Genomic DNA, 64282 nt, shown 5'->3' with positions numbered 1-64282 from the left:
TTGTCACATATGTAATAACTATTGAGGGAATTTTTAGCATGAACAACATCGTATCGAATACAAATTAATTGTGTTTGTATTTTAATACTCTCTACGTATCTATGCGTAGGGAGCAAAGGCTTGGTACATATGTAGTTGAGTAGATTATATGAATGATTGTAACTAAAATCTTATTGGATTATATGTTGAGTTATAATTAGATGCGGGTGGATGGGGTCAAATACAAAGGCAACATAAGAAACGTTGCTAGGGATCATTTTATGAGTCTATATGAGGAAGAATTTGTTGTTAGACCTCAACTAGATAGTTTGAATTTCAAGAAAATTGGGAGAAGCAACAGAAAAATGTTAGAAGCCAAGTTCTCTGAGGATGAGGTAATCTCTGCCCTAAATTCTTGTGACGGGAATAAGGCCCCAGGCCCGGACAGATTCAATATGAACTTCATTAAAACCTTCTAGTATGTTATTAAAAAGGATGTTATGGATGTCTCTCATGAGTTTCATTCCAGGGGTAAGTTTGTTAGAGTTTTGAATTCTAATTTTTTGGTATTGATTGCGAAGAAGAAAGGTGCAGATAATATTAGAGATTTCAAGCTTATTAGTTTGTGAGCTGCATTTATAAACTCATTGCGAAGGTGCTAGCGAACAAGTTATCCAAAGTGTGGAGATTCTTGAGAGAGGATGGTAGGATGTAGAAGAGGGTGATTTTGGCTAGGTGTCAGACCTAGGCAATTACGAATTTGGGGAGGGTGGATAGAGAAGGGCAGGACTTAAGTATGTGGAGGAAAATCAAGATGGGTTGGTCTGGTTTTGTGGAGAACCTGAATTAGAAAGTGGGTAGAGGTAATGAAACTAGATTTTGACACAATTAGTGGTTGGAGAGGGGGTGTCTTACAGTCCGTTTTCCCATAATCTATACAATTGCAGAATCCAAAAATGTGTTGGTAGAAGAGGCTTATATGAGGGATAATGACAGATGTATCTGTTCTATTAATGTTTGTAGAAATTTGAACAATTGGGAAGTTGAGGAGTATGTAAACCTATTGAAGAACATATTTGATTTTCAAATTTGCAGTGATCTGGATCGGTGCTATGAAAAGGGTGCAAAAATGGTGAGTTTTCGGTGTGCTCTTATTATCACAATTTGATGGGTCATACAAAGTGTAGTTCTTCCAGATTTCCCAGCACCTTAATCTGGAAAAACTGTGCACCCCATAGGATGGCTTTCTTTGCATGGGAGGCCTGTAGGAAAAGCATTTTAACCCTGGACAAATTGAAAGTTAGGAGATGTACTTTAGTGAATGACTGTTTTATGTGCTTGAAAAACGAGGAAGACTGTCGTCACCTTTTGCTTAGGTGCCCTACTGCCTATGAACTATGGACCTTGGTGTATGACTTGGTAGGAATCTGTTGGGTACAGGCTGGCTCGATTGAGGAGGAGATTTGTGCCTGGGGTATGGCAGGGTTGAAAACTGAAATTGCAAGACTCTTGTCTATTTTTTGAGTTATTTGGAAAGAAAGAAATTTAAGAGCTTTTGAGGGGATTGTGAATGATATTAGCAAACTAAGAGAGAGATGGTTTAACTACTTCGATTGTCTTGTGTTGGGGTATGATATCATTCAGGTTGAGGATTTTGGGGATGTCATTAACTCACTAACAAATTTGTAAATCTTTTGTAAAGGGGCAGTACCCCTTCTTTTTTGATACCTTACTAATACAAATATTATACTTTTTCTTTCAAAAAAAATGTTGAGTTATCATCTTTGGCACTGTCTTTGGAAAATAATTGTAAGGTGTGAATCTAACCAATCTAATATGAGAAACGGGTAGAACACTATTGAATTCTTTTGTAATTGATTAAAAAAAAGTCTAAAAGTATCTTAACTAGATGATCAAATTGGATTGGTTAATCTGTAAGAAAATTCCTATTCGTAGGTGTATACATGAGGTGCATGTGACACTATTATTGGTGTATCATCTTAACTAGATGATCAACAATTTACGTTGAGACTGATAATAGCAAGATGTTGGTGTGACACTAGTTTTAGTATTTTTCTCCTGTAAGGAAAGGCTAGAAGGATTAGAATTTTTTTTTCAGATAAAACTTGTGAAATTCAATATGAAAATTAAATTTTTTTTTAAAGATAAGATCATTTTTTATTGAAAAAAAATCAATTTTTCTTTCTATACAGAGTAAAAATGGCGAAAGGTAGGAATAGAAGTTGGACTCTAATAGTAACCCATGCAAGATGAGTAACCGTTAAACTAATTTGTCTTACAAATAGTTTAGAAGTAAAGAAAGAGTGAAAAACAAAGAAATAAAGGTAGATAAAGGAAATTAAATATTAAGGTGAAGAAATATGGTGACAGATAAACTGAATGAGATATATGAAATAAAATAATAATAAAAAGAATGAGCATAGAGAGAGATAACATATAATAAAATCATAATGAAAAAATTCTTAATTCATCATTTTTTTTTTCCTTTATTGATATCTACTAACTTTTTTATCTACACATTATTTATAATTAATAAAAAATTATATAAGAGAAAATATTAGAAATTCTAATTCTCATATTTTGAAATCTACCAAAAAGAAACTAAAATAAACTAATAAATCAACTTAACTATCCTAAATAACTTCAAAACATAATATAATAACAACTGCAATACCTGGGGTCGGAAAATTGGCCCAGGATAAATTTTGTTAACTTAGAGAGATATAAAAAATAAAATAAAATACATTTTATAGATTAATTTAATGAAAATTTTGTTTTATTTGAAAAAAAATAAATTAAGAATGAGATTGAAAATAATTTTGGTAAAAATGGGTGAAAAACTGAGTTCGATGACCTTTTTGAAAGAAAAATTAGAAACTAGGGGGTCAAAACGTAATTTTAAAAAATTTTACCACGTAGGACTGCCCAGTTAGCAGCCTTAACGAACCGAGCGTACCGCGTGGCAAGGCACGCTGATTCGGTGCTACGCTGGTGATCTGCATGTTCCCTCCTCAGGCGCGAACAGACGGTTGCGATCAAACACGATGAACGGTTCAGATTCGTTTTCTTTTTAGGCACGATCGGACAGTTGAGATCAAATGCGATGGACAGTCCAGATTCGTTTTCTCTTTAGGCGCGATCAAACGATCGAGATTAAATGCGATGAATAGTCCAGATTAACGCGAGATATGTATAAATATTTTGCATCACACAGAACTCGAACCCTATCCGTCAGTCCCTTGCCAGAGAAGAAGAACCAGTCGTCGGAGAAGGGAGCCGACAGCTGCCTGATGCAGCACCGGAGCCACCTCTGGCTGCCAAAAAAGGTAAAAATTCTCCCACCCACTTAAAATTCGATTCCAAGCACCCTTGTGGCCATATCAGAGCAAAACAAACGATGAGTGAGCTGGAAACCGCGAGTAAAGCCCGGCGGCGCCGCTGTGGGCACAACCCAGAACCGCTTCCGACGAACCCCGCTTCCCGTTTCGTGCGACTTTTCCACCTTTGTGTTCACTGTTCTGTTTTCTACAGGTTGATCGAAGAAAAACATCCAACTGTGAAGGTGAGCTAGTGGAGCCGCCCCACCGAAAAATTCCACCACCAGTAGGTTTATGTTTTTGATTTTTTTTCTACTAACCGATGCCCCTTAACGTCTTTTCTAGCAATGATGAGTATAAAACTGGCCGAAATTGACCAAAATCGACCGAAAACGGCCAGACTGAGGTAAACTGTTGCTGCGAACGGCGGTGCTGTCGCCGGAGCACGACGGTACCGCTGTGCTAGAATTCTGAAATTGGTCGAAAAAGGATTTTTAACACCAATTTTGTGTTTTATGGTATTTTAAGGTACGTAAAGTGTGTTTTAATATCTGCAGAAAAATTCAAAAAATCTGGGGACTGATAGTAGACGCAGTAGAAAGTTCGGTGTTTCGGACATCGATTCGGGTAAGAATCTTTCACCTTACTCTCCGTTATGGAATTGACGTTTAATGATTGATAATATAGTATTTTGTATAATTTAAAAAACTTCAAGAATAATTAAAGGTAACTAATGGAGCCGAAACTGGTAGTTATTTATTGTTTGTCCCATTTAACTGATTATTTGTTGTTACAGCTTTAAATGCAAGATAATATACTGGAATTGTTAAATGATTCAGTTATATTTCCTTGATGCATATATTATTTGTCTTGAGTGATTTACGGTTAATTTTTGAAATTAAAAATTAAAATATAAATGGAAAATTGCTTTGTTAAATGAATTAATGAATGATTGTCTGACTAGATATCCTGAGAGATGGTGGACAGACCGGGTACATAGGGAATTCTACCTTGAACATTACCTCATATCAGACGGGGTATCGATAGATGATATTTTTGGTGCTCATATCGGATGGTGAGTAATGTGATATTCTTACTAAGCTAGTGTAGCTCACCATTTCATTAACTATTTCAGATTAAGAGGACCAAAATCTAAATCTCGATCAATAAAGGGGTTGTGAATAGTTCACCATCCGGACTTCTTTCAAAGGCTAGTGAAGGTCGTCCTAGGATACCAAGTTGTTTACTTTCATTTATTTCTTTGATTTTTCGCGTATTCTTTTAGAATGGACATTTTCGTAGCTCTATTGAGTATTCTAAATTATTGTGAAAAGAATGTAAACCCTAACTCTATTATTTCGCTTTCGCATTCAATTTATGATTTTATTTTTTTTTAAGTTTTGAGTCTTTACAGATGGTATCAGAGTCACGTTCTTCGGAACCATTTCTTACACAAAAACTTAAGGAAATACCAAAAAATGAATTATCTGTCAACCATTCCTTGTGAAATACAGGTACATATAGATGAGGAGAGGAATACCCCCACTAAACCGAGCAGCCCGGGAGAGTTCGTTTCAAGAGGATGTTGATCGACTCTTTAAAATGCTGAAGAGACTCATTGTTGCCCAGCAGGCCTGGGAAGAAAGGAGGGAGCTACCTGACCCTCCCCCGCTGCCACAGTTTGAGCCACCCCGGTACAACTCTGCTCCTCCACAGTACCATCCAACACCACCACAATATGGTCCGATGCCCACACCACATCACTACAGTACAAGCTAGTGCCTCTACCATATCATCTAGCACCACCATAATATAATCTGACGCCCCACATACAACTAAGTGCCACCACAGGGTCACTCGATCGTTCTCCAGTAACATCCGATCCCTTTTCTATGGGACTCGGTTCTACCCATGATTGACTTGATAGAGGTTGACATATGGGACTTTGATGTAACCCTATGAATGAACTGGTTAGCAGTGTATCACGTCACCGTGGATTATTCCCACAAGAAACTTGTATTTAAGCATCCTAACGATGAGTCATTTACAAGCAAGTATTATTCTCTCATAGCAATTTCTTATTACATAGCGCTTTAACTCGATTGTTTTCTCTACACTATACAAACTTAAGAAAAAAATTTGTATTCAAAAGACTCCCCGGATGTGCTTCCTAATAAACTTCCCAGACCACCAGTAGATAGGAAAGTTGAGTTCACCATAGATCTTCAGCTTGGCACGCAACCTATCTCAGTTTTTTCCTTACCGCATGAGCCATGTTGAGACAGAAGACCTGAGGAAACATATCGATGAATTACAGGATAGTGGATTCATCCGACACAGTGTGTCCTCTTGGGGTGCTGGAGTCATATTTGCAAAGAAGGGAGATGGGACGTTAAGGTTATGTATTGACTATAGGGGACTGAATAGGGTCATAATCAAGAACAAATACTCCCTCCCCAGTATCGATGACCTTTTTGATTAGTTGCAGGGTGTCCAGATCTTCTTTAAAATAGACCTGCGTTCAGGTTACCATCAGGTAAAAATCAAGGCAAATGACATTCCCAAAATAGCTTTCTGAACTAGGTACGGATATTATGAGTTCCTAGTCATGCCATTTGGACTAACCAACGTATCAGCCATCTTTATTGATTTGATGAACAAGGTTTTCAGACAATTTTTGGATTAATTTGTCATTGTATTTATCGATGATGTCCTATTCTATTCAAAAAGCAGAGAGGAACACGCTAACCATCTGACTTAGGTTTTGCAGGTTCTTAGAGAAAAGAAGTTGTATGTAAAGTTGAGTAAGTATGGGTTCTGCCTCGAGTAGACTACCTTTTTAGGGCACATCATATCAAGGGATGGAGTGTCAGTGAACCTCAAAAAAGTTGAAGCAGTGCTTGGTTGGGAGAAATTGACATCGATCAAGGAGATTCGTAGCTTTCTATGAATGGCAGGTTATTACTGCAGGTTTGAGAAGGCTTTTCTAGCCTAGCTGTTCCTTTGACCCGACTCACAAAGAATAACGTCAAGTTTAAGTGGAACAAAGACTGTGAAATGAGCTTTTTAGAACTGAAGAAGTGGTTGACTACTGTACCTGTGTTGGTCTTGCCAAATGGGACAGGTGGATACACAGTTAATAGTGATGCCTCCTACCTGGGGTTGGGTTGTATTCTGATGCAGCATGAGAAAGTCATAACCTATGGGTCTAGACAGTTGAAGAGTCATGAGAAAAACTACCCCACTCACGACTTAGAACTTGCTGCGATTATGCATGCCTTAAAGACTTGGCGCCATTACTTATATGGGGAGACTTTTCAGATCTATACCAACCATAAGATCTAGAAACATATATTCACTCAAAAGAATCTCAACATGTATCAGAGACGATGGATAGAACTCCTCAAGGACTATAATTGTAACATTTTATATCACCTGGGCAAGAGTAATGTGGTAGGTGATGCACTCAGCAGAAAAAGTGCAGGTATGTTAGCTCACCTAATAGTTTCTGAGTGTAATGCAATAGGGACCGCACAACAGATACAACTTCAAGACCTGAAGAGAGTTACATATTTGGCCCACCTGACTGTTCAACTTGAGTTGATCTAGAGAATAAAATAAACTCAATTTGCCGATTTTCACCCTAGTAGCTCTCAGGAAAGATGCAGAATAGGGAGTAAATTCAAAATTATGAGTATTTGCCGATGGGTTGCTCATATCTCAGGACAAGGTGTGTGTTCTATGTGACAGTAAGCTGAAAAAGGACATCATGACAGAGGTTTATAGTTCGAAGTTTATCATGCATCTTAGAAGTACTAAAATGTATCAAAGTATGCGACATTGATTTTGGTAGAACGAGATGAAAGAGAGGTAACCAACTTTATTTCCAAGTGTCTAGTGTGTCAACAGGTTAATGTAGAACATCAGCGTCCAGGCGGCCTACTTCAGCCATTACCGATTCCGAAGTGCAAGTGAGAACACATCACAATGAATTTCGTAACAAGATTGCCTATGGCACGCTCGGGACATGATGTCATTTGGGTAATTATTGACCAGCTCACCAAGTCTTCTCACTTCTTGCCCATCAAGATGATCGACCCATTGGACAAGTTAACAAAAATGTATATTCGGGAGATAGTTAGGTTATATGGAGTGCCAGTGGTAGTAGTATCCGACAGGGAACCCAGATTCACTTCTCGGTTCTGGTCTAGTTTTCAGCAAGCTATGGGAACAAAAATATCTCTTAGTACCGCATTCCACTCTAAGACCGATGGACAGTCAGAAAGGACGATCCGCACACTAGAGGATATGCTTCGTGCTTGTTTTTTTGATTTCGGGGGCCATTAAGATGATCATTTACCCTTAATAGTGTTCGCTTATAATAACAACTACCAAGTAAGTATCAGCATGGCTCCGTACAAGGCGTTATATGACTGCCCATTCAGATCACCAACCTGTTGAAAAGAGGTGGGTGATAGAGAATTGTTCGGTCTAGATCTTATGGAGGAGACTATATCCAAAATAGTTAAGATCAGAAAGAATATCCAGACGGCTCAGAACAGACAGAAGAGTTATTCGGACACTCGAAGAAGGGATTTGGAATTTGAAAGAGGTGATCGAGTGTTCCTCAATGTCACCCCTTTCAAGGGAATCAGTAGGTTTGGCAAGAGAAAAAAAAACTAAATCCCCGATTTATTGGGTCATTTGAGATCTTGCACAGAATTGGTACCACCGCCTACAGACTAGAACTACTTCTAGAACTATCTAGAGTCCATAATGTATTCCATGTCTCCATGCTACGCAAGAACAACTCGGACCCCTCTCACATCTTGGCCCACGAGACCCTTTCACTCTAGGGGGATCTGTCCTATGAGGAGGTACCAATGGGTATTGTAGACCGAAAGAGTAGAGTATTTTGCAATTAGAAAATTCCCTTCCTCAAAGTCTTATGGCAGAATCACACACAGAGTGAGACCACATGGGACCTGGAATCATACTTCAGAACCCAGTATCTCTAACTATTTGATTAAGTAAAATTGATAAATTTGAGGGACTAAATTTCTTTTAAGAGAGGGAGAGTTGTAATACCCGGAGTCAAAAAATTGGCCCGGAATAAATTTTATTAACTTAGAGAGGTATAAAAGATAAAATAAAATACATTTTATAAATTAATTTAATAAAAATTTTATTTTATTTGGAAAAAAAATTAGGGATGAGATTGAAAATAATTTTGGTAAAAATGGATAAAAAATTTGATTCGGGAACTTTTTGAAAGAAAAATCAGAAACTAAGAGTTAGAACACAATTTTAGAAAATTTTACCACGTAGGACCACTCAGTCAGCAATCTAGATGAACTAGAGCACGCTGCGTGGCAAGGCACGCTAACTCAGTGCCACGAGGGATGTCACGCTGGCGATCTGCGTGTCCCGCGATCGGACGGCCCAGAAGCCTTCCCATATGCGTGGACGGTTCGGATTCGTTCTCTCCTCAGGCATGATCGGACAGTCACGATCAAATGTGATGAACGGTTTAGATTCGTTTTCTCATTAGATGCGATCGGACAGTCGAGATCAAACATGATGAATGGTCCAGATTCGTTTCCTCCTTAGACGCGATCGAACGACCGAGATAGAATGCAATGAACAGTCCAGATTAACATAAGATGGGCATAAATATCTCGCATCACACAGAATCTGAACGCTAGCCGCTAGTCCCTCCCAGAGAAGAAGAACCAGTCACCGGAGAAGGGAGCCGACCGCCACCCACCACCCGCTGCCACATCGGAGCCACCTCTGACCGCCAGAAAAGGTAAAATTCTCTAACTCATTCAGAATTTGATTTTGAGTACTCCTATGTCTATATCGGAGCAAAACAAATGGTGAGTGAGCTGGAAACTGCGGGCAAAGATCGGCGGCGGTACCGTAGGCAAAACCCGCAATCGCCTCCGATGAGCCCCTTTTCGTTTCTCATTTCGTGCAATTTTTGACCATTGTGTTTACTGTTTTATTTTCTACAAGTTCATTAAAGAAAAATACCCAACCGCGAAGGTGAGTCGGCGGAGCTGCCGCACAAAAAAATTCCACCACCGATAGGTTTCTATTTTTTGATTTTTTTCAGTCAACCGAGCCTCCCTAACATGTTTTCTCGCATGGATGAGTATAAAACCGATCAAAACTGGCCAAAACTGGTCAAAAAAATGGCCAAAACGAGGCAAACCGCCACTGCAGACAGTGGTGTCGCAGTGCCGGAACCCTAAAATTTGCCAAAAAAAGGTTTTTAACACCGATTTTTAGTTTTGAGGTATTTTTAGATACATAAAGTGTGTTTTAATCTCTGTAGGAAAATTTAGAAAATCTGGGGACCACCAGTAGGCACTGTAGAAAGTTTAGTGTTTCGGACACCGATTCGGCTAAGAATCTCTCACTTTACTCTCTGTTGTAGAATTGAAGTTTAATGATCGATAATATGATATTTGATGTAATTTAAAAAACTTCGAGAATAATTACAGGTAATTAATAGAGCTAGAACCGGTTAGTTATTTATTGTTTATCCTGTTTAACTGATTGTTTGATTTTACAGCTTTAAATGCATGATAATATACTAAAATTGTTAAATGATTCAGTTATGCTTCCTTGATGTATGTATTGTTTGTCTTGTGTGATTTATAGTTAATTTGTAAAACTAAAAATTAAAATGTAAACAAATAATTACTTGGTTAAGTGAATTAATGAATAGTTATTTTACTGAATATCTTGGGAGATGGTGGACGGACCGTACATAGAAAACCGAGATATCGAGAAATGATATTTTTGGCGCTCATACCGACGGGGTATGGAGACGACCCGATTCACTCTCATACTGAACGGGGTATCGATAGATGATATTTTTAGTGTTCATACCGAATGGGGTATGAGAACAGCTGGTTAGTTAACAAAGTTTAGATATTGGTTCATGCGTAGTGGGACATCCTATGGACCCTCAAGGATACCAGTAAGCAAATAAAAAAGGGAAAGTAGTTGTTCTTTCTTACTTGAATATGAGATCATGATGTTATTTGAGTTATTGTTTCTATAGGTCGGTTTTGAAAATCTCGCAACGGTAAGTATGCAATAAATTATTTTATTTGTGATAAATGTATTTACATAAATTAAGAGCTTCATTTATTATTTTTATGATTTTTACCAACCTTAAGTTTCTGTATCGGTGAGTAGTGTGATATTCTTACTGGGCTAGTGTATCTTACCATTTCATTAACTATTTCAAATCAAGAGGACCAAGATCCAGATCTCGATCAACAAGAGGGTTGTGAATAATTCACAACTCGGACTTCCTTCAAAGGCTAGTGAAGGTCATCCTAGCCCAGTTGTTTACTTTTTGTTTATTTCTTTGATTTTTTATTTGTTCTTTTAGAAGAAACATTCTCGTAACCCTATTAGGTATTCTAAATTATTGTGTAAGGAATGTAAACCCTAACTCTATTATTTCGCTTCCGCATTTAATTTATAATTTTTTTCCCTTTTAAGTTCCGGGTCTTTACAACAACAAGTACATAAAAATTTCTTTATTGAAAAGCTTAATCCAAATTAATATATTCTTATTTTCTACTAGATTGTCTCAAAGAAATGCCTAAGATACATCATTAGGAATATATGCAACCCCAAATTAAAGAGGTAGATTAATAGATTTGAAGACGAACAAAATTGTGCCCGAAGCAAGAAATCCACGCTTTAGTGCAGTGCCATATTCACATAGTCCATATTTATATTTCATCTTGGTTTTTTTTCTATTTCTCTCTTTAAAAAAAAATTATTTTAAGGGGGTCATGAAAATTGGAGAGTGAATAATCTTAAGTTGATTGTATTATGTTTAGTATTGTCTTTTGAACCAGTCATGCATAAAGTTTTAATTATATAACGATAGATCGTGAAAAATATTCTTCTCATCGTCATTTACTTTAATGTTTAATCCATGGTATCAAGATGTTTGATTTTAATATTTTGTACACGACGAATGATTTTATTAATCAAATTAGTTAAATCCTTTTTTTTTTTATGTAATTAATTCTTCTATCTATGCCAAAATATAGTTTTGAAAAGTCAAAATCAAGATTTCTCTTGTTAGCCTTAGATAATGCTCTACATGTGTTGCTTTGATTCTATTATTTGTCATCATAAATTAGTGATGCAATGAAATCATCTAACTAGTTGAAACTATAAAAAGTCAGCTCGTTGATGTTATTTTAATGGGAATGTGAAATTATTTCATAATTTATTTTTTATTGTGAAAGTACCCATCCAATGAATTCAAGAGATTGATTGAAAATATAGGAAGTCAACTAATGGTTGTTATTTGAAGGGTAGGTAAAATTAATAAAAAAGTGTCCTTCTTTCTTCATTATTGATTAAGTTGTTATTAAATGAATCTAAATAAAATGATTATCATAATTGTCATCATTCATTTAATTAAACTTTAAAAGGAGGAGCAAGACCATTTTTTAAGCCCCTTGGTTGACTTCATCGGAAGACATATCTATCTTCTTAATTTTCATTCATTTCTCATCTCCTAAGAATGACTGATGTAATTGTATCTGCAGTCATACAGTCGTTGGTTTTCATTGCTTACAAAGACAAAGCAAGAGGTGTGACTGGTTGCGGGTGTCGAAGAGGAAGTCCAAAAGTTTACCTGCAATTTCAAGGCCATTCTAGATGTGCTTGAAGATGCAGAGAAACGAGGGGTAAAGGAGGCCAATGTAAGGTTATGGTTAGAGAAATTAAAAGATGCTTCATATGATATAAAGGACGTGTTGGATGAGTGGAATACTGCTCTACTTCAATTAAAAGTTGAAGCTGAAGAGAAGAAGGTTGAGAGTGGCTCCATACTCAAGGTATGTTCCTTATTTCCATACTCTTGCTTTTGCATCAACCAAGTCATTTTGTGCCATGACATTGCCCGTAAAATTAAAAAGCTGAATGAGAGATTAGATGTTATTGCCAATTAAGAATCAAGTATAAGTTTCAGTTTGGTGGAAGAGAAATAATATATCTTGAGTGACAAATGACTAGCTCTTTTATTAATGAAATTCAGGTGCGCAGTAGAGAAAAAACCAAAAATAAAGTGGTAAGGATGCTGTTAGAAGAAAGTAGTCAAGAATCGCTCTTCCAAACGATCTCTATTATTGGGATAGGAGGATTAGGAAAGACAACTCTGGCTCAATTAGCCTTTAATGATAAAGATGTAGTGGACCATTTTGAAAACAATATATGGGTGTGTCTCTCAAATCCTTTTGATAAGATTAGGATCGCTAAGGCAATCCTTGAATCCATTATTGGTAGCACTCCAAATCTAGTTGAATTAGAAAATCTACTGCAAGTAATAAAATGATCTACTAAAAATAAGAAGTTTCTTCTCGTCATGGATGATGTGTGGAATGAAGATTCCTCAAAATCGACATGCTTGGAACATTCTTTCAAGTTTGGTTTTCCAGGAAGTAAGATTTTGGTGACCACAAGGAAGGAGACTGTTGTAAATATCATGGGAAGCAGAAACACCCACATGTATTTCTTAGAGAACTTGTCGGAGGAAGAATGTTGGTATTTGTTTAGCAGTATAGCTTTTTTCAATAGAATAGATGAAGAATGCAAGCATTTAAGGACATTGGTAGGCAAATTGCACACAAGTGTAATGCGTTGCCTCTTGCTTCAAATTCATTGGAGGTTTTTTAGGATTTAGGAAAACTAGAGAACAATGGAAGTGTGTGTTAGATAGCTAAATATGGGAGCTAAAAGAAGCTGAACAATAGCTTTTTCCTCATTTGCTGCTGAGTTATTTTTATTTGCCTTATGAAATAAGGTAGTGTTTCTTATATTGTGCTATCTTTCCAAAAGATTACAAGATAAGGAGAGAGAATTTGATTAGATTATGGATGGCGCAAGGCTATCTTAAAGATGATATAAAAACTGTTGGTTAGGTGTACTTTGATAATTTGGCAATGCACTCCTTTTTCCAAGACTTTGAATATGATTGTGTTGATAAATCAAATTAATATGCAAGATGTATGACATAATGCATGATTTTACTCAATTTTTGACGAAAAATGAATGTTTTTTTTATAGAAACTAGTGAGTGATATTCAAGCGCTTATTTTGGTTAGTAATTTATTTAGATCGTACAGAATTAATTGTTCATAATAAAAGATTTCAGTTTATTTTAAACAAAATTTGTGCAAGCATTTGAAAAATATTAAATAAAAATTCTAGACTAAATATTCTACTGGGATTAGTATGAAAACTTAGGTATAGTGTAAAGATTATATAATATTTATATCATAATATAAATATTAATTCATGTTGACAGTGACAATGTAACGAACTTGAAAATCCAAAAGGAAATATATAATAATTTAAGTGCAGAAGTGAAATAAAAGGTTAAGGTTTACATTCCAGGCAGACTACTTCAGCCATTACCGATCCCATAATAGAAGTGGGAACATATCACCATGGACTTCGTGACAGGATTAGCTAAGGCACGCTCAGGACATGATGTCATCTGGGTAATTATTAACCGGCTTACCAAGTCTTCCCACTTCTTGGCCATCAGGATGATCGATCCCTTGAACAAGTTAGCAATAATGTATATCTAAAAAATAGTTAGATTGCATGGAGTGCCAGTGACAGTAGTGTCCGACAGGGATCCCAGATTCATTTCTCGATTTTGGAATAGCTTTCAGCAAGCCATGGGAACGAACCTATCCCTTAGTACTGCATTCTACCCTCAAACCGATGAACAGTCAGAAAGGACAATTCGTATACTTGAGGATATGCTCCGATCTTGTGTCCTTGACTCCGAAGGCCATTGGGATGACCATCTACCCCTGATAGAGTTTGCTTACAACAACAGCTAGCAAGCGAGTATTAACATGACTCTATATGAGGCGTTATATGGGTGTCCATGCAGATCGTCGATTTGTTGGGAAGAAGTGGGGGATAGAAAACTGTTTGGCCTAGATCTGGTATAGGAGACTACATCCAAAATAGTTAAAATCAGGAAGAACATTAAGACGGCTCAGAGCAGACAGAAGAGTTATGCGGACACCCTAAGGAGAGATTTAGAATTTGAGAAAGGCGATCGGGTGTTCCTTAAAGTCACTCATTTTAAGGGAATCAGTAGGTTCGGTAGGAGGGAGAAACTGAACTCCTGATTTATTGGACCATTTGAAGTCTTAGACAGAATTGGTACCGCCGCCTACAGACTAACACTGCCTTCAGAATTTTACAAAGTCCACAATGTGTTTCATGTGTTTATGCTACGCAAGTACAACCCGGACCCCTCTCATGTCTTGACCCACGAGCCTTTTCCACTTCAGGAGGATCTATCATATGAGGAAGTATCGGTCGGCATTGTAGATCGAAAGAGCAGATTACTCTGTAATCGAAAAATTTCCTTTGTAAAGGTCATATGGCAGAACCACACACCGAGGGAAGCTACATAGGAGCTAGAATTAGACTTTAGAGTCCAGTATTCCCAACTGTTCGATTGAAAGTAAGAGACAAATTTGAGGGAATAAATTTCTTTTAAGGGGGGGGAGAGTTGTAACACCCACCAAAATCTTTTTTTTTTATTAATAAATATAATTTTTTTATTTTTATTATTTAATTTAATTTATTTTATTTTATTTTAATTTTATGAAAAAAATTGAGTAAAATTGATGGAAGATTAAATTGAAAATAATTTTGAAAAAAAAGGATGAAAAATTGGGTTTTGGGGGTATTTTTGAAAGAAAAATATAAAATCGGAGGTTAAAACGTAATTTTAAAAAAATTTACCACGTCAGACGTCCGGTCAGCAGCCCCGACCAACCAGGATGCGCCAAGTGGCAGAGGCGCTGACGTGGGAGGCCACATAGGGGGGGCACGTGGGCGATCTACGTGTGCGTGATCGAACAGCTGAGGTCCGTTCTCGCGTGCATGGACGGCCTGGATGCGCTCCCTTCCAAACATAATCGAACGGCCAGATTAAAAGCGATCGGACGGCCTAAAGTGAATGGCGATGGACGTCCCAGATCAAAAGTGGATGGGTATAAATAACCCCCATCCACACCAAACCCTAACCCAAGCCGACATAACCCTTCATCGGAGAAGACGACTTAGCCGCTGGGGAGCCGACCGCCTCCACCCACTGCCGCACCGGAACCCTTTCTGACCGCCAAAAAAGGTAAAAACTTTTTTTTTGTATGAAATTTAATTTTAAGCTCACCTATGGCCAAATCGGAGTGAAAGGACCAGCCAATTGGCCGAAAAACACCGACGAAGCCCAGCGGCACCGCCACGGAGAATTTCACAATCCGCCTCCAATGAGCCCCTTCCGGATTCTCATTTCGCATAATTTTTCCACCGTTGTGATCACTGTTTTCTTCTCTACAGGTTGACCGAAGTGAAACACCCAACCGCAACGTGAGCCGGAGGAGCCACCGCACCGGAGAGCCCCACCGCCAGTGAGTTTCGGTTTTTCGTATTTTTTCGGCCCATCGAGGCCCTTTAGCGTGTGTGCTTACAGGAATTGATGTAAAATCGGTTGAATTCAGTCAAAAACGACCGACTCGAGGTGGACTGCCCCCGCGGGCGACGGCGTCGTCGCCGCAGCACGATGGAGTCGCCATGCTAGATTTTTAAAATTGGCCGAGTGAGCTATGAGACTGATTTTGAGTTTATTTAGAACATTTGTAGGTACTATAAGCGCATTTCAGTTTCTGGAGAAAAATTCAGGGAACCCAAGGACCGCCTGTATACGCAGTAAACCGTTTATCTTTTTGACGTCAGATCGAGTAAGGATCTCTCACTCTATTCCCTATCATAGAATTAAGTTTAAATAAATAATAATTCGGTATTGTGTACAAATTAAATAGATGTGCATAACTAATTACGGATTACTAATGGAGCCCGAATCAGATATTGTTCTCTGTTGATTTATTTTACAATCTAAAAGCATGATAGTATCTGATTTATCTATTTTCTAGTTTAAATGTATGTATTGCTGCCTTACTTGACTTTTGTTTGATTTGAAATTTGAGACATGATTGCATTACCGGGTGCATGTTTATTTGTTTATGTGATTATATTTGATTTGGTAATGGAGACTAAAGGAAAACAAGAAAGAGGTGTGATCAAATAAACATATGGAATGACAGCCTTACTAGATATCCTAGGAGATGGTGGATGGACCGGGTACATAGAGAACCCCACCGTGAACCTTGTCTCATACTGGACGGGATATGGAGACTTGGTAATTTGGTACTCATACCGGACAGGGTATGCGGAATGCCCGCTTCACCCTCATACTAGACGGAGTATTGAGATTTAATGTCTTTGCCCTCATACCGGACGGGGTATGGAGACGGTCCTGTAATTGAGATTGTTAAGAAAAATGATTCACATGTAGCAGGGACACCCCTACGAACCCCCATGAATATTAGGAGGCTGGTGAAATGAGAAACGGTTATGATTTGGTTTATTATTAATGGATATGAATTTATAATATGTTTTATGTTGCTTATTGTTCATGAAGTTATGATATGTATGGTATTATTGTCTCTATAGGTTGTTTTCATAAATTCCACTACGGTAAGTGAACGATAAATAGTTTTATGATTGATAAACGAATTTGCTAAATTTAATGCTCAATTAATTATGATTTTATACCAACATTTGCTTATGTGTCGGTGATACAGTGTGATATTCTTACTGGGTTAGTGTAACTTATCTTTTATTTAACCAGTTCAAATTAAGAGGAGTTGGTTTCAGAGCCCGATCTACAAGAAAATTGCGAATAGATGCTAGATACCTTCTATTTTCCATTATTTTTCTTATTTCTCGTGTTTTTTTAAGAGAATTTATTCTGTAATATTGTTTAGTACTTTTAAGTTATTGTGTAAGAAATGTAAAGTTTAACATTTTATTTCGCTTCTGCACTTAAATTATTATATATTTCCTTTTGGATTTCCAAGGCCATTACAGATAATAGCAGAATTTTAGTATTTTTTTTCCTATAAGGAAAGATAGAAAGGAAAATTATAATTTTTTTTTGAGGTGAAACTTGCATAATTTGATATAAAAGTTAATATTTCTTTTAGGTTAAAAACATTTTTTTGGGTTGAAAAAATTTGTATTTTTTTATTTATACCGTGTAAAAATAGCAGAAGATATAGATGGAAGTTGGGCTCTAATAATAACCGATGTAAGATGAATAACTGTTAAACTAATTTGTCTGATTGATAGTTTAAAAATAAAAGTGAAAAACAGAGAAATAAAGATAGAGGAAAGGAAATTAAATCTTAAGGCGAAAAAATATTATAAGAAATAAATTAAATGAGATGAATTAAATAGAATAGTAATAAAAAAATAAAGATAAAGAGAGATAACAGAGAATAAAATAATAATAAAGAGATTTTTAATTCATTATTGTATAATTTTTTTGTCTCCTTAGAAGTGTAGATATTATTTATAATTAACAACAAAAATTATAAAAGAGAAAAAAATATAAAAGATTCTAATTCATATAATATTTAAATCTACCTAAAAGAAACTAGAATAAATTAAACTATTATAATGGCTAAATAAAGTTATTTATTCTAAATAATTTAAAAAATTATACAAAGAGAAATATATTCTTTTATATCAAATGATAAATAATTTTATCAATCAAATTAGTTGAACCCATTCTTTTATGCAATTGATTCTTCTGTGTATGCCAAATTAGGGATAACTTGATTATCCTATTTTGAATATCAAAACTGATTTTACTGATCAAATGATCTAACCCATTTGTTCTTGTAATGAATTCTTTAGTCTGTGTCAAATAAATTGCTTTTTGAAAAGTCTAAAGTTAAACCTTTCTCTTAGCCCTAGATAATTGTCTGTATACTACCATTTCAATTGTATATTTGTCATCCCCAATTAGTGCATGTTTAGTTGTATTCAACTTTTGGGTTTTGTAATAATAATTTATTTTATTGATAGTTTAAAAATATATAAATTTTTTTTGAAAACTAGAGAAATAAAGATAGAGAAAAGAAAATTAGATGTTAAGGTGAAGAGGGGGGAAGCCATCTTTGAAGACCCTTCTTCATTTTGATTCCTTTTTCATCTCCTAGGAATGGCTGATGCAATTGTATCTGCAGTTCTACAGCAGTTGGTTTCCATTGCTTACACAGAGGCGGAACAAGAGGTGCGACTGGTTGTGGGTGTTGAAGAGGAAGTCCAAAAGCTTACCCGCAATTTCAAGGCCATTCGAGATGTGCTTGAAGATGCAGAGAAACGAGGGTTGAAGGAGGCCAACGTGAAGAACTGGTTAGAGGAACTAAAAGATGCTGCCTATGATGTGGAGGACGTGTTGGATGAGTGGAATACTACTCTACTTAAATTAAAACTTGAAGGTAAAGACAAGAAGGTTGGGAATAGCTCTGTACTCAAGGTATGCTCCTTCTTGCCCTCCTCTTGCTTTTGCATCAACCAAGCCATTTTGCGCCATGACATTGCTCACAAAATAAAAAAACTGAATGAGAGATTAGATGCCATCGCCACTGAGAGAATCAGGTATTGGTTTCAGTCTGGTGGAAGGGAAACAGCAGATCTTGAGCGACAAATGACTAGTTCTGTCATCGATGAATTTCAGGTGCACGGTAGAGAAAAAACTAAAAATAGAGTGATAAGGATGCTGTTCGAAGAAAGTAGTCAAGAATCGCCCTTCCAAACGATTTCCATTATCGGGATGGGAGGATTAGGAAAGACAACTCTGGCTCAATTAGCCTTTAATGATAAGGATGTAAAGAAACATTTTGAAAAGAGGATATGGGTGTGTGTCTCCGATCATTTCGATGAGATTAGGATTGCGAAGGCAATCCTTGAATCCATTATTGGAAGCACCCCAAATCTAGTTGAATTAGAAAATCTACTGCAAGAAATACAAAAATCTATTAAAGACAACAAGTTTCTTCTTGTTATGGATGATGTGTGGAATGAAGATTCCTCAAAATGGGCATGCTTGGAACATTCTCTCAAGTGTGGTCTTCCAGGAAGTAAGATTTTGGTGACCACAAGGAAGGAGAGTGTTGCAAATATCATGGGAAGCAGAAGCACCCACATGATTTTCTTGGAGAAATTGTCAGAGGAAGAATGTTGGTCTGTGTTCAGCAACATAGCTTTCTTCGGTAGAACAGATGAAGAATGCAAGCATTTAGAAAAGATTGCTAGAAAAATTGCACGCAAGTCCAATGGCTTGCCTCTTGCTGCAAAGTTCCTTGGAGGTCTTTTGCGATTTAGGAAAACTAGAGAACAGTGGGAGAGTGTCTTAGATAACCAAATATGGGATCTAAAAGAGGCTGAACAAGAGCTTTTTCCTCATATGCTGTTGAGTTATTATGATTTGCCTTCTGAAGTGAGGCAGTGTTTCTTATATTGTGCCATCTTTCCAAAAGATTACCACATAGAGAATGAGAAGTTGATTAGATTGTGGATGGCGCAAGGCTACCTTAAAGATGATATGGAAATTGTTGGTCAGGTGTACTTTGATAATTTGGCCATGCGCTCCTTTTTCCAGCACCTAAAAAATGATTGTTTTGATGAAACCAGATTAATATGCAAGATGCATGACATAGTGCAAGATTTTGCTCAATTTTTGACGAAAAATGAATGTCTTATAATAGAAACTAATGATATTGAAGTGCCTAAAATAAAGTCTGTTCATGAAAGAACACGTCATTTAATGATCTTTGGTGAGAAAAATTCACCGTTTCCTGTCTCTGTTTACAAGTTAAAGAAGTTACGGAGCCTCTTGCTTCGGTTTCCTTCCCATGAGTTTGAGAGTGGTGAACTTCTACTTGATTTATTTGGTCAATTGACATGTCTTAGGTCATTGGATTTGAGCAGACCTATTTTTGGTGTTAGTTCAATCCATAGACTCCCGAATGAGGTAGGACAATTGATACATTTGAGACTTCTTGATTTATCTTGGAATACAGAACTGACAAAATTACCTGAATCTTTATGTCATTTATACAATCTTCAAACTCTGAATATTCGCTGGTGTCTGGATCTAAAAGAACTTCCTCATGGGATGGGAAAACTAATCAATTTGAGACATTTTGATAACTTGGGAACTGCGAGTCTAACATTTATGCCCAAATGTTTGGGAAGATTAACTTCTCTTCGTACATTTGAACGCTTGGTGGTGGGAGGCATTAGTAATGATGGTGAAGCTATGACTCTTGGAGATCTACGGCAACTAAACAATCTTCGGGGCACTCTCTACATAAGAGGATTAGGAAGCGTGAAAGATGTCCAGGAGGCTACAAATGCTCAACTTCTAAATAAGAAACATCTTTTGAAGTTGATGCTTCGATTTGATGGACAGATAACAGACACAGATAGAATTGATGATCTTCTTCTTGAAGCCTTGCAACCACCTTTGGACTTGGAAATATTATATATTGATGAATATATGGTGCTTGCTATTTGGCCAAGTTGGTTAATTCAACTGACAAGGCTAAGGGAGCTCAGACTTGAGTCCTTTAAAAATATTGAAGAGTTGCCTCCACTTGGGATCTTGCCTGCTCTTCAAGTGCTCTATATTAAAAACATGCCTAAAGTGAATAAAGTGGGCCTTGAGTTTTTAGGAATAGGCACTCAATTTTCTTCTTCTTCTCCTGCCTTCCCTCAACTACAAGTGCTTAGATTTGATGACATGGCAAACTGGGAAGAATGGGATTATGAAATCACAACAGGAACTGTTCATCATAGGACTATTAATACCAATACCAGCACATTTATGGTAATGCCACTCCTCAAATCCTTGCGCTTTTTTGCCTGTCACAAGTTGAAGGACCAAGAGAAGATTCGGCAGGATTTAGTAAAAGCCTCTACTACATCACTCTTGATGGATCTACTTTCTGCAACTGTAACAACTATTGATTCAGAGGTCAGTTCTCTAACCACAATTTTTTTATATTAGCATTTATTTTTTAGTCAGTAAGATCAGTTAGCAAAAATTTTAAAAGTTTGCAGTCACAATTTTGTTGGCGTTCCATGTAAGATGCTACTGTTCATCTCAAATTTCACATAAATGCTTCATCCATATTTTTTTTTCTTGAGTTCAGTTTCATGTGTTTCTGTTCTCTCTTTTCATGGTCTTTTCTTCTATGATTAGTGGGAAGAGGAGCAAGATTTCAACGATATGAATCAAAGGATTTTGAAGTTAACAAAAACCAGAAGACATCTAAAATCAGTCAAAAGGTATTTAGTCATTGAAATTTTACTGTCTTGTTCTAGGAAAACATAATCGTTTCGATTTTTGTCCTTCCGTATCCATAACTATAAGGTGGAGCTTAGTTTATATAGAAGATCTCAGTTCCAAATGAAAATTTTGCTTAAGTTTGTCTCATTGATAAATACGTAATTGAACATCAAATGTGTTTGCCATTTTTTTTTGCAGAGCATATGATGAAAGAATTCAATCTGAAAAAGAAAGATGGATTACTCAGAACTGAGAATAGGGATATATGTGTACATATATAGCCCTATGGCTGGCTTTTGTAACCCTTATTTGCTGCTTGTGTGGAGTGAATTCAGCATATTGCAAAGTGGAAAAGAAATCATATTTGTCAAATGATGCTAATTTTATTTAGCCAGCTAGGCCCATAATAGATGTAATTGCTTTATTTGCAACTATTTGAAGTTTTATTGTGATGATTAGAGACCCTAATCCTGATATTAATATGATTTACTTGTGTTCTTATTTTTTGGGTAGTAGTTTATTTAGATCCTACATAATTAATATTTATATCATGATATAAATATTAATTTTAGGATAATACGGGTAAAATGTTGGTATAACTCTTTTGACTTCTAAGTTTTAGTATTTTTTTTTCAAAAGAAAAGACTCAAGGAAAATTTGTTTTTTAAATATGAAACTTGCAAGATTCAATATGAAAGTTAGATTTGTATTTTAAGATGAGGACTTCTTTTTTCTTTTGCTGAAAAAATCTGTATTTTTTTTGATACTATGTAAAAGAGCAGAAGACATGGATGAAAATTGGATTTTGAAAGTAACCAATGTAAGATGAGTAATCGTTAAATTAGTTATTTTTATCAAACATCTACAACTTCTATCTGAAAATACTTTTAATCAATAATTATTTTAACAATAATTTTAAACTTATTTTAGAAGATATAACCATTAGAAAAAGCACCTTCAATAATGCAATGAATCCAAGTAATTGGTTGAAACTATAGGAAATAACGTTGTGGTTGTTGAAAGTTAGGTGAAATGAATCAAAAACTGTCATTCTTTCTCCATTATTGATCAAATTGTTACCAAACAAATCAAAATAAAAGGATGATCAGAATTGTTATCATTCATTTAATTAAACTTTATAAGGAGGAGGGAAACATTCTTTTAAGCCCCTTGGTTGACTTCATCTACCTTCTTAATTTTGATTTTGTTTCTGATCTCCTTAGAATGGCTGATGCAATTGTATCTGAAGTTCTACAGCAGTTGATTCCCATTGCTTACAAAGAGGTGGAACATGAGGTATGACTGGTTGTGGGTTTTGAAGAGGAAGTCCAAAAGCTTACCTGCAGTTTCAAGGCCATTCAAGATGTACTTCAAGATGCAGAGAAATGATGGGAAGGAGGCCAATGTGAGCAACTAGTTAGAGGAACTGAAAGATGCTTCTTATGATATCGAGGACGTGTTGGATGAAGGGAATACTGCTCTACTTCAATTAAAAATTGAATCTGAAGAGAAGAAGGTTGAGAATGGCTCCATACTCAAGGCATGTTCCTTCTTTCCCTTCTCTTGCTTTCGCATCAACCAAGCCATTTTGCGCCATGACATTGCCCACAAAATTAAAAAGCTGAATGAGAGACTAGATGCTATTGCCAATGAGAGAATCAAGTATGAGTTTCAGTTTGGTGGAAGGGAAATAGCAGATCTTTAGTGACAAATGACTACCTCTTTCATCGATGAATTTGAGGTGCACGGTAGAGAAGAAACTAAAAATAGAGTGATAAGGATGCTGTTGGAAGAAAGTAGTCAAGAATCGCCCTTCCAAACAATCTCCATTATTGGCATGGGAGGATTAGGAAAGACAACTCTGGCTCAACTAGCCTTAATGATAAGGATGTAGTGGAGCGTTTTGAAAAGAGGATATGGGTGTGTGTCTCAGACCTTTTGATGAGATTAGATTGCTAAGGCAATCCAGGAATCAATTATTGGTAGCACCCCAAATCTAGTTGAATTAGAAAATCCACTGCAAGCAATAAAACAATATATTGAAAACAAGAAGTTTCTTCTTGTCATGGATGATGTGTGGAATGAAGATTCCTCAAAATGGGCATGCTTGGAACATTCTCTCAAGTGTGGTCTTCCACGAAGTAAGATTTTGGTGACCACAAGGAAGGAGAGTGTTGCAAATATCATGGGAAGTAGAAGCACCCACATGATTTTCTTGGAGAAATTGTCAGAGGAAGAATGTTGGTCTGTGTTTAGCAACATAGCTTTCTTTGGTAGAACAGATGAAGAATGCAAGCATTTAGAAAAGATTGGTGGGAAAATTGCACGTAAGTGTAATGTCTTGCCCCTTGCTGCAAAGTAACTTGGAGGTCTTTGTGATTTAGGAAAGCTAGAGAACAATGGGAGACTTAGATAACCAAACATGGGAGCTAAAAGAGGCTGAACAAGAGCTTTTTCCTTATGTGCTGTTGAGCTATTATGATTTTCCTTCTGAAGTAAGGCAGTGTTTCTTATATTGTGCCATCTTTCCAAAAGATTACGAGATAGGGAGAGAGAAATTGATTAGATTATAGATGGCGTAAGGCTATCTTAAAGATGATATGGAAATTCTTGGTCATGTGTACTTTGATAATTTGGTTATGTGCTCTTTTTCCAAGACTTCGGAAATGATCATTTTGATAAAGCCAAATTATTATGTAAGATGCATGACATAGTGCATGATTTTGCTTAATTTTTAGCCAAAAATGAATATTTTTCAATAGAACATAGGGATATTGAAGTGCGTAAAATAAAGTCTTTATGTGAAAAAATGTGTCCTTTAATGATGTTTGCTGGGCAAAATTCACCATTTTCTGTCTCTATTTACAAGTTAAAGAAGTTACGAAGCCTTTTGGTGGAGTTTACTCACCATGACTCCAAGAGTGATGGACCTTTATTTGATTTATTTGGTAAATTGACATGTTATAGGTCATTGGATTTGAGCATCCTTATTAGAAGTCGTAATTCAATTAATAAACTCCCGAAAGAAGTAGAACAACTAATACATTTGAGACTTATTGACTTGTTTTATAGTTTAACTTTAATAGAGTTACTTGAATCTTTGTGTCATTTTTACAACCTTCAAATCCTGAATATTTGCTGACATTATTATCTTAAAGAACTTTTTCATGGGATGGGAACACTAATCAAACTGAGGCATTTAGATAACCTGGGAACTTATAATCTCACATTTATTCCCATACAGTTGGGAAGATTAACTTCTCTTTGCACATTTGAACACTTGATGGTGGGAAGCAATAATAATGATAGTGAAACTATGACTTTAGGGGATTTGCAACAGCTAAACAACCTTCGGGGCTCTCTCCAAATAAGAGGATTAGAAAACGTGTAAGACGTCCAGGAGGCTACAAATGCTTAGCTTCTAAATAAGAAATATCTTCATGACTCGGTGCTTGGATTTGATGAACAGATAAAAGATACAGAGAATTGATCATCTTCTTCTTCTTGAAGCCCTGCAACCATCTTTGAACTTGGAAATTTTGAAAAATATTGGATATAAAGGGCTTGCCATGTATCCAAGTTGGTTAATGCAACTAGCAAGATTAAGGGAGCTTAAACTTTGCTCCTTCATAAATATTGAGCAGTTGCCTCCACTTGGGATCCTGCCAGCTCTCCAACTGCTCTTAATTAGAGACATGCATAAAGTGAAAAAAGTGGGGCTTGTGTTATTAGGAATAGGCACTCTTCCATTTTCTTCTTCTGCTGCTGCCTTCCCTCAACTCCAAAACCTAGAGTTTGGTAACATGAAAAACTGGGAAGAGTGGGATTATGAAATGACAACAGAAACTGTTCTTCACAGTACTAATAGAACCAGTACCTGCACATTTATGATAATGTCATGCCTCAGTTCCTTGAGCTTTTGGGGATGTGACAAATTGACGCACCATAACAAGATTTGCTGGGATTTAATAAAAGTCCATACATAGCTCTTGATGGATTTATTTTCTTCAACTGTACAGGCTATTGATTCAGAGGTTGGTTCTTTAACTATATATTTATATATATATATATATATATATATATTATACTGGCATTCATTTTTTAGTTAGTAAGATCAAATTTTGAAGAAAAGATTGCAGTCACAATTTTGTTGGGGTTTCAGGTAAGATGCTATTTTTCACCTCAGATTTCACATAAATGCTTCGTCTATCTTTTTTTTTTCCGGAGTTCATTTTTATATGGTTCTATCTCTCTCTTTTCATGTTCTTTTCTTCTTTTGATTTGTGGGAACAGAAGCAAGATTTTACCAATATGAATCAAAGGACTTTAAAGACAAAAACTAGACAACAACTTGAAATCATTGAAAAGGTATTTTAGTCACCAAAATTATAATGTCCTGTCTTTAGAAAGCATAATCGTTGTAGTTTTGTCCTTTCATAACCATAACAATGAGGTGGGGTTTAGTTTTATATAGAAGATCCCAGTCTCAGATGTGCTTGCCATTTTTTTTTTTTGCTGCGAAAGCATTTATTCTGGAAAAGGATGGATTACTCCGAACTGAGAACACGGATATAATGTATATGTATGCACACACATTATATATATAGCCCTATGGCTATCTTTTGTAACCCTTATTTGCTGCTTGTTTGGAGTGAATTGATCAAGCATGGCCACATGCAGTGCCCATCATATCTATTTGGTATAGCTTATAAGGCCATTTTAATGATATCCTATAAACTGAAGTTGGAGATTGTTCTAAAATTCTGCATCATAATTTCAGCCTCATAAAAACAAACCTATTGGCTATAAATAATCGAAAGAAAATGTCCCATTTATTGTCTGTTCACCGTCGAACCGAGTTAAGAACTTCACTTCATGGAAATTGGAAACTAGGAAACTTACCTGAGGAACAAGTTACAATACAATATTTGCACGTCATGAACCAATGATTGTTCCTTTCACATTAGTGAGGCTGTTTCTGCATTTCTCCTTTTGGTCACACCAACTTGGATGGGATTGCTGCCTTCAAGTCAATATATAAAGCAATGTCTGTGTACCATGTATCTACATATTTTACTTCTCGTCACATTGGCTTATCTGCTTTTTGTCTGTTGCCTTTACACTAAACAGCTGTACGTATAATAAACGTACTGCCAGCAGAACTTTATAAACATGCTTGGGTAAAGACAACAGTAGATAGGAGAAGAGTACATAATCCTTTTGGAAGGAGTGTTGAAGCTATGTCACGAACATGTTATATACATATGTGGTGAATTATTTTTCTTCTCTGAGTATTTTGGTTAGAGTAGTTTTCCACAAGATATTAAATCCTTTGTTCTTGCTAGATAAGAGAAGAACACAGAATTTCATGCATAAAATTGCTTCGAGAACTACAATTCATGTCTTGGATGCATTGTGAGTCTGCTCAATTGGCCGTCAAAAACAGCTTATCTAGTGTATGATAATGTCCAGATCATTCTAGGAATTGATGCTTTCATGCATTCTCATATTCACTGCGAATGTTTGAGAAGAATAGCTAAGCCTCTTTGACAAGATGCTCTGTTTGCAGGTTTGTGGACCTTATGGCTAGAAAGGAATTACAGGGTTTTCGAAGATCAATCACTCCAAATCCAGTTTCTGTGAGAGAAAATGGACCTTTCTGGCCACATTATGGACAAATGCCAATGAGAAATTTCTGAACAGTCCCTGAAATTGGAAGGTGATAAGAGTTTGACCTTTAGGGCCTTGTTGCCACTCAATTCAATAATTTATTTTTGTTTCGGAGTTTTTTTTATGTGAAGTTAGAAGAATATTTTATTCTTCGTTATTGTAAATTATTTCTTTCTTGTTCTTAATAATTTTTTTCTCTAAAAAAAATTATCATATCATTATGTTGATATCGCAAAAATTCAATGAAAAATTCTGAAATTAATTGCTAAAGATGAGTTGTAATTTTTTTATGATAAATGATTCGAATATTTTTTTAGTTTAATAAATATTTCATGTCTTGTGTCATAAATAAAATAAAAGTATTGGAGTAGTTGAAGATGCTTCAGAGTTATTATTTTTCATAATCAACAAACAAATTAATCCTTGCGTATCAATTCATTTACAGTTGTTTTACATTTCTCTTTGAAACAATGTAAACAGTGTTGGTTTTATGTCCAGCTCACAAGGGCAAATTAGACAATTAAAAAAAAAAATTAGGGCTGCATAATATCTCTAATTATCTTAGTATGATCGTTTAAGAAAATTAAGTTTTGTTACGGAAGAATCTGTGTATTTTTTCATAATATTATATATTTGATTTATGTGATGGTGGATTTAATTCAAAATTTATTCCGTGATTTTTTCTTTTATACAAGAAGATTTTCCATATAATTTTTTATTCTTTTATTTTTGTAATTATTTATTTATTTATATTGGAATTAATTTATTGATTGATTGGTTTGAATGTATTAAATTGAGATTATCTTAATTAATTTTGAGATTATCTTAATTTTCATAAAGTAAATTTAAATATTTATTAGACTCAACAAATAAAAAGTAGTAGTTGTACGAGTACTGAGCTTAAATTTAGTATGAACATATCATTAACACTCGAAATTATAATTTTCTTTTCATTTTGACGTAAACAGCTCGCTCCCATAACTATTGTTAGCTCCATCTCCTTCTTAGGAATCCACTTTCGAGCTCAGCGAGTACCATTTTAATTTTTGGTCTACTTCTTCTTTAAAGCTCATGCATTGGAGCATTTGTCTGACCAAATCCCTCATTCTCTCTGTTGTGAAGCTTCCAAGTAGGCGATGATCCGAAGCGTTTGATTTAAGGTCGTGTGAATGACATAAACCTGTAATTTTTTTTTTTTGTCAAATTGAATTTCAATGGAGTCTTTCTCAACTCTTGACTTCAAAATTTCTCATAAAATTTGTTTGAGTTTACTTCTAGCTGCTGCAAGAGTTATTGATAGCCTCTGTTCAAACTCTATTATGGTAGATGACTCTATTTCTGCATCTGCAAAATTGAATATTATTGCTAGAAACAATAGTATTTACATCATACACAAACTACTATAAATTGCTAAAACATTCATACCATACAGGTGATTGCACATACTGTCATTTTTTAAATACTCATATATTAGCATTTGGTATTTTATATAGAAGATCTCAAATTCCAAATGAAAATTCTGCTTAAATTTGTTTTATTGATAAATGCATAGTTGAACATCAAATGTTTTTGCCATTCTCTTTTGCAGAGCATATATGGTGAAACATTCATTTTGAAAAAAAAAAAAAACTAAAAACAGGGATATAATATGTATATATATTTATATGTATATAGCCCTGCTGGCTATCTTCTGTTTAACTGTTATTTGCTCTGCTTGTTTGGAGTGAATTGAGCACATTTTAAAGTGGAGGAAAATCATGTGTCAAATGATGCAAATTTTATTCAGTCAGTCAGGCCCGTAATTACTTTATTTATAACTCTTTGAAATTATATTAGAAAGCTTATTCTAAATTAAAATCTTTTCTTGGGCAAAATTCACCATTTCCTGTCTCTGTGTTCAAGTTAAGGAAGTTAAGGAGCCTCTTGGTTAATTTTCCTCGCCATGGATGTAAGAGTGATGAACCTCTACTTGATTTATTTAGTCAATTGATATGTCTTAGATCATTGAATTTGAGCATGCCTATTCACTGTGGTAATTCAATCAGTAAACTTCTGCAAGAGGTAGGACAACTGATACATTTGAGACTTCTTTACTTGTCTTGGAATTTAAAATTAACAGAATTACTTGAATCTTTATGTTATTTATACAATCTTCAAATCCTCAATATTCGCTGGTCTTGTTATCTTAAAGAACTTCCTCATGAGATAAGAAAACTAGTTAACTTGAGGCATTTTGATAACTTGGGAACTTATAGTCTAACATTTATTCGCAAAAGGTTGGGAAGATTAACTTCTCTTCGTACATTAGAAAACCTGGTGGTGGGAGGCAATAGTAATGATGTTACAGCTATGACTCTAAGGGATCTGCAACAACTAAACAACCTTCGTGGTAGTCTCTACATTAGAGGATTAGGAAATGTGAAACATGTGCAGGAGGCTACAAATGCTCAGCTTCTTAATAAGAAACATCTTCATGAGTTGGTGCTTAGATTTGATGGACAGATAACAGACACAGAGAGAATTGATCATCTTCTTCTTGAAGCCCTGCAACCAACTTTGGACTTGGAATTTTTAGAAGTTAATGAATATAAAGGGCCTACTATGTGTCCAAGTTGGTTAATGCAACTGCCAAGGCTAAGGGAGCTTAGACTTGAGTCTTTTATAAATATTGAGCAGTTGCCTCCAGTTGGGATCTTGTTGTCTCTCCAGGTGCTCCAGATTAGAAAAATGCCTAAAGTGAGAAAAGTGGGTCTTGAGTTTTTAGAAATAGGCACTTTTCAATGTTCTTCTTCTGCTGCCTTCCCTCAACTCCAAGGCCTTACGTTTGAGAACATGAAAAACTGGGAAGAGTGGGATTGTGAAATCACAACAGGAACTATTCATCATAGTAATAGTTGTACCAGTACCTGCTCAGTTATGGTAATGCCACGTCTCCGTTCGTTGCTCATTCTACGTTGTTATAAGTTGAAAGAACTAAAAAAGACTTACGAGGATTTAAGAAAAGTCACGCTTGAATGATCAATTTTCTGCAAGTGTAGCGGCTATTGATTCAGGGGTTCGTTCTCCAACTACAATTTTTTTTAATACTGGCATTCGTTCTTTAGTTAGTAAGATCACTTCGCAAATTTTTTAAAAGGCTGCAGTCACAACTTTGTTGGGGTTCCATGTAGAATGCTCTTTTTCATCTCAGATTTCTCATACATGCTTCGTCCATCTTTTTCTTTTTTTTTTTTTTTTATTGAGTTGATTTTTATATGTTTCTCTCTCTTCTCATGCTTTTTTCTTCTATGATTAGGCGCAACGTCAAAGATGGATGTTCGAGTAGAAACTTCCCGAGGCGTGTTTCTCCTTCCCTCTACTGGCGTGATCAAGTGACCCATCTGCTGCTGACAAGTGGCAGGCATGTCCCTCCTCCCCTTTACAGGCGTGCTCTTAGAAACGTAGCGTGTCCCTTCTTCCCCTTTACAGGCAGGCTTGAGGAACGTTCCTGCAGCTTCAGGAATTAAATTTACTGTCTTGTTCTTAGAAAGCATAATCCTTGCGATTTTGTCATTCTGTAAGCATTATTTGCTTAAGTTTTATATAGAAGATCTGAGTCGCAAATGAAAACTTTGCTCAAGTTTGTTTCATTGATAAATGGATAGTTGAACATCAAATGTGTTTGCTATTTTCTTTTGTAGCCCTTATAACCAATGAACTTCCATAAATTTTTAGTAATGATTTACAAAATTTAAATCAACATTATAATCCATACATTTGTAATTTATAATTTTCAAGTTTCAAGTCGCCAAATGCTGGTTTAATTCTTCATTTCCTTCTGGAAATGTTAGTAGCCTATGTAAATTAGGCTAAAAGCAGAGCTGCTGATGGAGAGATGGCAAAAACCAAAATCATAACTAAAAATGGAGTCTTTCGTTTAACCCTCGGCTCTTCATAGGTCTTTGTCTGTCCTTCAACCTCCAGGGTTGTTCCTACTGATTCTGCAATCCAATCTTCTCTCACTGTTGTTCCTCCTCAGGTTTCACCTACTCTGTTCATATCTTCCTTAATGTTTTTTTGTTTAGCAGATTTATATAAACTCACAGTCATTACAGCCGTATGTTGGTCATCAATCTTTCGACTATCTCCTTATATAAATAATTTTAAATGTGGGTATTGTTTATGGCATTTGGGTTTTTCATTATATGGTAGAATGGTTGTGTTTATATATATATATATCTGTGCGCCATATGTTGCTGCCAATCAATTTATTGTCCGTGAATGTGTGTATGACATGAAGGATTTGATGGGTATCATGAAATCCATGTATGTTAGGTTGGAGTGATGTGTAAGGAAAATATTTTAGTAGGGCAACCTAAGATCTTTATGGACCCTGCTTCTTCATCCATCATGGATCTTAGTTTGACAAAGAGAAGACAGGGAGTCTTGTGTGGTAATTTCAAAGCAGTGAGGAAGAAAGGAATTATTTTTGACACACTTGCTTCCAATTGATCTCCTGTTATAACAGTTATACTATTAGGCTACAGTTATTACCTACAAAATAACTGACTGAAATTAAGAGGATGTTTGACTCAGCTTATGATTTGGTTAGCAAGAAGCTTTATAAGCTCTGTAAAAATGCTTTTAACTTGCTGATGTATTTAGTAGCTACGAAATAATTATGATTAGATAACTAGATAAGCTAAAAGCTTTTACAGTTGATTGTCTTCTTCAATTTAAGAATTGCTTTAACTATTTTCATGTCTTTTCGTGTTCACATAAAATTTTAACTGATCTAAATTGAACCTTACAAGAATTTTTTTCTATTGTTGATGTGTTTGTGATATTAATTCAACATTTGCTATCATGTGATGTGGATTTGGAGGACTGATGCATCCAGTCCACCAAATCGAGGCAAGTTGTTTGTGAAAATCATTGTTCTTACTTTTTTTTTTTTTCACTTAGATGGTTTAGTCGACATGAATCAGGAGCAGTATCCGAAAATCCAATTTATGCGGGAGAAAAATGACCTCTTTGGCCACATTATGGACAAAGGCCAATGAGAGATTTTTGAATATCAATCGGGATTGGGAGGCAATAATAGTTTGATCTTTAAAGCCTGATTGCCACATTCAGTAATTTGTTTTTGGTTTAGAGCTTTCCTAAGTGAAATCTTTAGGAAAATATTTATTACTCATCTCTGTAAACTATCTCTTCTTATTTTTAATTTTTTTTTTGAAAAAGAAATTATTATGTCATTAGATTGAAAAACTAATGAAAAATTATAAGATTAATTGTTGAAAATGAGTTAAAATTTTTTATAATAAATTTTTGAATACTTTTTTTTTAAGTAGATAAATATTTCATATACGAGTTCATAAATAAAATGGAAGTATTGAAATAGTGGATGATATTTTTGATAACGAACAGCTATTATTTTTCGTAATAAACAAACAAATTGTTACTTGCATATCAATTCCTTTACAGCTGTTTTACATTTCTCTTCTGGTTTGCGTGTGTGTGCATGCGCGCGCGTGTAGGACAACAAACAAAAAAAACTTTTTACTGACTAAAATAGCAATTAATAACCAATGAATCGAGCTTTCATTATATCCCAGTGAATCAACATACAGAGCCTCCTGACTTGTTAAAAGCTCCAAGAGAAATACTCCAAAGCTGTCAATGTCACTTGCATCAGTGAAGGTCCCTGATACTCCTACCCTAAACATCATACAAGACATGAAAATGAGTACAGGTGAAAGCTAATCAATCCTTCCATGAACAAGAAAAATGCAACAAGATTGAATTTGATTACTCTGGGTCCAGGAAAACACTGACTCTAGATGTGTGCGATGGACCAGCTTCATCTACAAGTAGGTTTGAGATTTCAGCATCTGCAACGTTAGCATTAAAGTTCTCATCAACCAAGACATTAGTGGTCGTGAAATTATTGTGAACAAAGGGGAGGTTTAAGGCCGTGCAAATGATATAAACCTGCAATTTTTTCTTCTGCAAATTGAAATTTAATGGAGTCTTTCTCAACTCTTGACTTCAAAATTTCTCATCAGATTTGTTTGAGTTTACCTTTAGCTGCTCCAAGAGCTTTAATAGCCTCTGTTTGAGCTCTAATTAGGTTGATGACTTTACTACGGTATCTGCAAAATTGTGTATTATTACTGGAAACAGTAGTATTTACATCATGCACAAACTAGTATAAACTGCTAAAAGGATTCATACCATACAGGTAATTGCACATGCTGTCATTTGATAAATATTCATATATTAGCATTTGATATCCAGTTTCTTGGCAATACCCTAGAAGACTAACTACATGGCGATGCCTAATCTCTGACAGAAGTTACCTGCATGAAACATATTTAGAGATCTACAATATGATCATTTCTAAGTCAAACAAATATATACACAGCAATGGATTTAGTTCTTTTATCGTGTCTGCAACATTTTGCGGTATTGTTTTAACTCTACAAGATGACCCTGATCTATATCATGGATATCGCTAATATCATATCTTGTTCTTTTCTTCTTACATTGTCTATTTTCTTTGACTATTAATACTTAAAAAATACTTGTCTTAATATATTAAATCCTGAATATATTGGAAGTCCTCTTTTTTTTTTTTTTTTTTTTTTTTTTTTTTTTTTATGGTAAAATCTTAGTTGTTAAATATTTATGGTTAGTTGATTACTTCAAAAGTTGAATTAATCAAATACTGAAAAGGATGATAATAATAGTAAATAATAACCTAGTATGACATAGTTTAAAAATAAAGAAATTTTAGCCCATTAATATAAGAATACAGATAAATAAAATGAAATTAGAGATTAAAGTTAAGAAATACAATAAGAAATCGAATTAACAAGATAGGTTAGATGAGCAAAAATTGAATAGTGAAAGAGAATATACGAAATATAACTATGACAAACACATTCTTAACTCATTATGGTTTATTCTCGTTGTTGTAACTGATAGCCTTCATAATAAGAATTAATTATAATTAATAAAAAAAATTATAAAAAAAAACTAAAACACTATAATGGTTACATAAATCTGAATTATTTAAATAACTTCAAAATATAAAACAATAGTAATAATCTAAAAAAAATTTTGTTCTTAAAAAAAAAAAAATCAAATTAAAATCTTCTTGACATATACCATTCTATTTTGCTCGGTGAAAATTTAATCGCGAACTTTTAAGCAGTGAAGTTCAAAATAGGGTAAAAATTTGAATATGCTCTTCATAATCTTTTAAAAATGAGATTTTTGATAATTTAATATAAAATTAAAAGCTAATTAAAATTATAAATTTCTTAGGGCTATAATACCAACAAGGCAAAGCAAAATTACCTGAAGAAATTGTTGATGCATCATGCAGTTATCAGGAACGAGAACTACTTCATTAGTAGTATAAAGTGCAACAAGATTATTTAAAGAAATGATCAAACTAGATTGGTTAATATGTGCAAATAGATCAACAAGAAAATTCCTACTCACATGTGTATACGTGAGGTATATGTGCTAGTCTTCATTCACTAGCGATTGTTGGTATTCCAATTACAAGTTTGTCTTATTATTGTAGTTTTATCACATGGTTGGTGTCACCGGTAATAGATAAGGAGATAGGGATCTAGGAAGTAAAAATTAGTTTTTTCTCCTATTAGTAATAAATGACTTGTCGTTTTCTAACACAATCAACAGCTGATATTTAGTATAAAACGTTTAGGAGCTATTGAATCGTGATTACAGTGATTATTTCATCCATCCTTCAACAGTTACCAACAATTTATGTAGAGGTTGATAATGGCAAGATGTTGATGTAATTCTTTTAACTTATGAATGTTAGTGTTTTTTTTCTATTAGAAAAAATTAGAAGAAAAATTTAAATTTTTTAAGGCAAAACTCGTAGACTCCAATATGAAACTTAATTTTTTTTTTTTTTTTTGGGATGAGAACCTATTCTTTTGCTGGAAAAATCTGTATTTTTTTTTATACAATGTATTACTATTATTTTATAAATAATTATTAAATTAAATTTGTTTTTCAATATATTTTATATTATTTTATTATCTAATGCTATTATATACTAAATACATAACTTTTATTTTCACTTGCTACTATATATATATATTTATAAATTTCAATATCAATAGTTATTTTAATTAAATATTCAATTTATGTATTTTAAGATAATAGTAGTTTCTATAGTTATTTTCAGTAAATTTTTAACAATTTCTTATTAAAATCACTTTTATTTGAGAGTAATTTACAAAATTATTGCACAAATTACAGCCCTTATAGAACTCACCCTTGCTAATGCAATGAATTCAAGAGATTGATTGAAACTATTAGGAGTCAACTCATGTTTGTTATTTGAAGGGTGGGTGAAATTAATTAAAAAGTGTTCTTCTTTCTCCATTATTGATCAAGTTTTTACTAAATAAATCTAAGTATTTGTCTTTCAATCTTTTTTTCTTCCTCTTTTTTCCCTTTTTTTTTTTTTTGAAAAAATGAATTATTCTAAGGGGTGATAAAGATTGGAGAGTTAGTGATGTATAATTTAATTGAATTATGTTCAAGTGTTGACCTTTGAACCAATCATGCAGAGAGCTTGAATTATATAAGGAGAGATAAGAAATATATTCTATTATACTGTCTATCACACCTCCTTAATTGATTAATCCATAGTATCAAAAGATTTGATTTTAATATTTTGTACATTTGTATATATATAAATAAAGGGTCTATGTCAAAATATGATTTTAAAAAGTTAAAAAGGTTTATCTTGTTAGCCCTAGATAATGCTCAGCATGTTGCAGCTTTGATTATCTTATTTGACATCATAAATTAATGATGCAATGAGATCATCTGACTGATTGAAAACTATAGAAAGCCAGTTCATCAATGTTATTTTAATGGGTAGGTGAAATTATTTAGGAGCTTCCTTTATTTTTCTGCTAATTGTGATCAAGTTATTACTAAATACAATCTAAAATTGTATATAGCCAAATTTTTATACTTGATAGTTTTTTTTTTTTTTTTTTGTTATGGAAGTACTCATCCCAATGGAGAAAGAAAGAAGATATAATTTTTTATGTGGTTCAGCAATATATCGAGCTCCTTCCACCCCTCATTGGCTATCCTCTGCAGCTCCCTAATCACCCTTCCCTATCCACCAGTCACCTCCGTCTGCCACTGGTATTCACCACCTACGTCTCTTCCCCATCCACTGGTCACGCCTGTAGCTTACTATTGCTAAAAAATCATGCAATATTTATCGTCCGCTACCTATCATTGCATCATGTGAGTAGTTGTCATTATCATTAAAAATTTAAATATTAAAACGCAGCCTTACTAATGCAATACATGCAAGAGATTGGTTGAAGTAAACTCATGGGTATTATTGGAAGGATACGTGAAATTAATTGAAAAAAGTCTTTCTTTCTCCATTATGCATCACGTAGTTACTAAATAAATATAAATATAAACAAAATGATGATCGCATGATTCATTTAAATTTTTTCTAGGAAGCAAGTCATCATTCATCTAATAGAACTTTAGGAGGAGAGAAACCATCGTCTAAGCCCCTTGGTTGACTTCATCTACCTTCTTAATTTTGATTCCTTTCTCATATCCTAAGAATGGCTGATGCAATTGTATCTGCAGTCCTGCAACAGTTGGTTTCCATTGCTTACAAAGAGGTGGAGCGAGAGGTGCGACTGGTTGTGGGTGTTGAAGAGGAAATCCAAAAGCTTACACATAATTTCAAAGCCATTCAAGATGTGCTTGAAGATGCAGAGAAACGTGGGGTGAAGGAGGCCAACGTCAGGAACTGGTTAGAGGAACTAAAAGATGCTTCATATGATATGGAGGATGTGTTGGATGAGTGGAATACTGCTCTACTTAAACTACAAGTTGAAGCTGAAGAGAAGAAGGTTGAGAATGGCTCCATACTCAAGGTATGCTCCTTCCTGCCCTCCTCTTGCCTTTGCATCAACCAAGTTATTTTGCGCCATGACATTGCCCACAAAATCAAAAAGCTGAATGAAAGATTAGATGCTATCGCCAATGAGAGACTCAGGTATGGGTTTCAGTCTGGAAGGGAAACAAGAGATGTTGAACGACAAATCACTAGCTCTGTCATCGATGAATATCAGGTGCACGGTAGAGAAGAAAGTAAAAATAGAGTGATAAGGATGCTGTTGGAACAAAGTAGTCAAGAGTCGTCCTTCCAAACGATCTCCATAATTGGGATGGGAGGATTAGGAAAGACAACTCTGGCTCAATTGGCCTTTAATGATAAGGATGTAGTGGAATGCTTTGAAAAGAGGATCTGGGTGTGTGTCTCAGATCCTTTTGATGAGATTAGGATTGCTAAGGCAATCCTTGAATCCATTACTGGCAGCACCCCAAATCTAGTTGAATTAGAAAATGTACTGCAAGAAATACAAAAGTCTATTAAAAACAAGAAGTTTCTTCTTGTCATGGATGATGTGTGGAATGAAGATTGCTTAAAATGGGCATGTTTGGAATATTCTCTCAAGTGTGGTCTTCCAGGAAGTAAGATTTTGGTGACCACAAGGAAGGAAAGTGTTGCAAGTATCATGGGAAGCAGAAGCACCCACATGCATTTCTTGGAGAAATTGCCAGACGAAGAGTGTTGGTCTGTGTTTAGCAACATAGCTTTCTTCGGTAGAACAGATGAAGAATGCAAGCATTTAGAAGAGGTCGGTAGGAAAATTGCACGCAAGTCTAATGGCTTGCCTCTCGCTGCAAAGTTCCTTGGAGGTCTTTTGCGATTAAGGAAAACTAGAGAACAATGGGAGAGTGTGTTAGATAACCAAATATGGGAGCTAAAAGAGGCTGAACAAGAGCTTTTTCCTCATTTGCTGTTGAGTTATTATGATTTGCCTTCTGAAGTAAGACAGTGTTTTTCATATTGTGCCATGTTTCCAAAAGATTACAAGATAGAGAGAGAGAAATTGATTAGATTATGGATGGCGCAAGGCTATCTTAAAGAAGATATGGAAATTGTTGGCCGGGTATACTTTGATAATTTGGCTATGCGCTCCTTTTTCCAGGACTTCATAGAATCTTATTCTGATAAAACCAATTTAAGATGCAAGATGCATGACATAGTGCATGATTTTGCTCAATTTTTAGCAAAAAATGAATGTTTTTCGATAGAAGCTAGCGATATTGAAATGCGTAAAATAGAGTCTTTACATGAAAGAACACGTCATCTAACGATGTTTATTGGAAAAAATTCACCATTTCCTGCCTCTGTTTACAAATTAAAGAAGTTACGAAGTCTCTTGGTTCGGTTTCCTCCCCATAACTCTGAAATTCTACTTGATTTATTTAGTCAATTGTCATGTCTTAGATCATTAGCTTTTACCATGCCTTTTTACTCTAAACTTCCGAAAGAGATAGGACAACTGATACATTTGAGATTTCTTGACTTGTCTAGTAATTTCGAGTTGGCAGAATTACCTGAATCTTTATGTTATTTATACAATCTTCAAATCCTAAATATTCAATGGTGTTGGTTTCTTAAAGAACTTCCTCGTGGGATGGGAAAACTAATCAATTTGAGGCATTTAGATAACCATGGAACTAATAGTCTAAAATTTATTCCCAAAGGGTTGGTACGATTAACTTCTCTTCGTACATTAGAGAACTTGGTGGTGGGAGACAATAGTAATGATTGTGAATCTATGACTCTAAGCGATCTGCAACAACTAAACAACCTTCGGGGCACACTCCGCATAAGAGGATTAGGAAACGTGAAAGATGTCCAGGAGGCTACAAATGCGCAGCTTCTAAATAAGAAACACCTTCATTACTTGGTGCTTAGATTTAATGGCCAGATAACAGACACAGAGAGAATTGATCATCTTCTTCTTGAAGCCATGCAACCACCTTTGGACTTGGAATTTTTAGAAATTAATGAATATAAAGGGCCTACCATGTGTCCAAGTTGGTTAATGCAACTGGAAAGGCTAAGGGAGCTTAAACTTCGGTCGTTCATAAATATTGAGCAGTTGCCTCCCCTTGGGATCCTGCCGGCTCTCCAAGAGCTCCACATTGCAAAAATGCCTAAAGTGAAAAAAGTGGGGCTTGAGTTTTTAGGAATAGGCACTCTTCCATTTTCTTCTGTTGCTGCTGCCTTCCCTCAACTCCAATACCTTAAGTTTGATGACATGGAAAATTGGGAAGAGTGGGATTATGAAATCACAACAGGAACTATTCATCATAGTAACAGTACATTTATGGTAATGCCATGCCTCAGTTCCTTAATAATTTGGGGTTGTCACAAGTTGAAGGACAAAGAGAAGATTTGCCATGATTTGAAAAAAGTCAGTACTAGATGACTCTTGATGGATCTATTTTCTGCAACTGTAGCGGCTATTGATTCAGAGGTTGGTTCTCTATCCATATACTTTTTTTAATACTGGCATTCATTTTTTAATTAGTGCAATCACTTAGCGAAAATTTTGAAAAAAGGTTGCAGTCACAACTTTGTTGGGGTTCCATCTTTTTTTTTTCCTTTCATTTTTGTGTTTTTATCTCTCTTTTCATGCTCTTTCCGTCTATGATTAGTGACAACTTTAAAGATGGATGCTGAGGTAGAAACTTCCCGAGGCGTGTTTCTCCTTTCCTCAACTCCAAGATCTTATGTTTGATTTCATGGAAAACTGGGAAGAGTGGGATTGTGAAATCCCACCAGGATCTGTTCATCATAGTAATAGTAGTACCAGTACCTGCACATTTATAGTAATGCCACGCCTCAGTTCTTTGCTCGTTCGGAACTGTTTCAAGCTGAAGGAACTAAAACAGCCGTACGAGGATTTAAGAAAAGTCAGTCTTGAACACTTGAAGCATGACTTTGATCCAAGTGCAGCGGCTCTTAAATCAGAGGTTAGTTCTCTAACTATATTTTCTTTTTTAGTTAGTACGACGCACTTAGCAAAAACTTTAAAAGGCTGCAGTCACAACTTTGTTGGGGTTCCATGTAAAATGCTATTTTTAATCTTGGATTTCACGTAAATTTTTTTGTTCTTGAGTTCGTTTTTATGTGTTTCTATCTCTCTCTTTTTTCATGCTCTTTTCTTCTATATGAATAGTGGCGACGTCGACGAAGGATGTTCAAGTAGCAACTTCCCGAGGCGAGTTTCTCCTTCCCTCCACAGGCGCTATCAAGTGACGTGCCTGCTGCTGATACGGGACAGGCGTGTCTCTCCTTCCCTGTACAGGCGTTTCTCTTCTTCCCTCTACAGGCAGGCTCGAAGAACGTTCCTGCAGATTCAGGAATTAAATTTTACTGTCTTCTTCTCAGAAAGCATAATCCATGCTATAAGGCGGAGTTTAGTTTTATATAGAAGATCTCAGTCCCAAATGAAAACTTCAATTAACTTTGTTCCATTGATAACTACATAGTTGAACATCAAATGTGTTTGCCACCTTCTTTTCTAACCCTTCTCTGCTGCTTGTGTGGAGTGAATTGAACATTCATATTTGTCAAATGATGCAAGTCAGCTAGGCCCGTAAAAGTTATAATTTTATTGTGATTTTATTTTTTTGGTTAGTAGTTTATTTACACCCTCCACAATTATTTGCTCATAATAAAAGACTTCAGTTTATTTTTAAATAAAATTTATGCAAGCACTTCAAAAAAAATATTAAACAAAAATGGCAGAGACCAAATGTTCTACAGGAGTTTAATATAAAAACTTCATGTATGGTGTAAAGACAATATAATATTATATGGAATTGGTATAAAGACTAAATGATCCATAAGGATTTAGTGTAAAAAACCATGGCTGAATTTCTAACAAATATATCTGGTTAAGTCATTATTTCATATTCATTAAATAGTCTAAGTACTCATATATTCTTCACTAACATAATATTTGAAATAAATTTAAAATTTATGTATAATTTATTTGACAATTTATTTTTTAATTAAAATTTAATAAAATTTTAAAATGTATTCCTTTAATTGTCCAATGAATTTTGTAACTGAAACAATTTTCTCCAAATTTTCAAATAAAGTTTTATATATCTGTTAATTAAAATAAATAGAAAATTTTATATTTTTAAGAGAAAGGTTGCAACAAAATTCTGAATTAGATCAAAACCTAGCTTAATTCATTCCTTTAGACTAATTTTCTTTCTTTAACCTATTAAAATTTCTAATTTAATTAGTTCTTGCAGGATTATATAACACTAAAAATGGAGTCTTTCGTTTAACCATCATCTATTTACAGGTCTTTCTCTGTCCTTCAACCTGCAGGATGGTCTCGTTTTCACTCCTAATTTTGCAATCCAATCCTCTGTCACTGTAATTCCTCCTCTGGTTTCACCTACTCTGTTGAGTTTTCTTCCTCAGTTTTTTTTTTTTGTTTAGCAGATTTATATAAACTTACAGTCATTAATGCTGTATGTTGTTCATCAATCTTCAACTATCTTCTTATATATATAATTTCATATGTGGGTATTGTTTATAGAATTTGAATTTTTCATTATATGGTAGATTTGTTGTGTATATAATATTTGAAAACCATATGTTTGTGCCCCTCAATATTTTGTCTGTGATGTGTGTATGACATGAAGGAGTTAATGGGTATCATGAAATCTATATAAGAAGATGTGACAATGCCTTTCTCTTTATAAGAACAGTCCGATCCGAGGTATGAAGTGGGAGAGAAGGGATTTCATAATTGGGGTTTTGAATAAGATAATCTTTTCATTTTTTTTCTTTTTCTTTTCATATTGGAAAATTAATAAGAATGAGAGGTTTTAAACTCTTTATCATCCTGGTGTCGAACTATTTTTTCGTAAGACCTCCCCTACAGTATCGTCATGGCATAGAGTTTAACCATCAAGTTCGGGATAAATTGATGTTGTTCCTCTATGCTTAAAATACCAAAATATCGAATCATGAACGAAGAAAAGCATGTGAGAAAAACATATTGGCTAGTGATTGTGCGGCTCCAATTCTTGATTGGAGGGGATGCCAAAGGCCTCCGTCCTTCCATCTCTTGAATAGATAGAGAGGAAGGCAGAACTTTTGGTTTTTTTATGTTGTCAAAGAGTTGAACAATGATTTTTTTTGTGTTGTCAAAGAGTTATTCATGTTAGCTTGGAGTGATGTGGAATGAATATATTTTAGTAGGGTACCTAAAAGCTTTATAGACCTTGCTTCTTCATCCATCATGGATCTTGTGAGATAATTTCAAAGCAGCGAGGAGGAAAGGATCACTTGTGGCATGCATGCTTTTATTTGATAACTTGTGGAGCTTACTATTTAGTTAGCAAGAAACTTTATAATCTCTCTAAAAAAGCTTTTAACTTGTTGATATAAGAATCTTTTATGTTGAACTCGTATTTTTTTATTGAATTTAATATATTTTAATAAAAAACATAACAGAATATTAGAGCTACATGCATTTCTGAGATGATGCAGCCATAATGTAATTGAGAGACTCATTGAAAAAAATTTTAATTCTCTAACTCACTTTTTTTCTCTATCTAATTATTATACACAAAATTTTATAACTTTAACTGATGAAAACACATTTAAAAGAGAATTTGTGCTCTTTTTATAAATAAGATAATAAATCAAAATACATTAAAAGTAATTAAATGTGTTGATAACAATTTCTATTATTATAGATTAATGCCCATAAAATATAATAATTTTATAATTTATTTTAAAGTTACTAACTCTGTCAAAGTATTTTTTTTTATAATGGTTATCTATTATTTTTGGTGTTTTTTTAAATTGACTTCAATTATTATAAGTGGATACGAAAAAATAAAATATTATATTAATAGATTATGTATTTAATTACTAAAATTAACAACCGATGTATTTGATAAATATGAAAGAATTATGACGAGATATTTAAGTTTTATATTTTGTACATTTAACTAATAGAATTGCTTGAAACATTTCTTTACGTAATTAATTCTTCAGCAGATATAGTTTTAAATAGTAAAAGTCAAGTTCTCTGTACATGTTTCAGCTTTGCTTGTCATCATAAATTAGTGATGTAATGAAACCATATGACTGGTTGAAAGCTCATTTGTGTTATTTTAATGGGTATGTGAAATTATTTCATAATTTTTTTTTTTTTTTGTTTTGTAAAAGTATCCATTCAATAAATACGGCAATCAAAGTAAAACCAATAGAAAATAAAAATAACACATAAATCTTTAATATGGTTCAACAATATACTTATTTTACGGATTTATTTAAATAATCTTATAAATAACCTTATAATCCTTATTTTTTTTTTAAGCAATCCAGACATTAGGCTTATTTATATAATATATACTATATGTGATATTGATATACAATGTGGATTTGGAGTTTTCAAATGATCAAGCCAAATCTATCCCGCCATGCAGTTACTTTTATGCTAATTCCATATTTGCACAGTCCCGAATTTATTTATTTTTTGTTTAGAAAATTGCATCGCATTGGATTTTGATAGGTTGGACAATGCAGTTTTAAGTAGGTATTATCGTTCCCACACGTATCTTCGCATATGTCCAATGTTAATACTCTAAATTCAGCTTTGCATATGCACAATATAAAAGAACTAGTTAGACGAACTAAAAAATGCTTTGGTCACCCTTTGACTCCCACCAAGTGCCCTCCACCCCTCGTCGGCTATCCTCAGCCCCTCTCGATTACCATTCGCTGTCCACCAATCACCTCCTGTCTACTGCTGGTGTCCACCGGCAGCCATCCTCCGATTACTATCACCAAAAAAATCAAATATGCATGCATGTATATTGTTATAAATATATTTGATATATACATAACCATTATATATAATTTATGTATATATATTACATATAATATTTAATAATTGCATATATAATTATATTAATGATAAATTAATCCAAGTGATTGGTTGAAATTATAAGAAATCTCATCATGGTTGATGAAGGGTAATGTGAAATTAATAAAAAAAAAAAAAAGTGTTCTGCTTTCTCCATTGTCGATCAAATTATTATTAAATAAATCAAAATAAAATGATGGACATCATCGGAAGGCACATCTACTTTATTAATGTTGGTGCCAAAATATGATTTTAAAAAGTCAAAGTCAAGCTTTCTCTTGTTAGCCTCAGATATGCTTTGCATGTTGAAGTGCTGATTGTCTTATTTGTCATCATAAATTATTGATGCAATGAAATCATCTAACTGTTGAAATTACAGAGAGCTAGCTCATTGTTGTTATTTTAATAGGTATGTGACATTATTTCATATATATATATATATATATATGTATGTATTGTTGTAGAAGTATCCATTGGATATCAAAGTAAAAATAATAGAGAAAGAAAGAACACATAATTTTAGAATAATAGTAGTTTCTATATTTGTTTTTAGCAAACACCTAATAAATTGTAATTAAAAATACTTTTACTTGGTAGCTTTATTAACAATGACTTTAAACTTATTGCACAAAATTGTAGCCACTACAAAACGTACCCTTGCTAATGCAATGAATCTAAAAGATTGGTAGTTATTTGGAAGGTAGATGAAATCAATTAAAACGTCTCATTCTTTCTCCATTATTGTTTACTAAATAAATCTAAATAAAAGGATTATTAGAATTTTATTGAACTTCACAAGGAGAGAAACCATCTCTTAAGCCCCTTTGTTGACTTCATCAGAAAGCACATATACCTTCTTAATTTTGATTCCTTTCTCTTCTCCAAAGAATAGCTTATGCAATTATATCTGCAGTCCTACAGCAGTTGGTTTCCATTGTTTACAAAGAGGTGGAGCAAGAGGTACGACTAGTTGTGGGTGTTCAATCTATTTAATGATAAGGATATAAAGAAACATTTTGAAAAGAGGATATGTGTAATAAATGGATTATAAAGAAATATATATATATATATATATATAAAAAAAGAGGGGAGAGTGAGAAGGGACAGTTCAGATAAAGGGATGGGAATGGACCGTTGGGATGATTTAGCAGGTTGGGTATAAATAGGATGAAGATAAAAAAAAAAAAAGAAAAAGAAAAGAAAAATAAGGGGAGAAGATAGGAGAGAAGGAGGAAACGATTAAGGTGATTGAGTGAGTTGTGGCTGTGTTGAGGACGATAGAGGCAGGAGGTATTGTAAATTTGAATTTCAAACACTGAAATGGCAATTTGTAGTTAAATTCTTACTTTGAAATAAATACTCATGTACTGAACCCTAGACGAGAGAGAGTAGATCAATAAAGAGGATAGGGAGCCGTAGAAGGAGGAATGGCTTGTCTAGGAGAGTTGGTCGGGAAGTGAATAGAGAGGGGAAGTCTAGTAGGCGAAAGCGTGAGGAAATTGTACGGGAGGGATGAACGGGAATACGAAGGAAAAAACTATATAAATCTATATTGGTATATATATATATATATATTAGAATGTCACCAGAGAGAGAGGAAATTCGAATAATGTAGGAATGGGGCAAGGAAATGTAAAAACATATAGGTGAATACAGGACAATCACCAAAGAGAGGAAATTTAGAGGTATCTGAAGTTAGGCTGGGAGTAGATTAGTGAAAGTGATTGTGACTGTGGGAGTGGTCTGAGAGAGTGAGAGGTAGTAGTCTGAGAGGGACAATTGGGTGAGATGAGAGAGATATATATATATGAGAAAAAGATGAAAACAGTGAGTGAGGGCGTGGTGAAAATATATATTAATAGTGTATGTGCGTACGTTATAGGATAAGAGTAATGAGTACGTGTATGAACTAGTTGATTGCACATGTGTGAGGAGAGTAAAATGAGCTAGTTTATGTGCTTATTGTATATGTATGCCTGTATGAACTATTCCTTGTGTCTGTTGAATATACATGTATATATGATGATTGACTATACTTGTGAAAATTGTATAACTCTACTTGTGGTAGTTTCTTGGTTGGATATGCCAATATTGGCTATTGATGGTTGTTGGTACTGGAGATAAGTAGGGTCACCGATGTTGGTAATGGTTAAGGGGTTGCTGGAAGGGTAACGATGTAAGTGTGTGGCTAGTTTATGGTAAAAAATTAATGGAATTGGGGATGAGTTGGGTCGCTGATATTTGTCATGGAATGAATGGGTAACAGTGTGAATGGGCGGCCAGTTGGGGGTCGAGTAGTGACAGAAAGGGGTCGCTGATATTGGTAATGGCTGGGGGGTTTTATCTGGAGAGTAATAGTGTGGGTGTGTGGTCGGTTTAGGGTCGAGTGGACAGTTACGTTGGGTAATGTTGGTGTGGTCTATTACGGTGACTTCACGTGGTAAGAAGTGGTAAGAGTTGACGATTTTCTTCGAGGGGAGTTGTAATTATAGTAGGGGTAGGTGAGTAAGAGGAGAAAAGTGCAAGTAGAATGGCGTGACTAATGGAAGTGGGGACCTAGGAAAGTAGGTATTTAACTGGATTTCCATGCTATATTTATGATTTGAATTTATTTTACTGAGATTGTGCATGCTCATTACCCATCATTTACAGATGATGTAGCACTGAAAGCTGGATAAGAGCTGCACTCTTCCGAGCTTAGCGTGTAGAAGAGACAAATAGGGAGTATAGATAGTGAAACATGATACTTAAATAGTTAGTAGAAAGTAGATCATTTTGAAATGAGAAATTGTGAAATTGTAATATACGGTATTGATGAATATACAATGGAGTAACCTGAGTAATTTGAATGATTTGATTTGAACATTTTCTATGTGTTATGGCCGAAATTAGTTATGAGATGATACATGTTATATCACGTATGCTAACAGGGTCGTCGTAACGCTGCTGAAGCTAAAATCGGAGTGTTACAATATGGGTGTGTGTCTTCAATCATTTTGATGAGATTAGGATTGCTAAGGCAATCCTTGAATCCATTATCGGTAGGACCCCTGAACTAGTGGAATTAAAAAATCTACTGCAAGCAATACAACAATCTGTTGAAAACAAGAAGTTTCTTCTTATCATGGATGATGTGTGGAAGGAAGATTCCTCAAAATGGGCATGCTTGGAACATTCTCTCACGTGTGGTCTTCCAGGAAGTAAGATTTTGGTGACCACAAGGAAGGAGAATGTTGCAAATATCATGGGAAGCAGAAACACCCACATTTATTTCTTAGAGAAATTATCAGAAGAGGAATGTTGGTCTGTGTTTAGCAACATAACTTTCTTTGGTAGAGCAAATGAAGAATGCAAGCATTTAGAAGAGATTAGTAGGAAACTTGCACGCAAGTCTAATGGTCTGCCTCTTGCTGCAAAGTTCCTTGGAGGTCTTTTGCGATTTAGGAAAACTAGAGAACAATGGGAAAACGTGTTAGATAACCAAATATGAGAGCTAAAAGAGGCTATAGAAGACCTTTTTCCTCATTTACTGTTGAGTTATTATGATTTGCCTTCTGAAGTAAGGTAGTGTTTCTTACATTGTGCCATCTTCCCAAAAGATTATAGGAAATATAAAGAGAAGTTGATTAAATTATGGATGGCACAAAGATATCTTAAAGAGGATATGGAAACTGTTGGTCAGGTGTACTTTGATAATTTGGCTATGAGCTCCTTTTTTCAAGACTTTGAAAATGGTTGTTTTGGATTCACATGCAAGATGCATGGCATAGTGCATGATTTTGCTCAGTTTTTAACAAAAAATGAATATTTTTTTATAGAGGCTAATGATATTCAAGTGTCGAAAATAAAGTCTTTATATGAAAAAAATGCTCAATGATGTTTATCGGATAAAATTCACCATTTTCTGTCTCTGTTTACAAGTTAAAGAAGTTACGAAGCCTCTTAGTTAAGTTTCCTCGCCATGAGTTTAGGAGTGATAGACCTCTACTTAATTTATTTGGTCAATTGACATATCTTAGGTCATTAGATTTGAGCATGCCTAGTGACAAGGGTAATTCAATCAGTAAACTTCCGAAAAAGTTAGGACAACTGATACATTTGAGACTTCTTTACTTGTCATGGAATTTAAAATTAATAGAATTATCTGAATCGTTGTGTTTTTTATACAACCTTTAAATCCTGAATATTCATTAGTGCAGTAATCTTAAAGAACTTCCTCATGGGATGGGAACACTAATCAATTTAAGACATTTAGATAATATGATAACTGAAAGGTTAATAGTTTTTCCCAAAGGGTTAGGAAGATTAACTTCTCTTCGTACTTTAGAAGAGTTGGTGATGGGAGGCAGTAGTAATGATCATAAAGCTATGACTCTTGGAGATCTGCAGCAACCAAACAACCTTCGGGGCACTCTCCACATAAGAGGATTAACAAACGTGAAAGATGTCCAAAAGGCTACAAATGCTCAGCTTCTAAATAAGCAACATCTTCGTCATTTGGTGCTTATGTTTGATGGACTGATAACAAATATAGAGAGAATTGATCTTTTTCTTCTTGAACCCCTGCAACCACCTTTGGACTTAGAATTTTTAGAAATTTATGAATATAAAGGGCCTACTATGTATCTAAATTGGTTAATGCAAATGGCAAGGCTAAGGAAGCTTATACTTGACTCGTTCATAAATATTGAGCAATTGCCTCCACTTGGAATCCTACCGACTCTCCAAGAGCTCATAATTAGACACATGCCTAAAGTGAAAAAAGTTGGCCATGAGTTTCTCCAATACATGGAAAACTAAGAAGAGTGGGATTATAAAATCACAAGAGGAACTGTTTATGATAGTAGTAGTAGTAGTATAAGTATCTGCACGTTTATGGTAATGTCACGCCTCAATTAAAACGACCCAGAACTGGAAGAGAAATAAATTTATAAATTTAATGCGGAAGTGTATGATAACGTTAGGGTTTACATTCCTTATACATAAATTTGAATGTCCAATAGGGTTACATAAATATTCTTTTCATAGTGGTGCATAAAAAACGAAATAAACATATAAAAATAGTAAATAAATATTGTAGGGAGATTAACCTCCACTAGTTCTTGATGGGGTCTGGGGGACAACTACTCACAACCCTCTTGCTGATTAGGATCTGGGTCTTAATCTTCTTGATCTAAAATGGTTAATATGGGTGAGCTACACTACTCCAATAAAAAATATAACATTACTCACCTATACGAAAACTGAAGATTAGTAAAAAAAACATAAAAACATAAAACAACTAATGGACCTCTTAATTTAAGTAAATTAATTTATCACAAGGAAAATCATTTATTGCATACTTACCGCTAAGAGATTTTCAAAATCAAACTATAAAGATAATAACTCAAACGATATTATGATCTCTTATATAAGTGAGCAAGAACAATAACTTTCTCTTTTTTATCTGCTTATTAGTACCTCTGGGGGTCCATAGGGATATCTCCCTATGCGTGAACCTAATATCTAAACTTGTTGATTATCCACCGTCCCCATACCCCGTTCGGTATGAGCGCCAAAATTTTATCCCTTGATACCCCGTTCGGTATGAGGATGAACCGGACTGTCCCCATACCCTGTCTAGTATGAAAGCCAAAAATACTATCTCTCGATACCCCGTCCGATATGAGGTGACGTTCACAATAGAGTTCCCTATGTACTCGGTCCGTCCACCATCTCCCAAGATATCCAGTAAGACAACCATTTATTAATTCACATCATCAAGCAATTTTTCATCTGTGTATTAATTTTACGTTTCACAATCAACCGTAAATCACGCAAAACAAGCAATATATGTATCAAGAAAATACAACTGAATCATTTAACTATTTCAATATATTATCATGTATTAAAAGCTATATGAGCAAGTAATCACTTAAATAAGACAAATAAACAACTAACTGATTACGGTTCCACTAGTGACCAGTAATTAGTTTCAAAGTTTTCTAAATTCCACAGAATACCATATTATTGATTTTTAAGCTTCAATTCCATAATAGAGAATAAGGTGAGTGATTCTTACCCAAATCGGTGTTCGAAACACCGTACTTTCTATCGCGCCTCCTAGCGGTCCCTAGATTTGTTAAATTTTTTTACGGATATTAAACATGCTCTATGTACCTAAAAAATACCCCAAAAATTTAAAATCGGTGTTAAAAATTCCTTTCGGTCAATTTCAAAATTCCAGCACGGTGACACTGCCGTGCTCCGACGACAGCACCATTGTCTGTGGCGGCACTGCCGCCTGCAGTGATTTGTCTCGACCTGACCATTTTTGGCCGGTTTAGGTCGATTTCGGCCGACTTTACACGTATTCCTACGAAAAAATACGATAGGGAGCCTCAGTTGGTAACAAAAAAAATCAAAAAACTGAAACCTACCAGTGGTGGGGTTTCCAAGTGCAACGGCTCCACCGGCTCTCCTTCGCGGCTAGGATTTCTCCTTCAATCAACTTACAGAAAAAAGAACGGTGAACACAATGGTGAAAAAATCACACGAAACAGGAACTGGGAAGGGGCTCATCAGAAGAGATTGTGGGTCTTGGGCTGCAGCGGCTCCCCCGGGCTTTGCTTGTGATTTTTAGCTCACCTACTGTTTGTTTTGCTCTGATATGGCCACAAGGGTGCTTGGAATCGAATTTTGAGCGGATATGAGTATTTTTACCTTTTTTGGCGGTTAGAGGTGGCTCTGTTGCGGCGGCGGTCGGCTTCCTTCTCCAGCGTTTGGTTTTTCTTCTCCAGTGGGGGGGTTGGCGATTAGGGTTCTAGTTCTGTATGATGCAAAATATTTATACCTATTTTGCGTTAATATGGACTGCCCATTGCAATCGATCTCGTCCGTCTGATTGCAGATAAGGAGGAAATGAATATGGACTGTTAATCGCGTTTGATCTTGACCGTTTTATCGCGCCTAAGAGAGAAACAAATTTGGGCCGTTCATCACCTTTGATCTCGACTTAATCACACCTAAGGGGGAAGCGGATTCGGACCGTCCACGCATGCGGGATCAATCCTGGGCCATCCAATCTCAGGGCACGTGGATCGCCAGCGTGGCCTCCCGGGTGGTGCTAATGTCAACGCGCCTGGCAACACGACACGCTCTGGTTCATTAATGCTGCTAACTTGAAGGTCCTACGTAGCTGAACTTTCTCTAATTGCACTTTGACCTCGTGTTTTAAATTTTTCTTTCAAAAATACCCCCCGAACTCAAATTTTCACTCATTTTTCCCAAAATTATTTTTAATTTTGTCCTTAATTCGTTTTTTTTCTCAAAAATTCAATCAAATTAAAATAAAATAATTTTTTTTAATAATTATGTATATATTCATAATCTGTAAACATCATCCTGGGCAAATTTTCGTGCCCCGGTGTTACGACTCTCCCCCCTTAAAAAAAATTTGGTTCCTCAAATTTGTTGCATTTTTGCTAGTCAAACAGCTGGGATATTGGGCCTTGAAGCTTGATTCCAGTTCCCAAATGGCCTCTTCCTGCGTATAGTTCTGCCATAGGACCTTGATGAATGAAATTTCTCGATTGTGGAGTACTATATTATTTCGGTCTACAATGCCTATCGGTACCTCCTCATAAGATAAATTCTCATGGAGTGAAAGGGGCTCGTGGGACAGGATATGTGAGGTCTGGGTTATATGTGCGTAGCATAGATACGTGGTACACATTATGAACTTTGAATTGCTTTGGAGGTAGTGTCAGTGTGTATGCAATCGTACCGATTCGGTTTAAGATCTCAAATAGTCCAATGAACTGGAGATTTAATTTTTCCCTCTTACCAAACCTATTGATCCCTTTGAAGGTAGTAACCTTAAGAAACACTCGGTCACCTTTCCCAAATTCCAAATCCCTCCTCCGAGAGTCTGCATAACTTTTTTGCCTACTCTGAACTGTCTGAATGTTCTTCTTGATTTTAACTATCTTGACTGTAGTCTCCTCTACAAAATCTGGACCAAATAATTTTATATCACCCACCTCTTCCCAACAGATCGGTGATCTGTAAGGTCAATCATACAATGCTTAATACAGAACCATGCCGATGCTTGCCTGATAGCTGTTATTGTAGGCGAACTCTATCAGAGGTAGGTGATCATCCTAATGGTCCCTGAAATCTAAAACACAAGCTCAAATCATATCCTCTAGTGTGCAAATCATTCTCTTTAATTGCCCATCAGTTTGAGGGTGGAATGCAGTATTAAGGAACAGTTTCGTTCCCATGGCTTGCTAAAAACTAGATTAAAATCGATAAGTGAACCTGGGGTTTCTGTTGGATACCACTGACATTGGAACTCCATGTAATCTGACTATTTCTTAGATATACAATTTTGTTAACTTGTCCAAAGAATCGGTCATCTTGAAAGCCAAGAAGTGAGAAGACATAGTGAACCGGTCAACAATTACCCAAATGGCATCATGTCCTAGGCGTGCTTTAGGCAACCCTGTTACGAAATCCATTGTGATGTGTTCTCACTTCTACTCCGAGATCGGTAATGAGTGAAGTAGCCCAGCTGAGCGTTGATGTTTTGCCTTAACTTGTTGGCATACTAGATACTTGGTAACAAAGTCAACTACCTCTTTTTTCATCTCGTTCTACCAAAATCGATGTTGCATACTTTGATACATTTTAGTACTTCCAAGATGCATGGTGAACTTAGAGCTTTGAGCCTCTGTCATGATGTCTCTTTTTAATTTACTATCATTTGGAACACACACTCTATCCTAAAACCTGAGCAATCCATCGGTAGATACTCAAAATTTTGGATGTATTCCCTCTTCTACATCCTTCTTGAGGACAACTATGGTGGAATCGATTAATTGTACTTTTCTTATTCTCTAGATCAATTCGGGTTGGATAATCAGGTGGGCTAAGCATGCAACTCTCTTTAAGTCCTGAAGTCGTATCTATTGTGCGGCCCTTATTATCCTGTATTCAGAAACCATTAGTTGGGCTAACATACCTGTACCTTTTCTGCTTAGTGCGTCAGCTACTACGTTGCCCTTACCCAGGCGATATAAGATATTAGAATCATAATCTTTGAGGAGCTCTATCTAACACCTCTATCACATGTTCAGATCCTTCTGAGTGAATATGTGGTTTAAGCTCTTATGGTTAGTAAAAATATCAAAAGTCTCCCTAACAAGTAGTAGCGTTAGGTTTTCAAGGCGTGGATAATGGCAGCAAGTTCCAGGTCATAGGTTATGACCTTACCATACTGCATTAGAACACAATCCGGTCCCAAGTAGGAGGCATCACTGTACATTGTATAACCCCCTGTCCCACTCGGTAAGGCCAACATAAGTGCAGTAGTCAATCGCTTCTTGAGTTCTGTAAAGCTTCTTTCGCAGTCTACGTTCCATTCAAACTTAATGTTTTTCTTTGTGAGCAGGGTCAATGGAGTGGTTAGATTGAAAAATCCTTCTATAAACTCGCGGCAATAGCTTGTCATTCCCAAAAAGTTATGAATCTCCTTAACTGAGATCAATTTCTCCCATCCAAGCATTGCCTCAACTTTTTTGGGGTTCATTGATACTCCATCCCTTGATCCGATGTGCCCTAAAAAGGCAGTTTAATCAAGTCAGAAACTACACTTGCTCAATTTAACATATAATTTTTTATCCCTAAGAACCTGTAAAACCTGAGTCAATTGGCGAGTATGTTCCTTTTTACTTTTTGAATAGACCAAGATATCATTGATAAATATAATGACGAACTGATCCAGGAATTGTCTGAAAATCTTGTTCATCAAGTCCATAAAAATGGCTGGTGCGTTGGTTAGTCCAAATGGTTTGACTAGGAACTCATAATATCCGTACCTGATTCTAAAAGCTGTCTTAATAATGTCATATGCCCTGATCTTTTCTTAGTGGTAACTTGAACGTAAATCTATTTTAGAGAAAACCTAGGCACCTTACAACTGGTCAAAGAGATAATCAATTCTGGGGAGGGGGTACTTGTTATTGATCCTGACCATGTTTAATCCCCTTTAGTCAATACACAATTGTAACGTCCCGTACCCTTTCCTTGCAAATGTGACTCCGGCACCCCAATGAGATACATTGTGCCGGATAAACCCACTGTCCTATAATTCATTTATATTTTTTCTCAGTTCTTCTATCTTGATATGGCTTATGCGGTAAGGGGCCACTAAGATAGGCTGGGTGCCAGGATAGAGATCTATGGTGAACTCAACTTTTCTATCCATCGGCAATCTGGCTAGTTCATCAGGGAACACATCAAAGAAGTCTCGGACTACTGAAATCTTTTGAATGTAGACTTTTTTCTTAGGTTTGCCTAATGTAGAGAAAACTACAGAGTTAAACACTATGAAATGAGGAAATTACATTTAAAATTTTTATTAACTTGTAAACGGCTATGCCTTGATTTTACTTGGTGGTAACCTGAACGCAAATCTATTTTGGAGAAGATCTAGGCACCTTGCAACTGGTCAAAGAGATCATCAATTCTAGGGAGGGTGTACTTGTTTTTTCTCGTGACCATGTTTAATTCCCTGTAGTCAATACACAATCGTAACGTCTCGTCTCATTTCCTTTTAAATGTGACTCTGGTACCCAAAGGATATACACTGTGCTGGATAAATCCACTGTCCTGCAATTCATTGATCTATTTTCTCAATTCTTCCATCTCGATATGGCTTATGCGATAAGGGACCACCGAGATAGGCTAAGTATCAGGCTTGAGATCTATGGTGAACACAACTTTCCTGTCCATCGACAGTTCGGGTAGGTTGTTAAGGAACACATCAAAGAAGTCTTCGACTACCGGAATATCTTGAATGAAGACTTTTTTCTTAAGTTTGCCTAATGTAGAGAAAACCACAGAGTTAAACACTATGAAATAAGGAAATTACATTTAAAATTTTTATGAACTTGTAAACAGCTTTTCGTTAAGAGGGTTGAATATAAGTTTCTTATGGAAGCAATCTACGGTAGTGTGGTACGTCGATAACCAGTTCATCTCCAAGATTACATCAAAGTTTCTCGTACCAATCTCTATCAGATATACACTTAATTTTCTATCTGCTATGTTTATGATACAAGCTTTATATATATACTCTCCTAGTAGTGTCCTTCTTCCAAGAGTGGACACAAACAATACAGAAACAAGTCTTTCCGGTGATACATTTAAATTTTGTGCAAAAGTGTGTGAGATAAATAAATGTGAAGCACCAGTATCAATCAAAACATGTGCAAGGTGATTACAGATAGTGTACGTACTCTGTATCAAGTTCGGGTTGGCTTCAGCATCCTGTTGAGTGAGGTTGTAAGTTTTGCCCTAAATAGGAGGTCTGGACTGATTTTGATTTCACATGTACTCTCTCACGTAGTGTTGTCTACTCATACATATGCGACAGGTATTATTGAGACGATAGCAGGATCGATCCCCATGATTCTTACCGCAGTGCTAGCAAGTCCTACTGAGTCCTACTATTGGAGTATGAGGAGTAGCCTAAGTCACTGGGCTAAGCCTCTTGTTCTGCTGAGTTGGTGCAGTGGGTGCTGATATACAGTATAGAACCGGGGGTTTGGGATTCTCCATTGCTAGAGGAAATATGAGAAGGTTCTTCTCCTCTACCTGTGCCTTGGCCAGAACGGTTGAGTAAGTACTAAGCTTGAATAGTACAACTACTTTCTGATCTCAGGGTGGAGGCCCCACTCGGACTTTCTTGCCTTCCTACCTTCGTTTATCATACTTTCAAGGGAATACCAGCCCAACTCTAGGAACCTTTGAGTATACTCCGACATAGTCATCTCACCCTAGACAAGGTGTGCAAACTCAATCTCTTTCAAATATCGGAGGTGCTTTAGAAGGTACTCTGCATTGAAGGCTATCAGGAATTGTTCCCAAGTGATTGGAACGGGCAGGGTGGTCGGCTTGAGCTGCCACCAGCGACCTTCCTCTCCCACAAACATGTAGGTGGCAAGTATAACCTTCTGTTCGGGAACCACTCCAAGAGTCGCAAATGCCTTTTCTGTCTTAACTAACCAAAACTCAACCTTTTTAAAAGAGGATGCCCATGCAAAGGTAGATGAGTTTAGCCTCTTGTACCTCTCAATATAGTTTAGGTCCATCATGATTAAAATTTAATCTCGTAGAAGATGAACTAAATTGTGTTGGGGAGGGACTGGGTGGCCCTGTGGCGATACTGAATGATATGGTGGGGGCACCGGGTTATACTGTGGCGGTATTAGATGATGCGGTGGAGGCACCGAATTGGGTTATGGTGGTGCGGGATAGTACGGTAGAGGAACAGGGTCACACCGGGGTGGCTCCGAATCTTTCTGCTGTAAGAGTAGGTAAAATTGTGGCAGAGGGGAAGGGTCAGGCAGTTCCCTCCTTTCCTCCTAGGCCTACTGGGCAGAGATGAGTCTTTCCAGCACTCAAAGAGTCGATCGACATCCTCTCGAAGTGAGCCATCCCAGGCTGCTCGGTTTAATGGGGGTCATCATCTCCTTATTTCTTGTACCTATATTTCACAACAAAAGGTTGAGTGATAATATTGTATTTGGTATTATTAAGTTTTTATGTAATGAATGGTTTCGAGGAACGTGACTCTGATACCAATTGAAATGACCAAGAAATAGAAGGAAAATAAATTCATAAATTTAATGTAGAAGTGTATGATAACGTTAGGATTTTCATTCCTTATACATAAATTTGAATGCTCACTAGGGGTAGGAAATGTCCCTTTCATAGCGGTACATAAAAAAAATAAAATAAACAAATTAAAATAGTAAATAAATATTGTAGGGAGGTTAACCTCCACTAGCTCTTGATGGAGTCCGGGGGACACCTACTCACAGTCCTTCTGCTGATCAGGACCTAGGTTTGGATCTTCTTGATATGAAATGGTTAATATAGGTGAGCTACACTACCCCAATAAGAATATCACACTACTCACCGATACGAAAACTGAAAGTTGGTAAAAAAAAAAACATAAAATAACTAATAGAGCTCTTAATTTAAGTAAGTTCATTTTTCACAAGGAAAACTATTTATTGCATACTTACCGTTATGAGATTTCTAAAATCAAACTATAAAGACAATAACTCAAATGACATTATGATCTCTCATACAAGTGAGCAAGAAAAACAATTTTTTTTCTTTTTTATATACTTACTGATACCTCTTGGGGTTCATAAGGATGTCCTCCTATGTATAAACTCAAGATCTAAACTTGTCGATTATCCGGTTGTCCTCATACCCCGTCCGATATGAACATCAAAATGCCATCCTTCGATACCTCATCTGATATATTGGTGAACGGGCTGTCCTCATATCTTATCCGGTATGAGTGCCAAAAATATCATCCCTCAATACCCCATCCGGTATGAGGTAACGTTTACAGTAGGAATCCCTATGTACCCAGTCCGTCCACCATCTCTCAGGATATCCAGTAAGATAATCATTTATTAATTCACATCATCAAGTAATTTTATATCTGTATATTAATTTTACGTTTCACAATCAACCGTAAATCACGTAGAACAAGTGATATGTCTATCAAGGAAATACAACTGAATCATTTAATTATTTCAATATATTATCATGTATTAAAATTTGTATGAGTAACTAATTAGTTAAACATGACAAATAAACAACTAACCAATTCTGCCTCTATTAATGACCTGTATTTATTCCTGAAGGTTTCTAAATTTCACATAATACCATATTATTAATTTTTAAGTTTCAATTCCATAACAGAGAATAGGGTGAGAGACTTTTACCCGAATCGATGTTCGAAACACTGTACTTTCTAGCACACCTCCTTGCAGTCCCAGTAGTTTTTGAATTTTTCTGCGAAGATTAAATACGCTCCATGTACCTAAAAAATACCCCCAAAATTCAAAATTGGTAGTAAAAATCCCTAACGGTCAATTTTAAAATTTTGGCACGGCAGTGCTACCGTGCTCCGGCGACGGCACCACTGCCCACAGCAGCAGTTTTCCTTGACCTCACTATTTTCGACCGACTTTACACATATCCCTATAAAAAAATACATTAAGGAGCCTCGGTTGACAAAAAAAAATTAGAAAACTGAAACCTACTAGTGGTGGGGTTTTCGGGTGCAGCAGCTCCGCTAGCTCTCCTTCTTGGCTGGGATTCCTCCTTCATAAAATAAAACGGTGAACACAATGGTGAGAAAATCACACGAAACGGGAACCGGAAAGGGGCTCATCGGAAGAGGTTGCAAGTTTTGGACCGCCGCGGCTCCACCGAATTTTGACTGCGATTTTCAGCTCACTTACCATTTGTTTTGCTTCGATATGGCCACAGGGGTGCTCGAAATCGAATTCTAGAGTGGGTAAGAGAATTTTTACTTTTTTTGACAATCGAATGTGGCTCCGGTGCGGAGGCGGTCGGCGCTCGGCGGTCGGCTTCCTTCTCCAACATCTAGTTCTTCTTCTCTAGGGGGGTAGGGGGCTGGCAACTAGGGTTCGGGTTCTGTGTGATGCGAAATATTTATACCCATCTCGCGTTAATTTGGATCGTCCATCATGATCGATCTTGTCCGTTCGATCTCGCTTAATGAGGAAACGAATATGGACCGTTCATCGCGTTTGATCTTGACCGTTCGATCACACCTAAGGAGAAAATGAATCTGGACCATTCATCGCGTTTGATCTTGATTGCTCGATCGCACCTAAGGGGGAAGCGGATCCGGATCGTCCACGTTCGCAGGATCGATCCTGGGCCATTTGATCGCGGGGCACACAGATCGCCAACTTGGCCTCCGGCATGGCGCCAACGCCAATGCGTCTAGCCATGCGGCGCGCTCCGGTTAGTCGAGACTGCTGACTGTGTAGTCCTACGTAGCCGAATTTTTTTTAATTAGACTTTGACCCCATATTTTCAAATTTTCTTTCAAAAAAAGCCACCTGAACTAAAATTTTCACCCATTCTTCCCAAAATTATTTTTAATTTCGTCCATAATTTTTTTTTTCAAAAATTCAATCAAATTAAAATAAAATAAATTTTTTTTAATAATTATATATATTCATAATCTGTAAACATCATCCCGAACTAATTTTCGGGCTCGGGTGTTACATCAGTTCCTTGAGCTTTTTTGCCTATCACAAATTGAAGGACCACTAGAAGATTTATCGAGATTTAATAAAAGTCAGTACTACATAACTCTTGGTGGATCTATTTTCTGCAACTGTAGCAGCTATTGATTCAGAGGTTGGTTCTCTAACCATATTTTTTTTGTAATACTAACATTGACTTTTTAGTTAATTTGAACACTTAGCAAAAATTTTAAAATGCTGCAGTCACAACTTTTTTGGGGTCTCATGTAAAATGCTAATTTTCATCTCAGATTATACATGAATGTTTTCATCCGTCTTTTTTTATTCTTATTGAGTTTAGTTTTATGTGTTTCTATCCCCCTCTTTTCATGCTCTTTTGTTATGTGATTAGTGGGAAGAGGAGCAAGTTGCACCAATATGAATCAAAGGATTTTAACGCTAGCAAAAACCAGACAATTTTTTAAAATCATTCGAAAGATATTTGGTCACCAAAATTTTACTGTCTGGTTCCCAAAAAACATCGCCTTTTGGATTTTGTCTTTCTGTAACCATAGCTATGAGGTGGAGATTAGTTTTATACAGAAGATCTCAGTCCCTAATGAAAATTTTGCTTAAGTTTGTTTTGTTGATAAATGGATAGTTGAACACTAAATGTGTTTGTCATTCTTTTTTGTAGAGCATATAGAGACAACATTCAATCTAGTAAAGGATGGACTACTCGAAACTGAGAAAAAGGATAGAATATATATATATTCTAAAGTTGAAGAAAATTATATTTGTCGGATAATGCAAATTTTATTAACCAACTAAGCTCAAAGTAGTTGTAATTACTTTATTTGCAACTCTTTGAATTTTTATTATGATGATTAGAAACTCTAATCATGTGATTGGCATGATTTACTTGTGTTATTTATTATTATTATTATTTAGATACAAAGAAAAACAACAACATAGTACAGATTTCATGTCTAGATATTACACATCGTAAAGAAAAAAACTCCGAGGATGTCATCTCTAGTGATGCTCAAAAACTTCTTAAGAGGATGTTGTAAGTGTAATTCCTAGGAAGCCAATGGAAGGCCTGATTTGCCAAATAGCCAGCACACCGATTCATGCAATTTTTTTATTAGTAATTTATTTAGATCTTCTCTAATTAACTGTTCATAATAAAATACTTTAGTTTATATTTAAACAAAATTCATGTAGGCATTTAAAAAATATTAAATAGAAATGCTAGAGATCAAATGTTCTTCGCGATAGCATAAAAACTTAGGCATGGTGTAAAAATTATATAATATTTATATCATGATATAAATATGTTTATAGTATAAAGACTCGATGGTCTATAAGGATTTAGTGTAAAAAATCATGGCTGAATTTTTAACAAATATATCTAGTTAAATCATTGTCATATTCACTAAATAAACCAAGTTTTCATAAATTTTTTACTAACATAATATTTGTAGCACCCGGAAAGGAGGAGAAAAAAAAAAAAAAAAAAAAAAAAAAAAAAAAGGGGGTGCCACGTCAGCAGGCCCGGTCAGCAGTCCCGGCCAACCAGGGCCTGCCACGTGGCAAGATCGCGTCACTCCGAAAGGAGCCACGTTGGCGATCCGCGTGGGTGCGATCCGACGGCCCAGATCAATCGCGCGATCGGACGGCCCAGATTCAAACGCACGGACGGCCCAGATTCAATCAAAAACGAACGGCCCAGATTAAAACGAAATGAACGGCTGTGATCAAAAGGCAAGGGGTTATAAATAGAACCCCCACACCAGACCAAAAACCTTAGCCGCCAGCCGCTCGCCGGAGAAGACGAACCAGAGGCCGACCGCCGCCACCCGCCGCCACTCGCCGCCGCACCGGGGAAATTTTCGACCGCCGATCGAGGTAAATTTCATACCCCCGACTCGTTTTTCCCCGTTGATTCCTCCTATGGCCAAATCGAGGCCGAAATCCTGGCCAAACGGCCGGAATACGCGGCCGAAGCCCAGCGGCGCCGCCGCGCCCCCTCTCGGTTTTTGCCTCCGACGAGGCCCTTCCCGGCCTCCGTTCGATGCAATTTTTATATCACCGTGATCACCATTCTTTTCTCTACAGGTTGACCGGAGCCGAATCACCAAAACACGAACCTCGCCGGAGAGCCGCTGCACCCGAGAGCGCCGCCGCCGGTAAGCTCCGTTTTTCCGTGATTTTTTGGCCCCCCGAGGGCCCTAGGGTTGTTTTCTGACAAGGACCAATGCGAGCGTGGCCGAAAACAGCCAACCCGAGGCGACTTGCCGCCGCCAGCGGCGGCGCCGTCGCCGGAGCACGGCGGAGCCGCCGTGCCGGAGTTGCGATTTGGGCCGAAAGAGGCCCTGGGCCTAATTTGGATTTTTTTTGGAACACGTGCAGGTACTGTTAGTGTGTTTCAGTTCCCCGGAAAAAAATTCAGGGAAAATTAGGGACAGCCTGCAGGCGCACTGTGAATCGTATTCGGATCCCGAAAATAAGTAAGGACCCCTCACTCTATTTCCTATCACGGTATTAAAGTTCAAAATGATAAAGCGGTATTTCTTGAATTAACGCATGTGTGAAATTGCTTAAGGTTGCTAATGGAGTCCGAGTCTAGTGTGATTGATGATTTACTGTTATTTGGCATGTTTACAGCTTTAAATGCAAAATGAGGTTTGATGTGTTCATTTTACAGATTTGTGTGCATGTACTACGTTTTTATTAATTATGGGTTGAATGACTGAAAAACTGATACTGTATGTTGTCTGTTTGGTATGAATTACGATTTGCTTGTTTAAATGTGAATTGATGATGCTGATTGAGGAAAAGGATAATAAAAGATTGTGTAGACTGATAATTGTATTATGGGGGTCAGCCTGACTAGATATCCTGGGAGATGGTGGACGGACCGGGTCCGTAGGGAAACCTACCGGGATTGTGGTCTCACATGCCGGACGGGGTATGGAGATCTTATGGTTTTGGCGCCCATACCGGACGGGGTATGGGGACGGCCCGTTTCACCCTCATACCGGACGGGGTATTGAGGTTTATGGTTTTGGCGCCCATACCGGACGGGGTATGGGGACGGCCCGTTTCACCCTCATACCGGACGGGGTATTGAGGTTCATGGTTTTGGCGCCCATACCGGACGGGGTATGGGGACGGCCCTGGAAACTGATTATGAATGTTAAAGGTTAATGGGTAGCGGAACCCCTATGGACCCCCACGGATACTAGTAGGCTGGTAAATGAAAAAAAAAAAGATATGTTGTACAATGATTGAATTACAAGAGGCGTGATAAATGTTATGTTTTACAGCTTAGATTATTCAATGATTATGATAATGTTATTGTTTTTCTCATATTGTTTTCATAAATTCCACCAAGGTAAGTGGATGGTAAAAGTTTTATTATTGATAAAAGGTTTTGTTGTAAATTATGCTCCATTGGTCTTTTTGTGGTTTTCTACCCACCTTTATCTCCGTGACGGTGAGATATCGTGATGTTCTTACTGGGCTAGTGTAGCTCACTCCTTAATTAACCATTTCAGATCAGGAAGACATGGTTCCCGAGCCCGTTCCGCAGGAGGACGACGAAGGGGATGCCTAGAGACTCTGTAGTCATACGCATAGTTTATTTTCGAGTTTTCTTTCTTAGTTAGTTTAACCTTTTATATTTTAAGTACGTTTGTTTGGTTTTTCGTGTAAGGGATGGTAACTGAAATTTTGATCTCGCTTCCGCATTCGATATATTTAAATACTCATTTCATTTTAATATTTCCGGGGCCGTTACAATATTTGAAATAAATTTGAAATTTATGTATAATTTACTTGACAATTTATTTTCAATTAAAATTTAATAAAATTTTAAAATATATTAGTTTAATTATGCAACAAATTTTATAAGTGAAATAATTTTCTCAATGAAGTTTATATACCTTTCAATTAAAATAAGTGTAAAATTCATTTTTCTTAAGAAAAAGGTTCCAACAAAATTCTATTAGTTCAAAATCTAGCTTAATTTGTTCATTTAAAATAACTTCATTTCTTTAATCTATAATAATTTTTTTAATAAATTAGTTCTTGCAAACTTATATAACTTTTGATTTATTTGGAAAAGATTTTTTTAGTCACATTATGGACAAAGGCTAAGGGGGAATTTCTGAATATTCACCGAAATTGGGAGGCGATAATAGTTTGATCTTTGGGGCCTTGTTGCAACAAAATTCAGTAATTTTTCTTTTCCGGAACTTTTCTAAGTGAAATCTCAAAAAGAATATCTTATTCTCCGTTATTGTAATATATTTCTTCTTATCTCTAATAATTTTTTTTCTCTAAAAAAAATTATCATATCATTTCACTCATATGATGATAATCCAATAAAAAATTTCGAGATTAATTTATGAAGATCAATTAAAATTCTTTATGATAAACAGTTCGAATATTTTTTTTTTTAGATAGATAACAATTCAAAGCTTGGATCATAAATAAAATGGAAGTGTTAAGAGTTGTTGATGATGGCTCTCATAACGAACAACTATTATTTTTCATAATCAACAAACAAATTGATGCTTGCATATCAATTCCTTTACAGGTGTTTTACATTTCTCTTTGAAACAATGTAAACCAGAAGTAGTTGTTGGAGTTACTAAACTAAGACTTAGCGCGAGCATATAATGAACACGAATAACTGTTGTTATTGATATGCAAGCATCGATATGCAACCAGAAGTAATTTTCTTTTAGTTTCATTTTGACATAAACAACCAGAAGTAATTGTGGCAGTACCCTCAGCCATAAGAGTTGTTAGCTCCATCTCCTTCTCGTGAATCCTTTCGAGCTCAGTAATTACCGTATCCATTTTTGGTCTTCTCCTTCCTGGAAAGAATCATGCATTTTAGCATTAGTCTGATTAAATCCCTCATTCCCTGTGCTGTGAAGCTTCCAAGTAGGCAATAATCCGGAAATATTTTATTTAAGGTGGTGCAAATGGCATAAACTTACAATATATATATATATATATTTTTTCCTCTTGTTTTTCGAATTGAACTTCAATGAAGTCTTTCTCAACAGCTCT

The 64282-nt window shown here is 35.7% G+C and overlaps 3 protein-coding genes across 5 annotated transcripts; all 3 read left to right on the top strand.

Moving 5' to 3' along the window:
• The first annotated feature begins 18038 nt into the window (after positions 1 to 18038).
• Positions 18039 to 22101, top strand: LOC110819916 (putative disease resistance protein RGA1). Of its 2 annotated transcripts, XM_022049261.2 has the most exons (3): positions 18041 to 21285; positions 21514 to 21599; positions 21799 to 22101. In XM_022049261.2, the coding sequence occupies exons 1-3, from the start codon at positions 18466 to 18468 to the stop codon at positions 21851 to 21853; spliced, it is 2961 nt and encodes a 986-aa protein (XP_021904953.2). In that variant the 5' UTR covers positions 18041 to 18465; the 3' UTR covers positions 21854 to 22101. The 2 variants fall into 2 exon arrangements, with proteins under 2 accessions (XP_021904954.2, XP_021904953.2); XM_022049262.2 differs by lacking the exon at positions 21514 to 21599 and having other exon boundaries at positions 18039 to 21285.
• Positions 22102 to 36405: 14304 nt separating this feature from the next.
• Positions 36406 to 40860, top strand: LOC110819915 (putative disease resistance protein RGA1). Of its 2 annotated transcripts, XM_022049259.2 has the most exons (4): positions 36406 to 36567; positions 36931 to 39686; positions 39868 to 40185; positions 40392 to 40860. In XM_022049259.2, exon 2 carries the CDS (start codon positions 37131 to 37133, stop codon positions 39636 to 39638), a length of 2508 nt encoding a protein of 835 aa, XP_021904951.2. In that variant the 5' UTR covers positions 36406 to 36567; positions 36931 to 37130; the 3' UTR covers positions 39639 to 39686; positions 39868 to 40185; positions 40392 to 40860. The 2 variants fall into 2 exon arrangements, with proteins under 2 accessions (XP_021904951.2, XP_021904949.2); XM_022049257.2 differs by lacking the exon at positions 36406 to 36567 and having other exon boundaries at positions 36620 to 39686.
• Positions 40861 to 47082: 6222 nt separating this feature from the next.
• Positions 47083 to 48920, top strand: LOC148268568 (uncharacterized; the record flags this gene model as incomplete). The annotated part of the gene is made up of 3 exons (XM_088216099.1): positions 47083 to 47591; positions 47727 to 47802; positions 48315 to 48920. Coding segments are annotated over 3 exons (1191 nt in total), but the record flags the coding sequence as incomplete, so codon positions are not given.
• Positions 48921 to 64282: the final 15362 nt, after the last annotated feature.

This window comes from Carica papaya, chromosome 3 (genome assembly GCF_054855325.1).
Source record: "Carica papaya isolate Zhongbai chromosome 3, ASM5485532v1, whole genome shotgun sequence".
Classification (NCBI taxonomy): domain Eukaryota; kingdom Viridiplantae; phylum Streptophyta; class Magnoliopsida; order Brassicales; family Caricaceae; genus Carica; species Carica papaya.
The sequence above is the reverse complement of the archived record's forward strand: the minus strand, read 5'-3'. Positions and strand labels throughout refer to the sequence as shown.

Excerpts from the sequence above, each read along its gene's own strand:
- LOC110819916 (XM_022049261.2), top strand. The coding sequence starts at position 18,466 with ATGGCTGATGCAATTGTATCTGCAGTTCTACAGCAGTTGGTTTCCATT. Across the intron at positions 21,286-21,513 it reads TAACAACTATTGATTCAGAG|TGGGAAGAGGAGCAAGATTT; the intron begins GTCAGTTCTCTA and ends TTCTATGATTAG. Across the intron at positions 21,600-21,798 it reads CATCTAAAATCAGTCAAAAG|AGCATATGATGAAAGAATTC; the intron begins GTATTTAGTCAT and ends TTTTTTTTGCAG.
- LOC110819915 (XM_022049257.2), top strand. The coding sequence starts at position 36,906 with ATGGCTGATGCAATTGTATCTGCAGTCCTGCAACAGTTGGTTTCCATT.